General features: G+C 40.6%; 4 protein-coding genes and 1 long non-coding RNA gene across 7 annotated transcripts; 3 read left to right on the top strand and 2 right to left on the bottom strand.

The window, feature by feature from the left end:
- The first annotated feature begins 42,209 nt into the window (after nt 1-42,209).
- Nucleotides 42,210-45,982, top strand: LOC126798360 (auxin response factor 18-like). 2 transcript variants are annotated; one of them, XM_050525308.1, is made up of 4 exons: nt 42,210-42,777; nt 42,907-44,107; nt 44,539-45,458; nt 45,556-45,982. In XM_050525308.1, exons 2-4 carry the CDS (start codon nt 42,989-42,991, stop codon nt 45,629-45,631), a joined length of 2,115 nt encoding a protein of 704 aa, XP_050381265.1. In that variant the 5' UTR covers nt 42,210-42,777; nt 42,907-42,988; the 3' UTR covers nt 45,632-45,982. The 2 variants fall into 2 exon arrangements, with proteins under 2 accessions (XP_050381265.1, XP_050381266.1); XM_050525309.1 differs by having other exon boundaries at nt 42,211-42,777; nt 45,562-45,982.
- Nucleotides 45,983-48,712: 2,730 nt separating this feature from the next.
- On the top strand, nt 48,713-51,103 carry LOC126798375 (uncharacterized). Its single transcript, XR_007672510.1, has 4 exons — nt 48,713-49,222; nt 49,591-49,756; nt 49,865-49,982; nt 50,166-51,103. It is a non-coding gene; the product is annotated as an uncharacterized LOC126798375 (long non-coding RNA).
- An 8,710-nt stretch (nt 51,104-59,813) lies between these two features.
- LOC126798372 (ubiquitin-like protein 5) lies at nt 59,814-61,940 on the bottom strand. The gene is made up of 2 exons (XM_050525323.1): nt 61,650-61,940; nt 59,814-60,066 (listed from the first exon to the last, which is right to left on the bottom strand). The coding sequence occupies exon 1, from the start codon at nt 61,876-61,878 to the stop codon at nt 61,657-61,659; it is 222 nt and encodes a 73-aa protein (XP_050381280.1). The 5' UTR covers nt 61,879-61,940; the 3' UTR covers nt 59,814-60,066; nt 61,650-61,656.
- Nucleotides 61,941-62,698: 758 nt separating this feature from the next.
- On the top strand, nt 62,699-67,010 carry LOC126798517 (CASP-like protein 5A1). 2 transcript variants are annotated; one of them, XR_007672533.1, is made up of 6 exons: nt 62,699-63,042; nt 63,134-63,266; nt 65,011-65,111; nt 65,988-66,260; nt 66,683-66,739; nt 66,819-67,010. XR_007672533.1 is itself a non-coding variant. In XM_050525517.1 (3 exons), exons 1-3 carry the CDS (start codon nt 62,837-62,839, stop codon nt 65,200-65,202), a joined length of 531 nt encoding a protein of 176 aa, XP_050381474.1. In that variant the 5' UTR covers nt 62,705-62,836; the 3' UTR covers nt 65,203-65,638. The 2 variants fall into 2 exon arrangements, 1 of the variants encoding a protein (XP_050381474.1); XM_050525517.1 differs by lacking the exons at nt 65,988-66,260; nt 66,683-66,739; nt 66,819-67,010 and having other exon boundaries at nt 62,705-63,042; nt 65,011-65,638.
- A 384-nt stretch (nt 67,011-67,394) lies between these two features.
- LOC126796808 (putative wall-associated receptor kinase-like 11) lies at nt 67,395-70,918 on the bottom strand. The gene is given in 6 exon segments (XM_050523533.1): nt 67,395-67,783; nt 69,469-69,608; nt 69,610-69,773; nt 69,846-70,021; nt 70,024-70,223; nt 70,830-70,918. Coding segments are annotated over 6 exon segments (1,158 nt in total).
- Nucleotides 70,919-72,089: the final 1,171 nt, after the last annotated feature.

The raw sequence follows: 72,089 nt of genomic DNA, 5'->3' as shown, positions 1-72,089 counted from the left end.
ACAGATTAAATCTCATTTTCTCGTCTCCCCTTCTCTCCAAGTACAGAGGAGTCCCCGCTGCAAAACACCAAAAGTCCAAAACAGAGGGAAATTGGGTGAAGTTGGTTTCTGGCCGGGAGATGGAAATCCGGAGGTGGAGGCGCTGAGCCGTGGTGCGGCCGGGGTGAGTGTATTGGGGTGTGCATGGCCGGAGCAAGGTGCGGCCGGGGTAAGCGCGGCCGAGTGAAGGAAGAGCCTGATTGGCAGCTCCGGATGCGAAGCTCCGGGCAAGCAGCGCCGGATGAGTTGTGGCCGGGCGTTGGGAGCTACAGCCAGATTGAGAGAACTGGGCGGGGTTGTACGGTCGGGAGATTTGTGGCCGGCCAGGCGCTGGGTTCTTGGCTGGGCGGGGGTTCCATCCGGGTGAGTAACCCCGGATAGTGAGCGTCGCTGAGTCGGACGGGAAATATTGTCGAGCCGAACGGGGAAAGCTCCGGGCGGGAGAGACGGATGCGTCACCAGGTGAGATCTACTTTCTCTGTTTTCCCTTTCACTTAAATCGATGTTGAGTTGTTTTCAATTGGAAGAACTCCAATCGTTTTTCTGATGTGATTTGGTTGTTGTGGTGAAACATAAACCTTGGTCAGGCTGATTCAAGCTGCTGGGTAGTGTCGGAGATCCCAGATTTGCTTTTTCTTTCTTCTGTAAATCGAAGAACTCATGGAGAAGAGACCGTATAAATTGGAAAATTCAACCCAGGTGAGATACAAAGCTAGCTGCCGATTCCCCTTCTCTGTCCTCAATCAAGAATTCGATTTTTGCGAATTGTTGAAATCAAAAACTTTGAAAATAATGTTGTGGCGTTGGGACCAACGGAGGAAGGTGTCAAAGGGAGGGGAGCCAAGAGGTGGAGGTGAGAGATCGATGATACAATCACCAGTTGACAGTTCCAAATCTACTGGAGAACATAGAGAAACTCGACTGGAGAGAGGGTTGGGAAAGAAAATTCCCAGAAAAGGAGGGTAACTACTGAGGACCATCTTTTTAGCGCCAAATGTTACATTGGGATTCCGGCTGGGGAATTCCGGCGAACCAATGAAACACTTCGTCACCTGTAAACCACAAGCACACGGCATTACGGGGTGAAAACCGGGATGTCCGGCCTTCAACGCTCCGATGTCTAAGTCAGTTACAAAGATAAACATGTGTAGAATTAGGTAGGAGAAGAGGTGAGGGGGGAAGTTTAGGAGGCTTACCTTATTGTGGAGATGAGAGACATATTTATAGGGACAAATAAAGTGTGACCAATAATGCATGTAATGAGTTTTCGGGCCAATCGGATCTTAAAATGACGAGCAATCACGATGTTTAGCCTTTTAAAGGACGTGGTGTTATCACTTTGTTTGATCCATCAGCTAATATGTTTACTTATATGACTTAGGTTTTGTTTCAATTTTACTGATCTAGACCTTACCAGATCATGTAGTTCACTTAAATTTGCTAACAATGAATATAAGCAAAGCTTTCATGAAACCCCTGTTGTGCATTTTAATTTCAGTTTTACACCTGATGTTACCAATCAGAAGTGATGAATGAAATTAGTATGACTCTTGTCTTGTGCGGGAACTGACTGTACCAGCAACAGAACTCTACTATGAAAAGAGAAAGGTTGGCAAACTTCACTTTATTCTGGTATTTTTGAATTTATTATATGCCAGCAGTATATCCTGATTGTGTACTAGACTAAAATTTGCAGAGAAGAAAACGTGAAAAATGCAACTAAGCGCCAGGAGTTGGATGGAGGGAGATATAGAAAGGTTTCTTTTTCCTCTCTGATTTGTGTTTACTTGTAGACTACGTTGTTTTCTGGTTTGACTTGTGTCCAGTGTTCGAAATATCGGATATGTTGGCCGATATTTCGAATCCGATACGATAAGGGCATATCGGTAAGAATTTATCGGTCAACACATAAATACTGGTCAACGGTCAAATATCGGTCAAATTTTGTTTTTTTTTAATTTTTATTTAATTTTTTAATATTTATTTCCTCTCTTTAAAAAAAACTTATATTTTTTTCTTCATTTTTATATATATATATATTTTTAATTTATATATATTTTAAATATATATAATGAATTTCAAGTCTAAATAATCATTCTTAAATACCTATTTTTATTATTAGATGTCGTTCGTGTACTTTAACTGTCACAAAATCAAGTATTTATTTTCTTTAGTTTACTTAGTACCGTTTTTTTAGTTTATTTGATACATATTAAAGTATAATTTTATAAATTTTATTGAAAATAAGTAAATCTGATAAAACCGATATATATCGATATATCCCCGATATATCTCCGATATATCGTTTTACCCCTCAACCGATACGATACCGATAAACGATATTTAGACCATTGCTTGTGTCCCCCTCAAAATGCATGTCCTAATACATATTGTTTAAAACAAGCTACTCAATAGGTCTCATACATGTTGTTTTTTTTCTGATTAGAATAGGTTTCATATTGTTGTGATCTTTGAATTGCTATGAATTTTGCTTTTTGTTTACTATAAATGGTATTAAGTTGTTAACTTATACAACTACATATCAAGAACCCCAGAATTATCAGGTTATATAAACAAGACGCATTTGTCTAAATGCACATTCTTAGTAAGAAATACTATTCAAACTTATGCATTGCATATAGAACACCCTTCTCATTCTAACACTCCTCTATTTCGGATTCAATTCGTTAGTCTGTGTTAGTCATGCACTGGTTAAGTTTTCTCAAATCTCTTGTTTGTTTTGTCTTGTTTCATCATTCTGTTAACCAAGTAAAATAGAATGATGATATAATGCTGTTTGGGAGAATATATGATTGTTCTAATGGAAGTTAAAATAGAGAGGTCAGTTCTTCCTTTAACTTCCAGGGTCGTTTTTATATAGGTACCAATGATAATTGATAAGTTCATATAACCAGAATGAGGACATTGAGGCTAATGTGAAAGTTGGGCCCAGGGCACGGGGATTTCGATGTATAATTGTGAGGCTAAACTCTCAGGGACATTCTTCCTCATGGCTTAATGAAGGAGACGGAGGTCAGCTAATTCCATTCAAACAGAATGATGAAACAATGATAATATTCTCGGAAGGAATATCTACTGAGCCTTGTCCAGCAATGCCGGAGAGGGGAATCTAGGGCTTCATCAAGAGGGCATCTCCATATGTTCTGCAAACAGTTATATGTTTCTTAATCTACATGAATTTGACGGCGCTATTTTACTATTATATGGTGTCTGAGAAAGCACTAAAAAGGACCTAGAGAGTACCATGGAAGAGACGCAGATTATTTTCCTATGGTGACTATTTCATCAGCGGGATATGGTGATATAGAAGCTATAATGGAGTCTACCTATGCCAAGAAAGTAATTTGTGTAATGATGATGATAGGGTGTTTTCTTGCTGGCCGGTTAAATGCCACCATCGACTTTTTCAGCAATGCCATAGATAACTGTTTTTTTTAATACATTGGTCAGCGTAGGGGTAGGCCGATACCAGAGAGAGCTTTTGGGTAACATGCAGGTTCTGGTGTACAATACTGGACTTGAATGAGGTAATTATACTGTTTTATATTGCTTGATATATGATCTGATACAAGGCTAGTTATTTATAGGAATTGATTTGAACATTAACATTATCACTAATGATGAATCCTAGCTGTTCTAGCACCATGAGTAACATGTTTGTTGCTTTACACAACTCACACACAGCTCACTTATACTAACACTTCCCCTCAAGTTGGCGCATACACATCAACCATGCCCAACTTGCAAAGTGAGTCATAAAAAACATTATTGGACACGCTTTTGGTGAGTATATCTGCAAGTTGCTATTCTGTAGGAACGAACGGAAAGCAAATGATCTTAGCGTCTAGCTTCTCTTTTATAAAGTGACGATCAACCTCTACATGTTTTGTACGATCATGCTGCACAAGATTCTGTGAAATATTAATAGCTGCCTTGTTGTCACAGTACAATTGTATAGCACACTTAGGTTTAACACCCAAATCTTGTAGCAAATTCCTAATCCACAACAACTCGCACACTCATTGAGCCATACCTCTGTATTCTGCTTCAGCACTAGATCGAGCTACCACATTTTGTTTCTTACTCCTCCACGTAACAAGGTTACCTCCAACAAAGGTAAAATACCCTGATGTGGATCTTCGATCTGTAATATTTCCAGCCCAGTCTGCATTTGTGAAGCCACAAACATCAAAGATATTGTTGTGATTAGAAAACATTACTCCTCTCCCCAGAGCTGACTTCAAGTACCTCAAGATTCTTACAACAGCATCCATGTGGTCCTCACTGGGGTTATGCATGAACTGACTTACTACACTTACTGCATACGCAACATCTGGTCTGGTGTGTGATAGATAAATCAGGCGCCCGACTAGCCTCTGATAACGAGGTTTGTCAGTAGGGACTTGATCTGGATACTCTGCTAACCGATGGTTCTACTCAATAGGAGTATCAATGGGAGTGCAGTCCAACATACCTGTCTCTGTTAGTAGATCAAGGATGTACTTCTTTTGACACAGATAGATACCATTGCTTCCTTGGGCTACTTCAATGCCTAAGAAGTACTTGAGTGTACCTAGGTCCTTCATCTCAAACTCTGTGGCAAGCTGTTTCTGTAATCTATCCACCTCAACAGTATCATTCCCAGTAACTACCATATCATCAACATATATAATTAGGGCTGTTACATTCCTTTGTTGATGTTTGAGAAATAACGTGTGGTCTGAATTACTTTGTCTGTAGCCAAGTTTCCTCATGAATTGTGAGAATCTTCCAAACCAAGCACGAGATGACTGTTTAAGACCATACAAAGACTTTCTCAATCTGCATACAGAGGCGGAAGATCCATGTATACTTCCTCTGTTAGTTCTCCATGAAGGAATGCATTCTTGACATCAAACTGCCTAATTGGCCAGTTCAAGTTAGCAGCGACAGAGAGCAATACCCGGATAGTGTTCATCTTTGCAACAGGTGCAAATGTCTCATCATAGTCTATGCCATATGTCTGGGTGAACCCCTTTGCTACTTAACGTGCTTTATACCGGCTTACTGACCCATCTGGATTATGTTTCACTGTAAACACCCAACGACATCCTACAGTCTTCTTGCCATATGGTGAAGGTACAATCTCCCAAGTATTGTTCTTTTGTAATGCTTCCATCTTTTCCTCCATTGCTTTCCTCCATTTTGGATCTCCCAATGCATCCTGCACTTTGTTAGGTACTGATACAGTAGATATTTGATTCACAAATGACTCATATGACTTAGATAATCTTTTGGTAGATATAAAATTAGCCACTGGATACTTGGCTTTAGTCTGAAGGGTAGGTTCATATTTTTTTGTTGGTTGTCCCCTAGTAGACCTATTTGGCAAAACATATTGTCTGCTATTAGCCCTAATAGAATGACTAACCTCAGATGAGTGATCTTCTGTACCAGGAGAGCATTGGTCAGGGGTATAAACAGTGGTAGGGGAGACATGAGGGGCAGTTGTGTTGTCAGCTTCTGGTGTCTCAATCTCTTGAGTGACGACCTTCGGTGGTGCCTGTGTGGCTGACACATTGGTAATTTCAACAGAACCTGTTACCATATCGACTGGCTCACTTGTCTCTCCTTCTCCATGATACAACTCTTCAAAATATGAATTCTCCCCCTAAAGAGCAGTATCAGAAGAGGAAAAATAACTCATATCTTCAAAAAAGGTAACATCCATAGTGACATAGTACTTCCGAGTAGGGGGATGATAGCACCGGTACCCTTTCTGATGTCCTACGTACCCAACAAACACACACTTAACTGCCCGGGCATCCAACTTAGAACGCAGATGTTGCGGAAGATGTATAAAAACAACACAACCAAAAACACGGGCAGGAAGATTATGAAAAGAGGGTAATGAGACATGAGATGCAAGTACCTCATAGGTAACTTTCCCTTGAAGGACACGAGATGGAAGACGATTAATAAGGTGGGCGGAAGTAATGACAGCATCACCCCAAAGATATTTAGGCATGTTGGCACTAAAGAGAATACATCGAGCCATATCAAGTAAATGACGATTTTTTCTTTCAGAAACCCCATTTTGCTCAGGTGTGTAAGGGCAGGTTGTTTGATGAACAATCCCGTGTGTGTTAAAGAACTCCTGAAAGACATGATTCACATATTCCCCCCCCATTATCAGAACGAAGAACTCGAATGGTGGCATTGTATTGTGTTTGGACAGAGGTATGGAAGGCACGAAAAGCTGAAAAAACTTCATCTTTATTTTTAAGAAGAACAATCCATGAAAGACGTGTGCAATCATCAATAAATGACACAAAGTATCGCATTTCTGATACAGTAGACTCTTTAGAGGGTCCCCAAACATCAGAATGGATTAATTCAAAAGGAAGAAAATTTTTAAGAGAAGTACTAGGGGAATAAGTAGATCGATGACTCTTGCCTAAAACACATGTCTCACAACATAAAGAAGACTCGTCCACACTAATAAACAAAGTAGGCATGGATTTTTTCATAACACTAAAAGATGGATGCCCTAAGCGACGATGCCATAACCAAACTTCACTTAGCTTGTCAGAAGTGGAGAGTAAAGCGGTCCGAGGCTGTCTCCCTGGTTTTCCCCCTGCGTATGTCAGATCCAGATGAAACAACCGGCCCCTCAGATACCCCCGACCAATTACCCGTCCGGTGAGAAGATCCTGAAATATCACATACATAGGAAAAAAGGTCACAGAGCACTGAGCGTCAGCGTTCAATTGGGGAACAAATATCAAATGATGAGATAAAGCAGGTACATAGAGTACATTGTGAAGTTCTATGGTTGGAGTAATACGAACAGACCATGTCCCTAACACGGGAGATGCCTCACCATTAGCATTAGTCACATATGGTACGGGTGGAGGTGACAATACGGTAAAATAAGATTTTTCATAAGTCATATGATCAGATGCACCAGAATCAATAATCCATGTATCAAAACTAACAGAGTGAGAAATATTGAAAGCCATACCAATTTGACCACGGCCAACGACGGAGGCTGTAGGTGTTCCTCCAGCAGTATGATAATCATGCCCAACCACACCATAGATATCAGGTTCCGGAACTAATTCAAGGGCTGCTTTAGCTCGGGGAAGATAATTAGGCCTCTTAGGCCTAAGGTGTGGATATAATTTCCAGCAGGTTGCACGAGCATGGTTAGTATCATGGCAATAAGAACAAGGAGGACGAGGCTGATTCCCGAAGCCTGGTGGTGGTCCGCGTCGATGAAGGGGAGCAGAAGGTGCTTGTGCAAGAGGTGGTGCCGGAGATCGAGCACGAACAGTGAGACTGGAAACGACAGCCGGTGCCTGAAGAATACTCTCCTGCTGAGACTCATCCTTTCGGATATAGTTGAAACTGATGAGTAGACTAGGTGGTTCGGTCATTCGGAGTCATTCGCCTTTCGCACTGGTATGCTTTGCATCAAGACCCTTTAGGAAATGGTGAACTCGTTCAAGCTGCTTCTCCTTTTGATACTAAATAATATCCTCTTGATTTTTTATCAAGCAAGGACGTTTCACATCAATCTCAGCCCAAATATTCTTTAGTTTGGTGAAATAGTGCGCTACCAGTTGCCCATCCTAATGTACTGTCAAAGCTGTGCACATTAACTCATGAACATGTATGAAATCAGAATCATTAGTATATAAGCCGGCTAGTGTCTCCCATATTGCCTGCGCAGTTGTACATGCCTCCACCAGATCAACTATCTCATCATTCATAGCTTTTCACAAGACAGACATAACAAGACCATCATCGTCGTTCCATTTATTGTAGGCAACAACATCTTCAGGACTAGGAGCCTTAGTAACGCCGGTGACATGTCCCATCTTATGCATGCCTCGAAGGTGAGCAGTCATAAGTCGTTTCCATTTACGGAAATTGGTTCAGTTGAGTTTGGCGCCTCCAAATGAACCACTGTCAGAACCTTTGACAGATACTTCAAAGGTCGGAACATCAGGAAGCTGTGAACCCTCCGCTTCGTGTCCAGCACCCATTGAAAAGAAAACAATGTAAAAATCAAGGATTAGACCGCAAGAAAAGATACAAGAAATGGAGAACAATCTGTCGCCGGTGCACTTCTACTGTCGGTGAGCATACACTGGCTGAAGATAGCCGGACCGGGTCGGGTTGAATTGACGGGTCGGGTCGGATCCGGTTCAAATTTGTCCGGGTCGGGTCGAGTTGACGGGTCGGATCCGGGTCAAATATTTTCGGGTCGGATCCGGGTCAAATATTTTCGAGTCGGGTCGAGTTGACGGGTTGGATCCGGGTCAAATATTTTCGGGTCGGGTCGAGTTGACGGGTCGGATCCGGGTCATATCTGTCTGGGTTGGGTCGGAATGTTTATGGGCCGGGTCGGATTGAAATTTGACCCGGGTGGTATTTTAGGGTTGAAAATCCCCAGAGCTCTGAAGAAAACTTCCAAAAAAACCCGAAACATTTGTGGAAGAGGGGGGGGGGGGGCGCGGTCGAATGGCGACGGCGGGGGCAGTAGCAGCGGCGGAACGGCGACGTCGGGGGCAGCAGCGGCGGCGACCTCGGGTTGACTGCGGATCTATGAGCGTCGGAGTGTGGAGGGCAGCGACTTCGGGCCGAGCTGTGGTGACGACTCCCGGGAGGGCAGCGACGGACAACGACGAACGAGGAGCAGCAGAAAGACAGGCGGCCACGTCGAGAGACGCTGGAGTGCGGCGGTAAGCACGAGAGTACGGCGGTGGCGATGAGGAGCAGCAGCGAGACAGCGGGTCAATGAGAGGTGAAGGTAGGCAGCGGCTACGGAGGCGATGTCGAGAGGTGAGTCAGGAGGTATGCAGCGGCTAGAAGAGCACCGGAGGACTGGAAGAGCACCGGAGCGGCGGTAACCGGCCAGAAAAAGGCGAAAAGAAGAAAAAAAGAGCACGAAGGCTCTGATACCAACTTGAATGAGGTAATTATACTGTTTTATATTGATTGATATATGATCTGATACAAGGCTAGCTATTTATAGGAATTGATTTGAACATTAGCACTATCACTAATGATGAATTCTAGCTGTTCTAGCACCATGAGTAACATGTTTGTTGCTTTACACAACTCACACACAGCTCACTTATGCTAACAACTGGTAATTTTTTTCTTCATTGGCTTGGGTGCGTTTACCGGTGGCCAGAAGGAAAAATTGGGATGGTTTGATGCTATATACTTTTCACTGGCCACTGTCTTGATCGTTGGTTATGGAGATATAAGTTACAAGTCTCCAGGGGGAAGGAAATTTGCAACATGGTGACTTCCAATCAGCAGCACTGCTGTGAATCTTGCTCTGGCCTATCTATCTCGATGCGGATATGGAGCTTATTAGCTTATCAGCTATTTTTGAGTGTTCATGATTAAATTTGAGTTTCAAGATTTAGCTTCTTCTTTTTTGGAGGCTTTTGCTTGTGATATCTTTCTTGTTTATCAAGATTTTTTTCTTCACGCTCAAAGTCTGCATTCGTATCTTACCAATCAGTTTTAATCATAGAGCTTGTGCGATGCCCAGAAACCAGGTTAGTAAAACTGATTTAACTGATATTGTTTTTAACATGCATATATAGTTCTTATCTGTAATATAATTTATAAACTACAGTACAGCATAATGGTGCGTTCAGGCAACCAATAAGATATGAATAATACACTTGTTCACAAACATTTCTCTCGATCGTCAAACATTAGGGGGACGCGCGTATGGCGTGTTGTAGTACAGAGTATTTCGTCCTCAAACATTAAACTTGTTCAAAAACATTTCTCTCGATCCTCATCTTAACCTTTAAAAACACTGTTTTCCTCATTAGTATTACAAAGTTTACAGTGCCCATACCAATGTCATCAAAGATCTACCAATCATCAATACTTCGTAGGCGCGATACAGTAATGTTGCTCTAAGTGGGTAAGGCGTTCTAAGTGAGTACATTACTCATAAAAAATATTGAAATATAAATCATTAGCTGCCAACTTTTTTTTTAAACGATAGCAATTTATATACTTGATCTCCAAATCCTTAAGACTGTCTGCTACAGACATTCTAGGAATTCTGAACACACTAAAATATCTAATACAAGGATCTAGCACTACAAAAAACAAATGTACATGAAAGGTAGAGTGCCATGGTCGATCAATAATAATAAAAATCATTACGTGCGTGCTCGCATGCCTTTCTGGAATTAACCGTATAATTCCATGTCTTAGTAATTGCGTCGTCAAACGCGAATTCAAGCAGACGACAGTTCACTTTGGAACGCTCGAAACCTTGGTACCAGACGCTTCTGGAATTCCACCAGCCGTCATCCTGATCGCAAACCTAACTGAACCGGCGCCTGCCTTGGCTTCTAAAATTGGCTTGGCCACTCTATCATGGTCGATGAAGGTATTGGCCGTTGTTAATTGAGAGACTAAAACTAACAGTGGTGTTTGTCCTCGTAGGCATAAAGAAGTAAGGACTCACCGGCTTCGCTGCGAGCAACACGCTATCGGGTCCATCCGCATTAATTTTCTTGATGAGGAACAACATGGCCTCGATACCAATTCAAGCTTTACGTTAGGGTTGATAACCATGACCGTCACGTTCAACGTGGCGGCTAACTCCGGCGGGCCGAGACCAGCGGTCACATCAAGTAGTTGGCCCAGGGCGGTCAAGTCGATCTGGAAATCTGGTCATTCGGGGCGGAGCACCTCATCCTCGTATGAGTCATACAGCTGAATGGCTATAAACTCAATGAGACCTAAGACAAGAAGTATCTTTTGCCAACGAGGAATGAGCGAGCAGATATGTCTCATATTTGGACGTCCGAACTCCGATCGATCTGAAAAAAAAATGTGTCTTTTGGCAATCGTCTGATGGAAGCTACTTTCTTTGGCTTTGTTTAACTCGGTGAGGCGAACACAGTTAAAGACCTAAAATAATAACCTAATCCAATCCGATTTCATAATATAAAGCTATTGAATGAAGCTTGTACGTGCACATAGAGATCGATAGTATAAAAAAGTCGACTTGGCTCTGCTATGGTTTCGATCTCTAGCCGAGTGCCGTTAACAAACTCAGATTCGGCACAATCTCCTCATTGAAGAAGGGATTATTAAGGTATTACTACAGAGTGGTGTATCATATCACTGTTATGCAGGAAAAGACAGTAGTTTTGGTTTTAGCGCGCAGCCTCTCGTGGAGCAAATTACTAGAGACCGAACGAGAGCAGGCTGGCTTACAAGGGCGATGGATGAGGGCAGAGTTGTTTCCACAGGAGGCTTTTGCTCTTCCACACTTCTCCATTACCTGCTCGATCATACGAGATTAGCACTGTGGAAATAGTAGACGAAAATCTAAGCATGAGGGTGATGTGGAGATAATAGAGTAAACAAATTGTATGGTAGGGTAAGGAACGACTAGGTAATTAGCAGGAAGCTTTTAAGAATGAGGCAATAGGGACACAAGCTGCGAAGTCAATTGAAAGTCAGATGGATGCCACATCTAGCTCCAGAGTCCAGACTAAATAATGAAGTAATTCCTCTCCAAAAATAAAAGTAGCAATTTATACTAATCACAAAATGACAGGCCTGGGCATGATTCTGTGAGGTGATGATTTCAGACTAAAGTGAGCCGATCAAATGAGGGTTTGTCTATGGTGCATTGATGTATGTTATGCATACGAGATCTCTGACCCAACTCATAATACAATGACAGCCTCACGATATCGAATATATATCATGTATTGTTGTACAATAAAATTACCTGTCAAATGAAGATGCCAGGAAACCTTTCGATTGATGCTCTGGAAGCGTTGGCTATTTTCCATGGTCACTACATGTGAAAGGATGTCAGCCTCGTACATGTGAGAACATAGTTAAGGATCTATAATCCGATGAACTGCAACACCAAACTTGAAATCTAATCCCAATTACGCCAAGTTCACAAAACTTCAATTTCCCAGTATATGCACCTTTAAACTAATACATTTCAATATTGACATAGTTGAATGTCATCTGCATTTTTGAACTTTAGAGCATCCGCACCCATAAAATGGTTTTGCTCAAGCAAAAGGTGGTCCTAGAAGCAAATTTTGCTTCAAGCAAATCGATTTCATATTTTGCTCAAGCAAATCGATTTTTTCACACACCCATTTACAATTTGCTTGAGCAATTCAATTTTGTCTTGTTGTGAAATGATTAATTTTTTTACCAGATATATTTACAACCAATAATAATGTGCCACGTGTTATTATCGACTCGATATTATCCAAAATTTCCGATAAGATTTTCGACTAATAGATAATTGATAGGTGTCACTGCCACGTGTCATTGTCGGTAAAATAATTAGAGCAGATTTCCGATAAGATTTTCGACTAGTAGAGAATTGACACGTGTCACTGTCGGCAAAATAATTTGACCAAATTTATGATAAGATTTTCGACCAATTTGCTATAAAACGTCTAATATCACTCATTTTATACTCACACCATTGTGAAGAATCCGAGCATATAACTCATCCTTCAAGCTAAACACTTTGTAACATTTCCTTGTTCATCACTCTGATGAATCCTTTCAGCTTCCACAATTTTTTCAGGCGGAGACAACGTCAACAAGAAGAGGATGCCGATATGGAGCAATCATTCGTGAATCAGGTGGTCATGGCGGAAGCACAACACGATGATGAAAATCAACATGACCAAGCGGTTCACGTCGCGGTAAAAAACCGAATAAGCCACGTCAGAGGCTATCTAGGGGACGCAATCTCATGGAAGATTACTTCATCTAACGTCCAATTTTCGACGCTCAAGACTTTCGCGGAGGTACAGGATGAACAGAGACCGATTCAACATTATCATGACGGACCTCTGCAACCACGACATGTCTTGGCATCAAAGAGAAGACGTCACTGGTTTGCTAGGGCTACTTCCCCAACAAAAGATGACCGGGGCTCTACGAATGCTAGCGTACGGGTCAGCCGCAGATCAGTGTACTGAAATTACAAGGATGGGGGAATCGACTACCCTGGAATGTATGAAGGAGTTTTGCAGCCAAGTGGTTCATCTCTATGGTCCAAGATACCTCCGCAGTCCAACACCGACAGACCTCACGCGACTACTAGCTAAAGACGAACGCCGAGGTTTTCCAGGTATGATTGGAAGCATCGACTGCATGCATTGGGAGTGGAAGAACTGCCCAACCGCCTATCAAGGGGCATACTCGGGGCGAAAGGGTCGCCCAACGCTTATCCTAGAGGCAGTGGCCTCGTATGATACATGGATATGGCACAGTTTTTTTGGGTGTCCTAGAGCTAAAAATGACATTAATGTGCTTCACCTATCGAATGTGTTCTCAGAGATCCTTGCCGGAAGAGGCTCAACTGTCGTCTACAAAGTCCATGGACAAAGGTACACCACAGCTTATTATCTGGCTGACAGAATATATCTAAGGTACTCTACATTTGTCAAAACAATTTTCAATCTCCAGACGCCGCAAGATAAGCTCTTCGCAAAGAAACAAGAGGCATACCGGAAAGATGTGGAGAGGACATTTGGCATCTTGCAATCTCGATGGGCAATTATACGTCATAGTGTTTTAATTTAATGTGTATTTCAATTTCAACTTAATAAATAAATTGCATTTTATTTCTCGAAAAATTTAAATTACATAAAATGACGAGCCAAGCCCAGATTTATTCTTAGTACAATACTATAACTACTATGGAAAAAGCACGCTACTTGGGTGATAACAATCCGAATATGTTTCATCGGTAGGTTGATCTTGACTAGCTTCTCCTTCATTAAGGATTGCTAGTTTCCTCTTGGTAAAATACATTTTCGAGATTGGGGTCATAGCCTCCAAATCCATTGTCATGATCCTTGTGTCATTCTCTTGTTTCTTCAATCGTAACTCTTCTTCCGCCCTTGCTTCTTTCCACTTTTGAATGTCTATGTACTCCGCATAATAATTAAGCTCACTTTCATTATGGGCTAGTCTCTTGGTATGCCACGATGCTTGGTCACTTGCAATGATATGAAAAACCTTCACTTATTGCTCAATAAGAGTCTTACCCTGTTTCTTTTGGCGCCTAGGTTCCTTTGCCGCCTTGGTTTCCATTGGTCTAGGTGGACTCGATGGAGCTGCCGTGTTGCTTTGAGGTGTCTCATTCAATTGGTCGTCATCCAAATTGATGGTTGGAGATAATTTAGTTGCGGAAGGAGTACTGTGGTAACTATTTGCATATGGAGATGGAGTAGTATGTAGCACCGCAACGAAAGATGGATGATCTTTAACCACTTCCCAACATTCAAAATGTGTAAACTTTTTATTCTTAGCATTATAGTAACAAGATTGAGTTTGTCGTTCCTGATGTAAAAAACTTATATTAGGTACATATTTAATTACATAATTTAAATAAATTGGATAAAATAAATAATTTAACAAATTAGATATATTAAAACAAATAATATAAACAATGCTATATATTTAAACAAATTAGATAAAACAAATAATATAAAAAATTAGATATATTAAAATAATTAATGTAAACAATGCTACATATTTAAACAAATTAGATATAAATTACACAATTTAATTCATATAATCAAATAAAAATTATAATATATGATAAAACAATGTAAACTTACTTCGTCCATTAACGAAGTGCCGCTAACTACACGTTGCTGTGCCGCCGCCAAACGTTCGCCTCATTTTTGCAAGAGTAGCTTGAACTTGTTGTAGTGAGAAGCGAGCGTGACTCGGCTCTTCGGCTCCTTCGAAGTTTTCTCACCTTGTGCTAGCTCCGAATTTTTTGCATAAAATTGGTATGAATTGTCTCCCACAATTTTTCCCTCTTTTGTTTGTTACCGTCGTATTCATCAATACTATGACGGACAAAAGAGATGCACATTTGTAAATCTTCGGAAGGAAGCCAATGGGTGCCCATTGTTTTGGAAAAAAAATGCTAAACGAAATGATAGAGGAGATGGAGGAAGATGTGCAATTTGTTGTGCACAAATTGGTGTGAGTTCATAACAAATTGAAGTAGTATTTATAGGCAATTTTTTAGGAGAGTTTTGAAATTTTTGGGATTTTTTTACAATTTTTTGGGTTTATTTCCGTTTTGATCAAATAGTAGCCGTTGCCAATTAATTCTGGCCATTTGATCAAAATTTCTGATTCAAAATGGAAGGCCCAGATCTATTAAACCGTTGGCCCATTCGGTGAGACACGTGTCAGCCATACATTGGCTCGCATTTTTTTTACTGGCGCGTGCAATCCACGCGCCTAACAGAAAAAAAATCGGCCCGTGCCTGACGTCACCCACGGGCGGTGGGTTTCGCCAAGCGGACGAGAAAACGCCGGAGCAAAACTTGCTCGAGCGATCGGGCGAGCAGCTCGCCGGTGCGAGCTTCATCTCCTCCTGCTCGAGCTCCTCCGGCCGGTCCCTCCTCCTGCTCGAGCAGCTCGCCTGTAGATGCTCGCCGGTGCAGATGCTCTTATAATGCTTGATTGTATCGCAAATCTACTGGTCTTTTCATTATGTCATGGTTGTGACAAAACAATAGAATCGCCGAGTCACCCTAAAATTTCTAACTTTTTTGTCTCCCTCTTTCTCGGAGCCTCTCCTCTAGGGTTTCGAGGTTTGGGTTGTTTGTTCCATCCAACGACGCGTTAATCGACGATGTCGTCGGACGGGAATTGAGTGCGGCTGGGCAGTGGGCTTTCCCTACATAGCTGTTAGAAGAGACACGAGTGTTTAGTGGTTGTTCTAGGGAGCTATCCATGGAGTGGCCTTGCGTTTCTGTTTGTCGTGTGGCGTACTCTGGCGGGGTCTTTCTCGTCGGACAGGAGCAGTAGTCTGTGTTGGTCGGCAGCAAGGAGAGGAAGGGAGATGGCGTGATGAGATGGGGAGTCTGTGGCGGAGATCCATCTTAATTGAGTATTCGATCGATTCGGGTTTTTCTCTGGCTGGTCTGATGGGCAACATAAAGGTCTCTCCTTGAAGCTGTGGCGGTTGACAGACAACGAGGCTTTGCAGAGCTTTGGCCAGTGGTTGTCGGAGGGGTGGGGTTTGGCGACGGAGCGGCGCGGTTCGGGCACTTCGGTGCAAGAGCTTTTAGTTTCTCTCTATTGGGCAGTGAATTTGGCTACCTACTCTCATGGGTATGACTGGGCTGGACCTAGGTCTTTTCGAGCCTAGGCTTAGTCTGCAGCTCTTACTTTTACAATCTTTTATTTTCCTAATAATGCTCTCTTTTCGGTGAGTAATAGTATAGCTTATCCTTAGGTAACACGTTTGTGTGCTCTCTTTGGATTAGTGTAGTAGTCTAGTTTAGGCTTGAATATGATTTTACTCTCCCGATGGACCTGGCACATGGTTTTGTATTGAAGTTCACCTCTTGCATAACTACCGATAGTTGTAGGCTTCGGCCGCATGGACAGACTTACCCAATGAAATTTATCCATTTTCCTCCAAAAAAAAAATCGAGTCGCCGAGTCGGCACCGTAGGAGTGGACCAATCAAGCCCAACATTTTTTTCCAACATCAAGTGAACTCGGGCTAGACCATAAACCTCCGTAGCCTACTTGAATAGAATAGAAGAGTCCAAAATGATATATACCCGAAGTTCTGAAACCCTCAGTTTGGGAAATCCGGCCGCCCCGGATTCCCTACGTCGGAACTTGACCACCGTGCTCAGCGAGTGCCTGCGGATTCTGAAGCCAGAGTATTTATACTTCTTCTATCTCTCGTTCCTCTATATGTTCCCCAAATCATTCTCCTCAGTAGCATATCCGACCCGTCAAAATCTCTTAAAGGCCGAGCATCCTTTTCCGACCAATTACCAACCCGAGACTCTCTTAGCTCTCTCTTTCTCATCCCTTGCCTTCCTTCTCCCACTTGGGTTCTATCCCCTACACTTTGGGTCTCTGGTCAATCACATATACAGTACATTATGGCCGACCAGTTAAACTCATCTCCGCTCTCTTCAACTCTGCATTTGTCTCCTTCTTTCCTCTTCCTGGTCTGGTCGTATTTTCTATTCCAAACAAGGCTGCCTTGTTCAACATTGTTCAGTCTGAGCAATATTTATTTAAGGTGATTAGAGGGATTGAGGTAGGTAAGGTGTATATCTTCGATGTTGTTATACTGATGTGTAGCATCTATCTTCACTTGGAGTTGAACCTTGCATCGTCGATTGTTGTGATAGAATCGCGGGGGCTGGTTGAGTCAGTGAGAAAGAGCAGCTCACTGATGGAGGGGAACAAACTGTTGGGTTTGATGCTGCTTTTGATATTTGGGACTCCTTCCCTAGTTTTGGGTATGTTTAGTTATTGGATTTTAGAAGTCCAGTTGAGTTTAAAGGGTGATCTGAGCCATGGTGGTTGGTGGACGATGGTGACTTATGAATTTGTGCTGAAAATTGTGATAGTATCGGTTCTTTTCATGCTTGTGTTGCTGCTCAACACCCTATGCAATGTTATTTTGTATCTCCATTGCATCAAGGCGGAACAGAATGATGGAGAACGCTCTGCAGAATAAGGTCAGTCACCTTCCTGTGATATTGTTGGTTATCCAGTTTTGGGTATAGTATGATGTCTGTACTTATCAGTCATGATCGTCTGTGATATGGATGACATTCTGTCTAAAACATCTCTTATGAATTATTAATTAGTGTTTCTTGGAGTCCTCGATTAGATTGGGTGGTGTCTAGCTGAGTCGGGTTGAATAGAAAAGTTTGCCTAGGCACTAGCTGGCCTCTCCCTCCCGTCAGCCTATCATCTTGCGATTAGGGATCCTCACTGCATTAACAAAAATATCAGGAGCCTTTAGGTAATGTAATGCCATTCAAGATTCATCAAGATGGTAAGAGATCAGGTGTTTGCTGGTTATACTGTTGCAAAACCCTGGTCACATTGTTAAGTCTTTGATAAGTGATGATGCAGTCCACAAAACTAAACTATTATAAACTTGTCTAAATGGTTGCTTACGTGATATATCATATGTAAAAGACGTGATATATCATATGTAAAAGTGACTAACAAGATTTTACTTGAAGATATTAGGTAATTTCGTTTTGCTTTTCTGGCATGGCAGCAGGAGATGCAATTTACAATTTGTATTCTCTTATTTGTTGCCAGAGTTGACTAAACTGCTACAGATTTAGCTCTTGACTTTAAGTGGTTAAGCCTTCTTAGTTGAATGAAAGATTGCAAGATGTCTGGTTTTGGGGGTTTTGTTGGTATTTTCTAGTTTGGTACTAGCTTAAAGCATTTGAATAATTTGCCAACAAGCCGAATTATAAAATAAAAATTAGCATCTTGCAATTTTGTCTGAGATGGCCTGCAAAAGCATCCATTATCTTTTGGTTTTGTGTCTCTTGAATTAATTATTGATGTATTCCCCTAATAGTGTGTACTCTTATATTATGAGTTAAAATTGTCCAACTGCATTTAGGCCTCGTTTGGTAGACGGAAGGAAAGTGTTCTGTATCTTTCCCATGGAACCATGGAAAGGGAAAGAGAAGAGAAGTGGAATTCTTTGAGAGCTTTACATTCTGATATTAGGCAATAGAAGGAAAACCCTAATAGACAAATATTATGTTACAAGTAAATGAAGTAATAAATGCAAAGAAAGAACGGAAAGTGGTGCCTTTGGATTTGTTCTTTTCCTCCTATTTTCCTCCTATAACGTTACGAGTAATATTATGTAATGTTTTCATTTTACAGGCTCGAAAATGCTATAGAATGCCCCTTAGAGTGACTAGTGCTCTTATATAGAAAAGCTCTCAACCTGAATAGTATTTTAGTAAGTAGTATCTTCACAGTTCACACATTCATGCCGGATTGAGCTTTTGTTTATCCTCTTTGTTGGAGTTTATCAGACATAGGAGGTCAGATTTTTTCCCCCTCCTTTGTTAAATAAATAAAAGAAGTTTCAAAAATAAAAAACACATTCATCACTGTAGTTTTTGATGTCGTATCAGAGGATTGCTCGATTAACACAGATTGGTCATGTTGATCTGAAAGAAATACAAAATTTCTTTACTTGAGTTGTTAATACGTGGACTTTATCTAACTTGGTACTTATATTTGCATGCAGTCTCAACACCAGTATGATTAACACATGGTCCTTGCAGTGTTATAGGTAAAATGTTTGTGTTTTACTAGAATTGTCAGGTTGTAGAATGAGATTATTTTGGAAGAGTTATCAAGTATCAGGCATGTAAATTCTGTATGTTTAGTATTGAGTGATTCAACTCTGATAAACCTCTGTCTGTACGAATGGAGATCGACTAGAAAATGTTATGCTGTTTTGGCTGATCTATATCTTCCACTTTCCAAAGAGTTATCAAGTATCAGGCATGTACATTCAGTATGTTTAGTATTGAGTGATTCAACTTTAATAAACCTCTTTATCTGTACGAATGGAGATTAACTAGATCATAACATAATGTTTTGGTCTTTTGGATGATCTATGTCTTCATCTTTCCTCTTGCTGGTCTCCTCCCTCCCAACTTGGTTTTGTTCAATATCTTCCGCTTGAAAGCCACTAACTATTGAGAGACGATATATTTTTTTTGGGGGCATATCATGTTTGGTCACTCAAACTTCCAATTAAACCAATACTACGCTCAAATCATTTCTTGTTATAAATGATATATTACCTATCTTTGTAAAGCGCAGACGCAGTAGAAATTACTCGCACACATAACGCAATATAGTGATGTAGTTCCAACTTGTGGAAAGTCATTTCCCCAATTTGAACAAGAAACACAGAATCAGCTCCATAAAAAGCTTGTACATACATGAACAAGATTGAGATCTTTGTTCTCCATAAATCGAAATCACAGCATGATTGATGGTCCATGAAATCCTAACGACTGCAAGTTGCTAATGAATTTATATCGAAAACGTTTATTTCTGCCAAAACATATGAGCATTAGAAGATGCATTGACTGTTAACAGACGCACAAACCGTTCCACACTTGCTTTTTCAAGCCTGCTACAGATCAAATTTGATGAAGTTCGAGAAAAAATAACTAATAAACATCATCTGAACACAGATTAATGTCAATTCAACAACTCAACGTGTATTATGCTCAGTTTGTGACAGTTGTGTTGTGAGTAAAATGACTTTTGAGTCTGATGTGAGTAAAATGACTTAGATTTGTTGTGAGAGAAAACAGTTAAGGTGTTTGGTAAAATGTTTTTCAGAAGTGCGGTGAAAACGAAAAGTTATTTTTTGTGTTTGGTAAATTGTAATTAAATAGTGCTCTTGAGTTGATAAAATTACACAAATGATAAAAAAAATCTTAAGATTATTACCATGATTATAATGAATATTAATTAACTAAATTATATATACTATGGGTTTTTTATTATTTTGATAAAATATTTTGCAATTGTACTAAATACAAAAGCTATCCAAAAAGGTTACAACGATTACAAATGGATGTCGTGATCTCAATTAACTATTTATATGCTGAGAAAATTTATATATATATATATATATCAAGGTCTAAATTCTAAATTTATGTTTAACATTTTTTTGAAGGAAATATCTTTAACATTTAAATATAATATAATATATAATTATTATTATCTACCTTAAAACTAAACCATTATTATCTATGTATTAAACACTCTCTTCTTTGTTTTCTCCCGTGTTTTCCAAAAGCTCAGTGTTTTTTTTTTCAAAAGTGGCTTTCCAAGTTTCAAAAGCAGCATGAACCTTGCTTTTGAATTTCAGCTGTTGGAGAAATTTATTCTGGTGAAAAGAATATTTTGGAAATTTTACCAAACACCATTTATTTTTCCCAAAAACTGAAGTAGCCCCAAAAACATTCCCAAAATCTGTCCCAAATTAGGCCTTAATCTGTTGGGTGTAGCAAAGAAGTGTTTACCAAGTATGGTTTCCATTCGTTACGATAATGGATCACACCCTATGTTTATTAAAAAAAAAAAGATACGTTAGACTTGAGGAAAAAGGAGGTTGAACACTAAGGACTGAAGGAGAAGTAAGTCGAGGAGCTCGAATATCAGTGCAACTGTCGTCTTAATAGTTAGCTGCAATGAGCATCACCTTCTAAGCTAAGTGAAGGATGTTACCAACTGCACACTTATGTGGACGAATTGGAGACAGAGATGGATGTGGTAAAAGAATGTACCAGTCGACCAATACCTTGAAACGATGAAAACAACAGTGAACGAGCAATACATGTTTTCGGAGATAATGGGGACCCAACAGCATAGCTTAACGAAGCTCGATCAACCCAACAGGCGGCCACTGAATTCACACTCTTTACTTGAATCGAATTAATAGTGTGTAATGATATCCAGCTTTATGATCACATATTATTTCTGGAAAGAATTCAAGTGGTTCCGCCGGCAACGGCAGCAGAGGCGGATGTGCACCCGCCTCGGCCAACCTGTTCAACACGTATGTGATTTTAGTGTTTGTCCCCAACCCATCAATGATCAACCATATATAATATTATAGCATATAGCCAAATCTATTGCCAAATGCCCAAATCTATGCTGAAGTGCCTCAGCACTTTGAGCTAGTTTTAGTCTAAAGTCTAAACCCTTTCCAGTGAGTGAGTAGTGACCACTCTATCCCAACTGGACGTTATATTATTTAGATGCCTGCACGTACCAATATGCTAATAACCAATCCACTTTTTAAATTTTTATATTACAGATACGAACTGTGTATGTTATATTTGTTATATAACTTTTGTTAAATTAATTAAGTAGTTATATATATTTTTATTAAGAAATCATTTTGTTAATCTGGTTTCTGGGGATCACCCGTGATGTATGATTATAATTGATTGGTGATTTCACAGAGCTATATTTTGAGAGAAAGAAGAATGATCTTCCAGTTATCTGTGCTCTGTAAACTCTATTGGACAAAAGAAAGATGCTCGAGACCTCGAGTTTATGTCTTTTTGTAGCTAAAAAGAACAGAAGGTCAACTTCTAGCTATTTTGGTGTTGATCGGGTACTCAGATCTAGTCCAGAATATGACATTGTTATAGAAACTCAAACCATATAGGATTATTTATAATGGACTTGTACTTGAGCCTTGCTTCAAGGCTTCAAATGATCCCATCAGATTTTAAATTAGTAAAACAAGAATGTCAATTTAATTAGTAATTATTTATATTATCATATAGGAAAAAGTAAATCAACATGTTGGCATAGGCTTATGCCCGCCATAATCAGCACAACTATCAACGCACTAAGGCTAACAAATAGCCCAGTCTCGCATTACCAATAGTGAGCCGGCCGCACTAGCTGTGCCATGGGCTGCCCCGCGGCCTAAACCGGCTACGGACGCGCCCTCACGCGCATCTCAAAGAAGACTCCAGAGAACACCTTAATCAGACCTCGTCCCACACCGGAAGATAAGTAAATGATCTACCTCAACTCAACAATAAAAGGTCAAACCCTTGACCTCATAAGGTAAATACACTACACCCTCTACTGTTACTCTGCATAAATTATCATCAGCCTAACTTGAGCGTCGGAGAGTTAAAGACCACGCCACCGTGGTCTCCTCTTTGACGACTTGTGCCATTTGTGACAGGAAAAAGATAAGGAGTACGACGTACTGCATCCGCAAAGAGCACAGCACATCATAACAATATAATTCACTACGTTAACATTGGCGCCGTCTGTGGGAAACGCGACGAAAAGTTTCCATAAAACACATGCAACACTTAGCGAAGCAGCTACACTTCGATATGAGCACCTTCACTCCTCCCCCACCCACTCCGGCAGACGGTCATGTAGAAGACGTAACATACCTCAGCCTCACCCATCCCCTACCTTCCGCCAACGACCCTATCATCCTCACCCCTACACCCGGAACGGTCGCCAGTACTAGCGTAACTCCGGATCCGGTGATCACCGCAAGAATGGAAAACATGGCCAAAGACCTAGCCGACAGGATGCGAGCGCAGCTCGAGCGGGCTGAACGTAGTCATTAACACGGCGAATCACAACGCGAAGGCAGTGCGCAAACGAAAGGACGAACAAGTTAACTTGAGCATCAGCTAGACTCATTCCGAACTCGCCAAGAAGCGGCCACCATCACCACGGCATATTCGCAACCGTGAGGAGGGAAGCACGAGCGTCACCTCCCACTCTAGACCCCACACAACTGGCCACAGCACGAATCCCACACTAGCTCTGATATTGCAGCGGCTAACCGCAATATAACAACGGGACACCAATCCGCGATATCAACCATTGTTCGCAGCCAGGCCAGGCCCCTTCACCACGCGAATAATGAACACTGTGCGCCCTTCTCAATCCAAAAGTCCAAAAATTACACCATACACAGGCGAAGGCGGCCCATTCCGGCACATAGATAACTTCAAAAAGGTTACTGCCAATAGAGAATTCGACGACGCCACACTCTGCCACCTGTTTAGTGAAACACTAGACGGGGATGCTATGAATTGGTTCTTCGAACAGCCGGCGAACTCCATGGATTTTTTCGCGCAGTTGACAACGGCATTTTTCAATCGGTTCATCCTCATGGCCAGGGCCGCACACACAACCGACGGTCTATTTCAAGTAAAGCAAGAAAGTAGGGAAACGTTGGGCGTCTTTGTCATGCGATGGCAGACGACATCATCCAAATGCCGAAACCTGAACAAAACGCTCGCCTTCGCTGCATTCAAGGAATGACTGCGGTCAGAGAACGTCTTGTTCCATATCAACGTGGATCCTCGAATGTACGACGCCACATATGATGACATCATGACTGAGGCAGTACAGTATGCTCAGGCAGAATACGTCACATACAGGGAAAAGCAAACCCCGGTACCATCAGACAAAAGTACTGCGCCGCAGATATCCGTACACACAAACACCATCCCCCTCCAGCGCGAGCTCTTCCCTGGCACAAAAGACCACAACAAAGGAAGGTAAAGAGAGTGGCATCAGTTAAATCACCGCGACGCACGCAACCATGATCGACACAGATGCCGGGATAAGAACATGAGACTTGGAGGCGAGCGTCGCGACAACAAAGATCCTCTCCAAATTAACGTGATGGGACGTCCCAGTGACCATACACCACCGAGGGAATAAACCCTAAAAGACTTTTTTCAGAAACATCAGGGGACGTTGAGGAAACCTGCAATGCCACTACGCCCTCAAACCGAAAGAAACTAGTAAGTGGTGCAGGTTTCATGAAAATAGAAGCCACAACAGGAATGATTGCAGAACCCTCCGCACACTAAGAGCCAACGACGACACAGGGGTTCGAGCGGCGCAGCTAAGGGCACAGCATAACGTGGTTGTCGTAGTAGAAAACCTGCACCGCATCAACGTAATAGAGGGAGGAGCCCCGATGACAAACATGTCCAACCGAGCAAAAAACGCTTTGGCCGCAGTAACCACCCAAGGCAAGTGTACGCTATCACAGGAGGAAACGCCAACAGACCGAAGGAAGGATGGAAGCAGATCACTTTCACTAAGGAGGAGGAAATTGGCATTTCCTTACCCAATGACAACGCATTCCTTATCGACGCAGTCTTGGGTGGACAGTGGGACGTAGGGAAGATGATGATCGATATGGGATCCGCGGTCAACGTCTTATTCAAAGGATGCTACGAAAAGATGGAGCGTAGCGGCAAGAAGTTAGTACAAGACCACGAACCGTTGATCAGCTTCTCTGGCGACGTAACCCAACCTCTAGGCTCGGACTATATGACGGTACGCATTGGTACTGCACCGTGCACAGTTTACGTCGAAGCTGAGTTCATCGTAGTTGACGCCTACAATTCCTACAACGGGATCATCGGTCGGCCTACACTCAACCGGATGCGAACTTTCATTGCTGGATACATGATGCTCATCAAATTCCCAACTCCGCACGGGACAGGACAGGTCCGGGGTTCACAGTCCGTAGCAAAGGATTGCCAAACACGCGTGATTAGGCGCACGCGCAACCGACACGAAATCTTGGCGGTACATGCCGCAACAAATTTGACCGACAAGGTTGTCGACGCGTGAGACGACGAAACACCAAAATGTAAGAACAAGAAAAAGGCTACGCCTTACAAAGCCAAAACTCCGGCGAATCCCGAATCTTCCTTGAAAAGTATCACACCGTTCTCGCACCACCCAGAGCGAAAGATCAAGGTCGGCACAACTCTTAGCCCCATCTTGGGTGACAACATGGAAGTCTTTGCATGGTCCTACGAGGATATGCCCGGCATTTCGCCTGACATCATCATGCATGAGTTGCACATCAAACCTTCCGCACACTCAGTTAAACAAAAGCGTCGGAGCTTCAACGATGGAAAATACGTGGTAATACGCCAGGAGGTCGACAAATTGAAAGGCATGAAGTTCGTTCGGGAAGTCCATTACCCTGAGTGGATTTCAAACTGTGTCATGGTCCGAAAAGCAAATGGCAAATGGCGAATGTGTGTGGATTACAAGAACGTAAACAAGGCATGCCCTAAAGACAATTTCCCCTACCTAGAATCGACCAGTTAATCGATGCAATGGCAGGTCATGAGTTACTAAGCATGATGGACGCCTACTCCGGGTACAATCAAATACGCATGAACCCCGCGGATCAGGAAGCTACGACCTTCGTTACCGACAGAGGCCTTTACTGTTATAATGTCATGCCCTTCGGGTTAAAGAACGCATGAGCTACGTATGTGCATTGCATCACACAAATGTTTGATAAACAAATCGGTCGCGAGATTGAGGTATACGTGGATGACATGTTAGCCAAGAGTGTCAAGGCCGAAGACCACGTAGCCAATCTCCAAACCATCTTCAATGTGCTCAAAAAATACAAGATGCGGTTAAATCCAGAAAAATATTTTTTCGGCGTAACGACAAGTAAGTTCTTTGGCTACATCGTCAGTCAGCGCGGCACAGAGGCAAACCCGGAAAAGGTACAAGCCATTCTGGATATGGCGCAGCCGATACTTAAGAATGATATGGAAGCCCTTCAAGGCAAACTCGTGGCATTATCTCGATTCATCTCGACACTGACCGACAAATATGAGCCATTCTTCAAACTATTAAGACGCTCCAAGAGCAAACTGATCGAATGGACACCTGACTGCCAAGAAGCCTTTCAGGGGTTAAAAGACTATCTAGCCGCGGTACCATTACTGTCAACCCCGCAGCCAGGAGAACCTCTGTACCTTTACCTTGCAGTATCTACAACCGCGGTTAGCAGCGCCTTAATTCGCCGCGATGGGACAAAGGAATTGCCAGTCTTCTACGCGGGGAGAGCCATGAACGGCCCGGAAACAAGATACCCAACATTGGAACAGTTACCCCTTACGCTTATCGTGGCAGCTAGACGACTGCGCCACTATTTTCAAGCTCACAGTATCCACGTACTTACAAACCAGCCTCTCAAACAAGTAATACAGAATCCAGAACACTCCGGGCGACTCAACAAGTGGGCTATTATGCTGACAGAATTCGACATCGAATACAAGCCACGACCCGCAATAAAGGGCCAAGCCGTAGCCGATTTTATTGCAGAAATGATTCCCCAAGACACGGAGGAAGTAGCCCCAAACGACGCCATAAGCCCCACCACAATTTCTCCGTGGAACTTACATGTAGACGGTTCCAGCTGCGCCAAATCTAGTGGAGCGGGAATCATCTTGAGCGGACCGGGGGGACTCGAGCTCGAGTATGCTCTCAAATTTAACTTTGCTGCCTCCAACAATGTGGCGAAGTACGAAGCATTGATTGCAGGACTGCAGTTGGCCCTCAGTACTGGTGCAACTAGTATCAACGTATTTAGCGACTCTCAGCTCGTAGTCAATCAAATCACCGGATCTTTCACTGCCAAAGATGAGGAATTAGCAGCCTATCTGACATACACCACGGCGCTGTTAAAATGATTCGAATTCTACCACATCACTCAAATCCTGAGGGCCAGTAACGCAAGGGCGGACTCCTTAGCAAGACTCGCCACGGCGCAACCACATCAATGCCATAAGGATACCAGGGTTGAAATTCTCCACCATCCCTCCATCTCCCAGACTTTACAGCAGATATGCCAGATAGAGTAAGACCAAGTCTCATGTATGGATGAGATCATAGCACTCAAGCATGACCGCAAGCTACCCGAAGACAAGGATCCCGCAAGGCAACTAAAGAGACGTGCAGTGAGATACCATTTGCGGAACGGCACACTCTACCGCCAAGGTCTGTTGAACGCCAGTCTAAGATGCGTTACAACCGAAGAAGGGAAGCAGATTTTGAACGAAATCCACAGAGGCGATTGCGGCAACCACTACGGCAGTCGTGCACTAGCTGGTAAAACACTTCAAACGGGATATTATTGCCCACACTAGCCGCCGACGCGCAAGAGCTAGCCAGATCTTGTCATAAATGTCAAATTCACGGGCTCATACCACGCCAACCCTCAGAACCGCTATCCTACATAGTCAGCCCGTGGATCAACTGCCTCTGGGGAATGGATCTGATAGGCCCGCTCCCCGTCAGGAAGTGCCAATTTAAGTGGGTCATTATGTGCATCGATTATCACTCCAAATGAATCGAGGCTGCGCCCCTGACCGCCATAACAACCGAGAAGGTCTAAAACTTTCTGCAACGCAACATCTTCTACCGCCACTGTACGCCGGAGTCTATCATCACAGATAACGACACACAATTCAATAACTACCACCTCATCAAATGGTGTAGAGCAAGAGGGATTACACTCAAATTCGCATCCGTAGCGCACCCCAAAACTAACGGACAAGTGGAAGCCGCCAACAAGTTGATCAATGGCCTCCTTAGAAAAAAACTTAATGAAGCCAAAGGACTTTGACCCGAGAAACTCGACGAGGTACTATGGGCAATCCGTACCACACCAACAGAAGCTACGGGTGAGACTCCTTTCTGCCTAATGTATGGCACGGAAGCAGTACTTCCCATCGAAATAATCCAGCCAACACAATGGGTTTCGCTGTTTGACCCCGAGACCAATTCGGAAAATATGTAACTTGATAAAGATCTCTTTGAAGAGAAACGCATCGCAGCGCACCGTCATAACATTCTAAACAAACAACGCGTGGCACGCTTCTATAACTCCAGAGTAAAGAGCAGGTCACTTGAACTTGACGACTGGGTCCTAAAGAAGGTCTAAATAAAGGTCACTATGTTACGCCCGAGATGGGACGGACCATACAAAGTCGTCAAAGTCGTGGCACCAAACACGTACTGCCTAGAGGACAAGTACGGAGAAAGACTAGCCCACCCTTAGAACATAGAACAGCTTAAGTACTACTACAAGGGTCCGCACGTAACGCAACACATAGGGACTTGGACTGTTTTAAGTACTTATGGCACACTGACAAAGCTATCTTTGTACAAAACGGCTACGGCCAGGCAATCAATCAAATGAGGAATTTTTCAAACCATTGATCCTTACTACGCCAGTTCGCTAGCGTACCACGGCAATTAAATTCCTTCGACAGACTATTTCATTGTGCGCACAACAAAGATTGTATTAAGCATGTAGCCAAAATATAAAATAACAATCACATAAAGTTGCTACGGCAATAACATAGAAGAAATCACTTGAAGGACCCAAAATGGCTTTTATTCATTAAATATAACAAGTTCGGCACAACGCCCATTACAAAAGGGAAAATTGGAAAAATACAACGAAATGAAAAGCAGATGATAAAGCACTACGGGGACGAGGGATGCCCTTCAGTTACGCTAAATCTTTATAAACCTCATCCTACTCCTCCCTCGTAGCTTAATACGCTGACATTCCTCATGCCGCATCACTGGTTCCCGCAACATCTAGTTCCGCCGCTTGCTCCAGTTCGCCTTGCGGCGGTTGTGCATCTTGATGCTCTATGAAGGAGGAGTAGGAGAAGGGGTCTCCGGATTAGAATCAGACATGTCATTATCACAAGATAAACCAGAAAAACAAGAGTCTGAAATTTTCTTACCATCTTCCCTCTGCACTTCGGCCTCCGCAGCAGAAGAAGGCTGTGAGAAAGGCGGGATCACTTCATGCGGCATCGGCGGCGCTTCTAAGCCTCTCTCCCTTAGCCGAACCTCATAGTCCGCGGGATCCATCATTTCCATCTCCTGGAACTGCGCAATCATATCACCCACGGCCGTGACGTAGTACCCTCCAAGGTACTCAGTCATTTCTGTGGATGATTTTAAGGCAACCACTGCATTGGCTGCAGCCTCTTCCGCTACGCGCGCCTTCTCCACCTCCGCCTCCTCTTTCGCTTACCTCGCAAGCTCCTCGGCCTCAACTAGGGTTGACTGTGCCGCATCCCTCTCCATGGCCATTTTCTTCGCCAACGACTCAGCCACCTCCCGACGGGCAACCTCCTGCCGTAGATCTTCCTGCAGGTTCACCGTGTTTTCTAACTTGGCCTTGGCGTTGGCCAAGTCGTTCTCCAGAAACAAGATCCTGGTGGCGTGGTTGCTATCCCGCTCAGTTACTTCGGTGAGAAGACGCTCAGCTTCAAGGGCATCCCGCTCCGCGTCAAACAGGTTGAAAACCATCTTCACTGCTCTCGTCGCAGCAAGGCCGAGCGGGCTACGCAATTCAAGGCCAGACCCTCAGGCCGCCGCAGCCCTCCGAGCCCGGCACGCTGGCTGAGCAAGACCAGATTCTCCAACTCCGCGGCTCCTAGCTGGCTCAATGGATTACGGTCCAGCGCCGATAGATCTTCATAGACCCGGGAGTCTGTGAATGTGATAGGCCCCTTCTGTGTAGTCTTCTGCCTTTTAGGCGGTGGAGCTTCTACCATAATATCCTCCACGTCTTCAGGAGCAGCAGAGGACTTCGCTCTCCGCGAATAGTCGCCCGTCTTCTGCACCTTCTTCTTCTTCCCGACCTCTTAGGACTCCGCCGGATTAGCCAACCGCAGATCGGCGTCGATGCGGCCTACACCTTCCGCATCACTTCGATGAGGCAAGCCCTGCTCATTCGACAAGCTCGTATGGGAGGGAACAGGCAGATCCACGACCTGCGGGGAATCCTCAACCCGCTTCGCGGTTGCATTCACAGTCTTAGTGGACGCCGCCACCTTCTTTGACATCACGCGCCGCAGCATGGTTACAGCTAGCCCTTCGGTGTCCGGAGTTACGTTGGGGTCTTCTTGCTGCAGGAACCTCGCGTAGCTGATACGCTCCGACTTGTTGAAGTTCCTATTCACCGAGGCGTCATAGTTGTACATGCAATAACATATCAGTACGCTATAAAACAAGGAAAATAGACAGAAACTAAAAGCGTAACGCTTTTACTCACGATTACGGTGGAGTAGTCCTTGCTCGAACAAAAGGTACGGGTTCGTCAACACCTTCAAATCGTGAACTAAATCCTCACCTTGATACCTCCAAAGGTATGTCACACGATTCACGTGATCGACCTCCCGCTCTGACAATACTAACCTCATTTCCGTTGCGCAACAAAAAAAAAACAGTCAACAAGCAGTTATTTCGTAGCAAAAATTTAGTAAGACATTAAGACCTACAGTTAATGGCTTGAAATCGCGAGGGAATACGCTTCTCCGGGATATACTCTACCCCGTTGATAATCTTGTATTCCCATCCCCCCCTCTACTATGAAGCTATACTTCCTCAAGTTAGCTTCTGAGGAGGGCCAATTCTCCAAGACTTGGAACTCACTACGCTCGTCTCGCCTAACGAACCGCGCTGTTCCTCCGTTACCATTCCGCTGGTTATAGTCTATTTTGAAGAAGTGGGGTACCTCTGCCGCAGTAGGAAACCAACACCCCGACAGGTGGAAAAGCGAGCAGAGGCCGAGAATAACTCGCCACATGTTGTAGCTGACTTGACCAAAGGCCAAGCCGAACTCCGCCACCAGACACTGCAGGCGCGGATTCAACGGCAACTCCACCCCGAGCCGTAATACGAAGGGACTAACCATCGCGTATCCATCAGGCAATATCGAACCATACTCATCAAGCCCAATTGCCCAAGCAACGATCGCGGCAGGCAACTTGAACTCCTCCACGTAGCCAATCACTGCGGCGGAGTCAGCTCCCTGCGGTTCCTCTACCTCCGACCTTTGCACTCCGCCGTTTAGCCAACGCCTTACAGGCATTGGACTCAGTATTGGGCCCGAAGTACTAGTCCCCGAAGCACTCGCAATACACTCACGTACGCCTTGGTCTTGGCTTGGAGCGGGGCTCATTTCACTTTCTCCAACCTCTTCATATCTTGAGTCCATGGTACCTGACAATTCACTAGTTTCCCAATTCGCTAGCACCCTCGTAAAGACAAAAGCGCGATCTTCACAACGTGAGTCGTTACCACCGCTTCGCCGCACCAAGTTCAAATAGTTGGCCTCCAATTCACTCGTCCACGACTCAGAGGATGACGACGCGAACCAACTTCCCTCTGCAGGCGCGGAATCGCTGTCAGTTAGTATATTTATCCTAGGAATTACGCCGCAGCAAGCAACACCGCAGTCAAATACGAACAACCTAAAACTAGAAGTCAGAAAGTTAATTAGATCTATCCTACGAACCTCGCAAGAAAGAGTATGAAGAACACGAAGAACATGAAGAACACGAAGAACACCAAACCCAGTTACCGGCCAAAACTCATCAACAACCGCCCGCACAAACACCCCACCTAGCCGGAAAACACCCATCCAAAGATCAAACAGATCCAAAACCTACCAATTTTGACGGAAAAACCCAAACCCAAAACCGCTGCTTTACCCTTTAACCATAAAGCCACCAGCAAACAACCAAAAGCACAAGATGTATATAGGAGATTCTGATCAAAAACATACCTCAAAAGCCGATTTACACAAAGATCCCGATAAGCTTCCGTCCGAGCTTGAAGAACATAAGAGAGAGAAAATGAGGGAACGAGAGAGTTTTCAGAATTCAAAAACTTGGAACTGGTGATAATGATAGCCCTCATATCCCTTTCACTCTTTTATAGTAAACCTCATACCACATCTCGCCCGTCGATTTCTCAAAAGCGCTCCTTAACCGTCGGATACAGAAAACTGTTACTCACATCTTAGCCGTCGACCCAAAAGACATCACTCCAGATCCTGCCACGTGGCATGAGTTACCTAGGCAACGTTTCGGTTACACACGTATTAACTGCATGCAATAATTGTCTCCTTAGATAACGTCACCTCCCACGAAATTGAATCATCCACGCCACGTCCGTCCAATGCATGCACAACACGTGCCGCCCACAGCGCGAATTGCGTTGCTCCCAACCCACGACACCATGCTCAAAGATAGCGCTCAAACGTCCTACGCGTAAAGATTTACTACGCTATGACAGACGCACCATGCTCAAAGATAGCGCCCAGACGTCCTACGCGTAAAGATTTACTACGCTATGACGGACGCACTACGCTCAAAGATAGCGCTCAGACGTCCTACACGTAAAGATTTACTATGCAATGACAGACGCACCACGCTCAAAAATAGCGCTTAGACGTCCTACGCATAAAGATTTACTACGCTATGACGGACGCACCACGCTCAAAGATAGCGCTTAGACGTCCTACGCGTAAAGCTTTACTACGCTCTGACGGACGCACTACGCTCAAAGACAGCGATCAGATGTACTACGCGTAACGATTTTCTACGCTATGATGGACGCACTACACTTAAAGATAGCGATCAGACATCCCACGCGTAAACATTTACTACGCTACGACGGACATCAATCAACACCCAAAGAGACTCGACACAATCCATTACACCATCAACAACTCGGCATTCCTTAACCGGGGAGTGAAGGGACTCCGAGAGGGTCTGTGGGACCCACTGCTGATTATGGCGAAATGCTTAAATATTAACTCCCCAGTCAAGAAATTGCCTCCCTAGACTGGGAACTTGGGGGGACTTGTTGGCATAGGCTTATGTCTGCCATAATCAGCATAACTATCAACGCACTAAGGCTAACGAATATCCCAGTCTTGCATTACCAACAGTGAGCTGGTTGCACTAGCTGTGCAATGGGCTACCCCGCGGCCCAAACCGGCTACGGACGCGCCCTCACGCGTATCCCAAAGAAGAGTCTAGAGAACACCTTAATCCGACCTCGTCCCACACCGGAAGATAAGTAAATAATTGACCTCAACTCAACAATAAAAGGTCAAACCTTTGACCTCATAAGGTAAATACACTACACCATCTACGGTTACTCTGCATAAATTACCATCAGCCTAACTTGAGCATCGGAGAGTTGAAGACCACGCCACTGTGGTCTCCGCTTTGACGACTTGTGCCATTTGTGACAGGAAATGGACAAGGAGTACGACGTACTGCATCCGCAAAGAGCACATCGCATCATAACAGTATAATTCACTACGTTAACACAACATTAATCTCTAATTAAGCTGTGAGTGAGATGAGAGGTCCGCTAGGGTTAGGGGTGGCAGCCTCCGTTTGCTTAGCCACTCCGGCAACCACCCATATTCTCAAGGGAGAATTCAATGGATTCCCTCCATGGGATCGGAACTAGAGAGTGGATTCATCCATGCATCAAAGAGACTTCTTTCCAGGCTTGCGGAGCGGATCAAGCAGGGTGTTGGGCGGTCGAAGCAGCTGGACGGGACTGTGTTGTCCTTGGTGGCGGGGTCAAGAACCCGGATCGCTAGTGGTTCGACTTGGGTATCCTGGACCTAGATTTGGGATCTGGGTTGGCTACAGTGGAGAACGGAGGAGGGCAAAGGTGGTCTCGCGATGTTCGCTTGTGGGATTTAGTAATGCGTCTGATCGTTCAGTTGCGGCAAGACTCACATCTGATTGAGGTCATTTCGGCGGCGTTGTTTGGTGGTGACATGAAGTGTGGGCTAATGTGGGGTCGGCATGTGCAGCGTTGCTTAGCTCCGGTGGAGGATGATTTGGTGGCTACACCTATCGAAGGCCCTTCGGGATGGGTGTCCTGAGTGATTTTCTTTGGGCCATCTCCTTTTGGGAGCCTCACTATGTGGGGTGGAAGAGTTAGGTCCTTATGGGCCTGATTGGTGCTTGGGTTTTGAGGCCTAGTCATTGTTGGGTCAAAATTTGGGATCCAGGAGGTTAGCAGTGTCGAGCTTTTGAATGCCAAATTCCTTAGTTCTGGTTACTGAGAGTTCAATTGCTAACGTCATGGGGGGAGCTCTCGTGGTCGTTCGGATACGTGTACATATCTTGAGGGGACAACACATTGGTCACTTTTGTGTCTCTCGGGTTGCATATCGTTTTCCTTCACATCATATAAATCGGCCTTGTTACGGTTACGGTTACGGTTCTGGTTATGGTTTCTTCACAAACCTTTCAATGCTTTGACTTATGCAGTGCAAAGATAATGTGCGAAATTTTGTCCTCTAGTTACAATCACATTCAGATGTTTGTATGCATCTTGTTACCTTTCATTATTTTTACAAATGCACATGTGCATTTCGTTATTTTTAATTTCAATTCGATATTGTTGTGTCGTTCCATTTTTTTGTAGTTTAATGTAATTTATCGTATTTCATAATAAAAAAAACATTGATCTCTAATTCATAGCATACAACGGAGAGCTAATTTGTCACTAGATTGTACCATTATATACTTGCATCATAACTAATATGATCGCGATCGTGCGCGTTCGAACTTTGTCAAATTTACTTACTTTTGAGGTGATTTTTATCATCATCGAATTAGAGGATTATACTTCAAAGATATTAATCCATTCAAATTATTAATTAATAGTACGTGGAGAACTGGAGATGGAGATGAAGATGGACCAACCTAAACGTAGGGCCTTTGGTATGGTTTTTCTTTATTATCTGCTTTCATTCACATTTCCATAGGTGCATACATTTACATCTAATAAAAATACAAAAGAACATAATGAGGTGGTGGAGAAGGGTAGGGTTTGGCGCGGTGTGTCCATGTTGGGTCTGGTCCGGTCTGGTCCATACACACACACGCAGAGAAAGGAAGAAGTAAAGGACTACTGCTCCTACTACTGAAGTCACAGAGAGGGCGTCATGGATTCATTTAACTTCTCACATGGGGCAGAAGAAAACCCAGATCTATCTTCTACTCTACGACGCGATCGAGCTAGGATGCCGACGCCGACGAACACGACGTCGTCCCCATCCCCTCCGGTACTTGGACGCGTGTCAGACTCTTATTCTGGAACAGTAGTAATAAGTAACCCCATGGACGTTGATCGATCCTGAGAGAGAGAGAGAGAGAGAGAGAGAGAGAGAGAGAGGGAGAGTGAGTCAACGTCTCCATGCAAATACAGTAATGGAGGAAGGGGCTGGGGTTGTCGTCGTTGTCTTGTAGCTGTCAACATGGAGTGACCCACAGTATTGCAAATCTCACTTGGCTTGGCTTTCCCTTTCTTCTTCTCCCTCATCATCAATAGGGATTCAATAAATTCGCCGGCTCCGGTAAATCAGAAATGTTCTCAGTTGTACTACTACTGGTGTCAGAGGTGAAAGCTATTCGATCATATATATGTCCCCCCCCCCCCCCCCCCCACACCAGTATTCGATCAAGAGGGACCGCGCCATTCTACAGTACGTAAAACCAGGCCATTCAAATATATCCATATCGAATCTATCGGTTGCTCGATCTTGTGACTGTTTAGTACGGACTTGTTTTTAGGGTTTACCTCATCCAGCACTAATACTTTTACCCGGAAACCAACAAATTGCATGCTCAACATTAATGAAGACATTCTATTTTTAATCAAACAAACATTTTATTTACCATAAATTTTGATACATGCAAATTTCGAACAAGCCAAATAAGATTCTAGACGAGAATTGATAGTCAGATGATAACGAATTCAAACTCGATCAAACACATATTCAAAGACAGACTATAACTAAAGACGCTAAGACACACGTCAACCATAACAAAGACAAAGTGGCTTACAATGAGATGAATTACATAGATATTAAATTTTAACAACGGTGGCAATTCTAATGTAAGATTTATATGTTCGTAACTCTATAAAAACTATTCAGATACTGTTCAACCTTCAGTACACCAATATTGGTAAAAAAATGGACAAGAGGAACGTGTTGGCATTACTTCCGCCTTCAATTCCCCCTCCTACAATACGGTAACGAATATAAAATTGCCAAGTCATGTCAATATGAGGTAGTGAATTGATTCAGCTAGACAGGATTGAATTAATTTGGAACAGTACTTGCAACAACTGACCGATCTTCATTAAATTTTCCCCCCATGAACAAGTGAAACAAACATTCACTAAGATGATTCGAGGGTCGCCATCAATTTCTCTACATGATATATTCAAGTCTCTCCATGCCGATTGTGTTAAAGTATATAACACAACCCACATCTTAAATGTCGCATAATTTGTTGGGGCGGCTTGGGTGTATATGTGGTACATATTCTACATTACTACGCACGCAATAAAACGCAACCACCCTATATCAAACGAAAAGGAGATGATAATAATCACAAATTATGTGCATTAATATAAAGAAAATTTAACAAAATCGAAAGCTAATCAACAACCACGGGAGTGACTGGTTGTATTTGTTTTCTGGTTTAATTATCTAGCTAGTAGCTGGCTATGAGTTTAATGTGTCTGCTTGGTCCATCATCAAACAATCGAGGGACAAAACCCACATAAATTTGATACGTGACCTATACATGGATGGTTGTTAGGATCTCACATCCTTCGGCCCTCTCTCTATGATGTTACTCTGATATTATATAGTGGAGTACAACGTAGATATGAGACTAATTTAAAGGCCATTTGAAAATTTTAATCTCTTACATATTAGACTAGTAGCGCAAGTCACACATCACGGTGCTCAAATTTGGCTTGAGTTGGGATTAGTTCAACTTAACTTATTGGGAAAATATCAAAAATGATACCTGAAGTATCGTGAAAGGTATTTTTTAGTACCTACGAATTTTTGTTACTCAAAATGGTACCTGAACTATTGCACTGTTACCCAATATGGTTCCTCCGTTAGTTTCTCCGTTAAATTGATGATGTGACATGTATTTAGAATGACAAAATGGTCTATGCACAATTTTTTTTATTTCCTATCTCTTTTCCTTCAAAATTCTCACAAATTCATCAAACTGACTGAAAATTTGTTGGACTTGATAAATCATACATATATTATTTGCAAATTTTTTTACAATATTTTTTATGAAATTTGTAATTTTAAGAGGAAAATCAACTCTTATATCACAAAACATAATACAAGTTTTGGTATATATATTTGTTTAGTAATAATCACAAAATTAATTTTAAAATTATTGTTTTTCCTATTACTTACAATAAACTTTTATAAATTAATAGTCTCAGGATTGATAAAATTTATTAATTTAGCGATATATTAATATATCAATAAATTAATAATCAAATAATTTATTAATTTATTTATATATTATTAATTTATCAAGATATAATAAATATTTTGTTTCATTTTGTCGAAAAAAAAAGTTTTTACTTACATTGTTTAATTTATTACGTATAGCTTATTAAATATACTATTTTTATGTATAGCATTGTTCAAAATATTATATTGTTTGATGATGATTATATTAATTAAATTTTTTAATGAAATCCTCATAAATTTAATTTTATTATATAAATTATGACACTAATAATTTATATATTTGATGGGGTCTAGCTAAATAAATTCTCGAACTTCTATTATCTTATAAATTTAGTGAATTATTAATTTAACACGTTGGCTCCGAGTTGAGACCGGAAAAAAGTTTTATTTTAGCGAGGTTATTATTTAATCGGGTATTATTTAACGAGATTTTACTATATTTGGTAAAAAAAACTCTAAATACATGTCACATCATCAATTTAATGGAGAAACTAACGGAGGTACCATATTGGGTAACGGTGCAGTAGTTCATGTACTATTTCGGGTAACAAAAATTCGTAGGTACCAAAAAATACCTTTCACGATACTTCAAGTATCATTTTGGGTTTTTTCTCTAACTTATTATATGACAACGCCTATGTTTTTATTTTCATCCACACTTTGTATGAAAGAGCTAAATAAGGAGGAAATTAGAGAAACCATTACTTGACTAGTTGACTTGATGAGGACAAAAGTGTTTAATCTACAAAGACAAGAAGACAAGAATAACAATACTTCAAGACCTAGCATAGTTTAAAAACCCTAGCCGCTCTCTCATGCCTCAATTGCTGAAAGTACCTCCAAGTGAGATTTGATGCCCTGTCCGGCGATGGGCCCTCTTGATGTTGTCGTTGGACGGGAATGTGAAGAGATGTAAAGACTAACTGGAGCAAGGGTTGTGGGGAGTTGGCTTGTTCATCTTGATCGGGAGGAGGGATTGATGGAAAAAGGTTGTGGTGCATTGATGCGGGGCTGATGTATCTTCGGGCAGCGCATAAACGGCGGTGCTGGACTATGGTGTTGCAAGTTTGGGGTTCATTGAGAAGTGACAACTCGATGGGGGCAGCGGTGAGATCGGTAATATGGAGATCGAATCTTTTGGATATGCTTTTCGTTCGTCGGGTTGTGTTGGTTCTTGGATGTTTCAACATATGTATTCAAAATCTTGGAGTCTAGGGATGGCTATTGCTACCTCGATGACGGGGTGGATGTGGTTGTAGTGGGGGAGGTGGCTGGCCGGTGGTGGTGGTGACGAGATGGTGGCGACTCTACACCTCTATTTATTTGTTTGGGCCCAAAAACAAGTGGGTCTGGATCATGGTGTTAGGCCTTTACTATTATGCTACAATATTAGTTTTTTATTTACTACTTTTCCTATTGTTATGCTTGTATCAATCATAGAATAGGCAATTTTGTGTTTTTAGTTTTATTTTCCCTATTGTTATGCATGTATTAGCCATTAGGTCTAGGCCGTTCATCCCATAATCTCGATCTCGTCCTTAAATTCGCTGGGACGAGACGATATCTATGTTTCAAAAATGTATATCTTGTCACATCCCGATCTCGTTTTGATATAACGGGACGAGATCGAGATTAACTTAGTAATGCTGATTCAATCTTGTCCCATCCCGAATTAATATGAAAATAAAATAATTAGTATATATATAATGTGGTTTCATCTCAACCGTTAAATTGAGTATGAACAATATTTATGTTAACAACAATTACAACCCCTGTAAGAGTTTGTTTTTCTTCTCTAAGCATTAGGTAAACCACTGTTAATTAAGATATGTAGTCTTAATTGATGCTCTAGTAATGGATTTAAGCTCAAGATATGCTTCTAAAGTTAATTAGCAAGTAGAATTAAAACTTGTAACATAGTATATGGTAATTGATTAATTAATTATTTTCATTATAAGATAATTATTGCATTATTTGACAAGTCCCATTTTGGTCCCGATCTCGAATGGGATACTGGTCTGGTGGGATCACTTTAAAAACACATAATCTCGACTCATCTCGTCCCTTATTTTAAATTACGGGACAAGACCGGGACTCACCTAATCTCGACTCGTCTCGACCCATGCCCAACCCTATCAGGCATATCATATGCATGTTTAATTCGATATGCACTTATTACTAAAAAATAGTTCTATGACGCATATTAGTTTTGAGTTTAGGCTCATAACTTCTTATATAATATTTGAATAACGAGTGTGTATGTAATGATTATTCATGCCACATAAATATAAACCCTATTGGTTTCTCATAAAAAAAAGTTTAATCTACAAATGGTGACAGTTATATAGATCCAATCAAATATGGCCTAGAGTTCAAGTGTGTATTAAAACCTCAATTGGGATTTGGTTCTGGTGCTCCCCCAACCAATTTGTTTTCATTTTATCTTGTCCTTGTTAGTAGGTCCTCGTATACGCAGGAGCTAATGTTTTTGGTTAAAAGGGTCCCTATCTATGTTGGTTTGCAACATTGGTCACAATAGTGGCCCTAGTTTATAACACAATCACTACCATGAGGAAAGTCATGTATGACATTGAAATGCAAACATTGTGTAATGGAGATTGTACGTTTTGTCATGATCAGGTCGGCTTTGGTGGCGTGACTCTAAACGACTAGTTCCACTTCACAGGTGATAGATGAAATAAGATCGATCTGATGGAAATTGTATTATATTTGGGTAACAAAGGAGGATTAAATGTCAATCCCAACTATCTCATCCCGCAATGAACTGCAACTAAACTTATCTCTCTCTGTTATACTTTTTCTTTTATTTTTATCACAAAGAAAAAGAATAATTTCATTCATCAGTAATCAAAACAGTGACCATCTGATGGCTGTCAGCCAACATATAATTTGCAAGTACTAAAGATTTTAAGGTAAGAAATTTACGGTCGTGAATCGTGATATAGCTGGGATCAGCAATAATAAAGTAAACTCCTAATCATGCATAGAAACTACCACTTAGTAATGAACTTGCAACGGATAAATAAAGGTCATGTTAGAGTAACATTCGCAAGTAGATTAAATATGAAAATATCTTGCTAACTACATTCCGAACTAGATGAAGCATTACACATCACAAACGTCTACGAAGTACGAACCAAGTTGGAATCAAATGAACCTATTAATTGCACATTAGGAGTTAATTGTAGTTATGTTTCTCCTTTCCCACTAACATAAAATGAATTGCCCATACAATAACTCTATTCATTGCACATTAACATAAAAGGAGTTGCAACATGGATCTCACTTTCGTGCACCAACTTATTGAGCTAGGTAAAATTTAAATGTTAAGGCTTTAATATAGAGGAATAAAGATTCACTTCCTTCAGTATCGAAAGAAATGATAAAGAGTATAGCCCCAAATTGGTCATTCCGTAAATTACACATTTATTCACGTTAACACACAGCAGTGAGTGACGTACTCCCATTGACCTCGACGCGTGGAATACACTTTCCGTGATGGGTGGGTAAAAGACTGGTTTTGCCTTTTGCCTTGTTTCAGAAAAGGATAGCGACACGCTCGCGAGAAAATCAATATCTCGCGGGACACGGAAAACAATGTGAATATGTGATTATTAAAGGTGCCAATAAGTGGAAATATTTTAAGGCCGTGTTTGTTTGATTGCTCGGAATAGAATTAAAGAATCAATAAATTATTAGGGGTATGGATAGAAAATTTGAAGAAGAAAGAAAATGAAAAAATAGGAGGGGCTTCCTTAAAAATCTTTGTTGTTTTGCTGGCTTTATGTCTTCGTTCCTCATATCCGAAGAAAAAGGTAAGTAATAAAAAATAAAGACGAGGTAATAAGTATTAAAATGTAAAGTGGTATATTGCGGTGCTTCAGAGCAAACGGATCACTAATTATTCTGTGTCATAATAATTTGAGAAAAACTAATTAAATTTGGATTCATGTACGAGCTCAAATTTAAATTTGGATTCGAGTTTGAATTTGTTATCACCACTCATGTCCGATCTAAAAACCACATATCTAAATTTTTAAAAGTTATAAGATAGAAATATATATTTTCATATGTTATAATCATAGTAGTTAATCTCATAAATAAGAAGCTTAATTGTTATTTACTTCTCATTTATTTATATTTGAAACATAAATATGTGCCGACTTATATCAACTAAGACATGAAGTAACTCAAAATATGTGATGGATATATACATAGAATTTTTATAAGTTGAGAGAGCACCTCAACCAATACTGTTGAAAAAGACAAACCTTAGCTCTCACTCTCAATTCAAAGTCCTTTGGGTTTGAAAATTCTACCAGTTTTGATAAATATCTTAATTTTGTTTCCTTCAAAATTGATATTTTCCGACAAATATGTAACAAACTTCATTCTTATATACAAAAAAGAATTAGAAATATATGAAGTGAGATTAACCAAAAACGCGTTACAGGGAGTTATTAAAAAAGCCGAAACAAGTATATATTGACAAAAGATTAAAAAATAGAAATGATTTGTATTAACCTTAGGACTTGGGTTAAAACAAAGGTAAAACTCTGATTAAAGCAAAGAAATGGGTCAAAGTAATGCAAGAACAGTGAGACACTGACGACCTCTGCGCTCGTATATATTTGTAGTAAAAAGTAGTCTGCGTTATTAATTTTAATTTGATTTTGGTTTTATTTGGTTAGTGAGCCTTTGGACTCTTGCATGATCCAAAAGCTCCTCTGCTTTCTCTCTCCTCTCCTCTCTTCTCTTCTCTTTTTTTTTTCTCTCTCTGCGTGTCTTCTATGGCTTTTTATCTTCTTCTGTTCTGCCTCTGATTGCTTTTGCTTGATTCTTCCAAACCAAACCAAACCCAACACTACACGACGAACCAAGATTCTCTCATCCTCCGAGTTCCCGGAGAAGAGAATACCCTTCTATTTGCTTCGGAGAATTTTCGCCGGAGGCTTCGGACGACGGATTCAGGGTGCTCAAACTGCTCATCAGTCTTCCTCTCGGCCGTAGATCTTGATTCTCTCTGAAACTTGGTGCGGAGAGATTGACAAGAGTCGGTGGACTGTGGGATTCTTTCAGTTTTTGTTTTTCACAACAGAGCAGAGTGGTTTTCGGAGCGCTTTTTTTAGCTTGGAAGAAAAGTTTGGTGGCCTTTGGACTGGTTCAGTCTCAGGAAACTATGAAGGGTTTTTGATACTCTGTATTTGTTTGCCGGTTAAGGAAAATGGATTTGAAGTCCAAGAGTCCAACAAGTCTCGAGATTTTGGAGTGAAAACATTAACTCATGTATGCTGTCACGTATGCTGTTTAAGGTAAGAACTTGATTGAATGCTACTTCATTGATTTTGAATTTACCGTTTGGTTTATTTTATTTGAGTTTTGTTTATATAAAGAAAAAGATAGAAGAAAAATTCTGATTTGGGTAATTTTTGGGTGTGCAGCATATCTACTGAGAGCAGGGGGGGTTTCAAAGTTCGATTCTTTTCGTTTTTTCTTTTTTTTTTCTTTTAGAGATTTGGGGAGATGATTACGTTTATGGATTCGAAGGAGAAATTGCAGGAGGGAGAGAAGTGCTTGGATCCTCAGCTATGGCATGCCTGTGCTGGAGGGATGGTTCAAATGCCATTGGTGAATGCCAAGGTGTTCTACTTCCCTCAGGGCCACGCCGAGCACGCTTGCGGTCCTGTCGATTTCAGGAACTGCCCGAGAGTTCCGCCTTACATACTCTGCAGGGTGTCGGCTATCAAGTTCATGGCTGATCCTGAAACTGATGAGGTTTATGCCAAGATTAGACTGGTTCCTTTGAGCTCCAGTGAAGCTGGTTATGAGGACAATGGAATTGGGGGGATTAATGGGGCTGACTCGCAGGATAAGCCGGCCTCATTTGCTAAGACTCTGACGCAGTCGGATGCTAACAATGGTGGAGGCTTTTCTGTGCCGAGGTATTGTGCAGAAACCATCTTTCCTAGATTGGACTACTCTGCTGATCCTCCTGTGCAGACAATTCTGGCTAAGGATGTTCATGGAGAGACTTGGAAGTTTAGGCACATATATAGGGGGACGCCGAGGCGGCATCTATTGACAACAGGGTGGAGTACTTTTGTGAACCATAAGAAGCTTGTTGCTGGGGACTCGATTGTGTTTTTGAGGGCGGAGAACGGTGATCTTTGTGTTGGAATTAGGCGAGCCAAGAGGGGAATTGGGGGTGGACCGGAGACATCTTCTGGGTGGAATCCAGCAGGTGGGAACTGCGCCATGCCATATGGAGGATTCTCTTCCTATTTGAGGGAGGATGAAGGGAAGCTGATGAGAAATGGCAATGGTAATGGCTCGAATTCGAATGGAAGTCTAATTGGGAAGGGGAAAGTTGGTCCTGAATCAGTTTTGGAAGCTGCAACACTTGCTTCAAATGGACAGTCCTTCGAGGTTGTTTACTACCCTCGAGCAAGTACTCCCGAGTTTTGTGTTAAAGCCTCGTTGGTGAAGGCAGCATTGCAGATCCGTTGGTGCCCCGGAATGAGATTCAAGATGGCCTTTGAAACAGAAGATTCCTCCAGGATAAGTTGGTTCATGGGAACCATATCCTCTGTTCAAGTATCTGAGCCTATGCGTTGGCCTGAGTCTCCTTGGCGGCTTCTCCAGGTACTGTGCTCCAAGTTCTTGTAGTCACCTTCTATTTCCTTTCTAGAACCATAATTCTTTACTGTGGTGGGCTTGGCTTTCGTCTATGTAATGTTCTGAGCGCACACATAAATCTCTAATCTTCTGGCAGTTTCCAATTTAGCATAGAGAAATTGATTTATGGTTCTTCTGTTAAATTTTAATCTGTCTATACGAGATCCTTACTCCATCGTTCTGCTAGTTGATGCTTTCAACTTATATTATTTCCTTGGTCATATGAATAATTACATAAGTCTGCCATTGATCATATGTGATTTGCAAAAGTTTGCTGACCAATTGCATTAATAGAAAAGCCACGAGCACTATCTAGTATCTACTGAACATTACAGAAGTATTGAATTCTTTTGTTCTCATTGAAAATCCCTACAGTAATCTGAATTAATGTGGTACAGGTTAGCTGGGATGAACCTGATTTACTTCAGAATGTTAAACGAGTTAGCCCTTGGTTGGTAGAATTGGTGTCAAACATGCCTGCCATCCATCTGACACCATTCTCACCACCAAGGAAGAAGATGAGACTGCCACAACACCCCGATTTCCCTTTCGAGGGACAACTTCCAATGCCGACATTTTCCGGCAATCATCACCTCCTTGGAACCAGCAGCCCCTTCGGTTGTCTGCCCGACAAAACTCCTGCTGGCATGCAGGGAGCCAGGCATGCTCATTACGGTCTATCATTATCAGATATCCACCTCAACAAATTGCAATCAAGTCTATTTCCGGCTGGTTTCCCGCCACTTGATCATGTTGCTACGCCCACCAAATTCTCCAATAACACAATGATTCAAAGGCCTACTGTGAGCGAGAATGTATCTTGCTTATTAACTATGGCACAGTCTCCACAGTCTTCAAAGAAACCTGATGATGTAAAGCCACCGCAGCTCATGCTATTTGGTAAACCAATACTTACTGAGCAGCAGATCTCTTTGAGCTCCTCTGGCGATACAGTCTCACCAGTACTTACTGGAAATAGTTCGTCAGATGGAAGTGGAGATAAAATGGCAAACCATTCTGATAATTCTGTATCTGCACTTCACCAACGAAGTGTACAAGAGCAATCACCTGGTGAAGGTTTGCATTGGTCTAAGGACACTCGGCATGAAGCTGAACCGTTGGAAACTGGTCACTGCAAAGTCTTTATGGAATCTGAAGATGTAGGCCGCACTCTTGACTTTTCACAGTTCAAGTCTTATGATGAATTATACACAAAACTAGCAGACATGTTCGGCATAGAAAATTCCGAGACACTGAACCATGTGCTCTATCGAGATACTACTGGTGCAGTCAAACACATTGGAGATGAACCATTCAGGTATGAATCAATTCCATCAGAATCTGCTAATTAGTTTCTGTTTATCATTATATGGATCATGGTGTAAGGTAAAATGTTGATCAATTTGTTGTTGAAGTTGCAGTGTCTTTGTGAAAACGGCAAGGAGATTGACAATTCTAATGGATTCAGGCAGCAACAATGTAGGAATGTAAAGAAAGAATAAAACCCTCTTCATTCAAATTGTACAGCCGGTTGGTAAATCCTTGGTTTCCATGTTGACATTTTTACTCTCCCTGACGCTGCGGGAGAAGCCGCGCGCATACACTGATCTGATTTTTGAGCTTTCCTTAGATTGGATTTCCGGTTTCTTGGTCCATCTTCCTTTCTCGAAGAAGGAACATTTAGCTTTCAAGAATGAACTCTTTAACCACAGTATCATCTTTTCCTCAGCAGTTATGTTGGCCTTGTTTTCTTTTCGATGTTTCTATTTTGGCTTTCCGTTTCAACAATGTTTTTGTCTTCTAAGAAGGCAGTTTAAGTTGAGTGAAGATTTACATTAGACATTTCCAACTGAGTTTGAGTAGAAAGAAAAATTTTCTTTCCTGGCTTGTCTCCTACTATATAAGAGGATTCTTGTACTTGCAATGAAGTTTGGCCTATTCTAGTCCCTTGTCAAAGTTTTTCTCTCTTGTTGTTTGAATCCAAGATGTTTGCCAATTCTTTCTTGCTTCAAATTCTAGAATCCTAGAAGGGTCATTTACCAAAGAGAATAGGATCAAATCTTCTTCTCAAACAAGTATATTTTTTTTTCCGAAGAAAATAGTGTGGTTCCGTGCAAGAAGTAACCAAAAAATTTGGTGGTTGAGGGTCTATTCAGTTAGCTTCACCATCAGGGTTTATATACAAGAGGGTTTTTCTTTTAAGCCGAGTTGACCTAATCATCCCAAATCGCATCACCATCATCCCCATTCCCATGGTGGTTTGTTGTATCAGAATCAATATGTTTTACACGACAACAGATTTCCAGGGTTTTATTATACACAAAGCAAAGAAAATAAACAAGTAATTTAGTTGTCCCAATCTTGACGCCACAAAGTGTGGGTTATAGTAAATAAAAAATCACCAACTATGAGTATATTAGAATTTGTTTTTCTTTTATTGGGTTATATATGGGGATTGCAAAACAAAAATTGTCAAACACAAAAGTCAAGGAGGGATTATGAAAGTGAGGAAGAAGAAGAAGAAGAAGAAGAAGAAGAGACAGAAGAGACATTCTACCTGTTAGTTAGTTTCGTAATCTTGGCCGCACGTGAGAACTCGTGGGGTCCCACGTGGGGTATTAAATTGTGGTAATAATGGATGCACGTGTGGAAGGACGTCAGCTTGGAAAGACAACGTTTGCTTGTGTTGCGCCGTTTCGTTGACCGGGCTGTTTGTTCCTTCTCAATTCTTAATTTGGTTGAAGGCTGTGCTTTGAATCAAAGTGATCAAAGTGATCGAGGAGATAAAAATGTCGAAACTGAATGATTTTGATTGAGATCTCGCAATGTTCTACAATGCATTTACCGGAGTATAGCTAGTAGTCAAATGAAGACCAAAATAAAATTAAGTGAATAGATGTGTATTTTTTTTATTGATATATACACTCAATTACATAGAACAATATCGAAACAAAGATAAAATGTAGATCAAATTGAAAAATACCTCCACACTTCTTGACAAAAATCTTCCTCTGATGCTGCATTCAGATTTGCTAAGGTATGACGAAAACCAATTAAACAAAGAAGTAGAGCCACAAATAATGCTAGTTTGCATACTTGGTTTGCGATGGATGATGGTTGGGTGCGACTAGGGTTGAAGACGGCCAACCTACAATCCTTGTCTATGGTTTCATAAAATGGGTTTTGGGCCTGGGCTTTTGGGTATGAGTCTAAACCCGATATTTTAGTTTAGTTTGTTTGTTGCCTATTATTATGCTCGAAATAAGTCATAGACTAGAGGAATTTTTCAGTCTTCCCGGAGAACCACATGGTAATGTCCAGTGGTCATCCATTTCAATTACAATTTGACATGTATGATTTAAAAAGAAAAATCATATTTAAGCTATTTTATCAAAGACTATTTTTGTTTTTTTCTAAAACCTTACATCCTACCCTCTAATACCCTAAACTCTACACTCTAATACCATATACCCTAAACCATGAACTCTAAATCAGAAATACTAGTTCAAAATCATCATTACCCATGAGGTCATTTCACAATTAATAAAAATATGTAAAATTATAATTTTGATGTAATAAATCCACGTGTTAAAATATAACAGGTGAGGAGGACCACTGAATATTACCACGTGGTTCTTCGAGAGGATTGACAAATTTCTCCGTATACTAGGCAAGTCTTAGGAATAATTGAGCTTATTATTAAAAAATAGTTTTATACCGATACTAGCTTTGAGTTTTTGCTCATGACCTCTTGCATATTGTTTTGTCGTATCGGAGAAATATGTAATAGATATTCAGGCCACATGAAAATTTATAAAACATATTATGTTTGTCTTAAAAAAAGAAGATAAAGTGTAGCAAAAAAAAAACTCATTAAATAAATGACTTAAAATTATTAAACAATTGGCTGAAGAATTAAATATTTAATAATAGGGAAAATTTTGCAATTAGTACATGAAGTTGAGTCGACTCTGAATTCCCATACATCAATGTACAAAATATAAGTTTTAGTACACAAATTCATAACACATACCCAATAACCATACCTGACGTCAATGACGCCGTTAGTTTGAGCGACACCTTGCATATTTGGAAGGGTATTATAGTCTCCTCAATCTCTCCTCCCTTAACCTGCTATTACAATTCAGTACAACCACCCTCAAAACGGCGTTGCCTTCGGGCTTCCCTTCTCTTCTTCTAGCTTTCCGGCATGGTTGCTAAGCTTAAATATATATTCAAGAATTTCTGCAATCGAAGCTCACACTTGAAGATCTCAATAACCAAGCGACGTCGTTGCAACTTCTTGGTAAAAGAAAATGATTGAAGATATGGCTGGTATTGGCTGTGTTTGGTAAAGCTTTTTGCCTCCAGTGATTATAAGCAAAGCCCACATAAGTGTTTGGTAAATTAGCTTCTCACTTGCTGCTTCCAGAAGTCAAGGCTTTTAAGCTCAATAAGCAGAAGTAAGGGGAGGGTAGCTTTTAGAAGCAGAAGCCGTGGGAGACGCGGAGATCACTGTAGCGATAATTAATTAAACTTTCAAAATTCCAGTGGGTACCCTCGTGCAGTTAAAGGAATTACACGATCCAACCTCGAGATCTATTTCAGTTCTCTGTCTTCTCCATCGACTAATCTCTGATCTCTCTCTCAATCATCCTCCAAAACTCCCCGATCCTTTGTTCCTTATTTTGCCTTCTTCAACGCAAATGGAGGACGATGCCTCGGTCCCCAAGCACTTGTGCATGAAGCTCCAACCAAGAGACTCCCAGCCCATCTTCATCAAGGGCACATGGTTCGCCTCCCGCTTCGACCTCATCATCACCGATGGCCTCAACGTCTGGGTCTGCCGCGCTTCCGAATACGCCCTCCGATACCGAGCCACCCAGTGGAACCAGCCAGCGCCCGAGTACGTCTCATTGGTATAGCGCTATTTAAGGTTTCAGCACTCCAATTCCGTCTACGGGTCCGCTGATGCTGGTGATGGCCACAAGAGAGTGAGTTGTCTAAAAATCAAGTAAGTACACTGGTTCACCGTACGTTGTTGAATGGAAGCAGGCAAGCAGCAGTGTGGTCTCCATAAAGGTAATCTTTCTTTATAAAATTTTAATTACAATCGAATCAAGATTGGTCATCAATAGGCAAATGAGGGTGTACCCATTGATCTCAAGTAGGTTCAAGGAAATCTGCAAAGATAACATGAGTGTAGATTTACCTTAATTTTCTTTTTGTTGCAATTTGTTGTGAACTCTTTAACCACACCAGCCTCATCGTTGTATTTTTTCTTTCTTTCTCCCATATCGTTTTAGTTCTTGACTTCTTGTATGTTCTTGCGGTATATTGAGGAGTTTAGGAACATGCTTTTGTTTGATTATGAGAAATTAGGAATACATATGCTGATTTAGGGGCTTCAACACATCTCATACTTGACAATTTTGATCCTTGTTGTATAGGTGATTACTCTCTATGGTTGGATTAGCTTGAGCTCTCAAGGCTGCTGAAAAAGCCAAACCAATAGGCCTGGTCTTCATTTCCACCACCCAGTTGAAGGTAGGTTCCAGAGGCCTCTAACATCAAATCCCCTAACGCAACCACAACTAGCTTCCATTTCTGTATCAGGTTTGTATTCCCCCCTGTATTCCTTTTCAATTTCTTCTTATGTATACTTGAGTAACTTGACTCATCCTTCATATCATTATGTTTATTTGAAACTGAATTTAATTGCAGGTCATTCATCTTATTTTGGTGAAAGCTATGCTCTTTCATTTTGGGGTTAACTTTTTCAATTCTGAAGGAGACATATTAGATTCATAAAGGAAATCATTTCCTCCATATATTGATTCATGTAAGAAAGTTTATGTCTTTAAGTAACTGTCTATGCTGATGCAAATTATCATGTCTAGCTTTGTTTATGTGGTGATTATTGCTTTTATTCTTAGACTTTATGTTATCTATATGCATATAATTTACACCATAATTGGTTTCAAGTATGTGGGTTGGGTTTAAATTTTTGATCTTGGGTTTATAGGGGATCTCTGCATAAAGCTATCATTCCTGGGTTGCCTGACAACTTGGCATTGAGATGTCTGGCAAAGCTATCTCATGGATATCATGGACTGGTTGAGACTGTTTCAAAGACATGGCGAGATTTTTTCCGTAGTTCAGACTATGCCAACTATAAAGCCAGGGAGGGATTGTGTGACAACTGGTTGTTTGTTCTGACTGATGGCTCCAGTGGGTTGCTTATGATCCTGAGGCTGATAGGTGGCATCCTCTGCCAAAAATTCCTTCTGTCCTTGGTGAGGGGAGACACTATGGATTTTCATGTATTAGTGTTTGCAATCAATTCCTTCTGTCCTTGGTATCTCGTTGTCTATATAATTAAGAGTTCCTCCTAAGAGCTTTGGAGTAATTGAAATCCTGATCTTTATAGTGCTAGATAATTGGTTCACAGTTTTGGCCTAATGGCCGCCAAATGATTCCCAAGCTAGTCCACCGATGGTTGTCGCCTTGCGTTCTTGCTTACTGGTATATGTATGGGGGCTACAGGACTGAATTGGGAGACATATTGCTAAAGATAAAGGGAGGTGAGGAAGGTGTTCAGAAGATTGTCAAAACCTTGAAGGCAAGCTCTGTGGAGTGCAAGGTGAAGAGGAAGGGGAGAGTGTTTTGGATAGGTTTCCTGGGAAGTAATGCTGCACTTTTCTGGAAACTAACGGAACCTTACATCCTAGATGACTTGAAACATCTTCTAAAATCAGATGGGGAAAGCTCAGAGAATAACACAGGTGAAAATGAAAACATCAACTTTGCTACTAGGTCTGATTCGGATGAGAATGCCTTTGATAACAGTGATAATGATAGGAATTAAACTGTAGTACATCTATTACTCATTAGTTGGTGTTCAATTCTGCCAGTACAAGGGCTTTCCTTGTCAGCTATTGGAGTTTTATACACGAATTTCACAGAGAATAGATGAGTCTGGTGTAATTTTGTAATACGACTTCAGCCTATAATTAATCTCTGATTGATGATCCATTTGCTCTATTATGGCTTCATCTTTTCTGCAGTGAACTAATGATTACTAGACCTGTGATTACCTTGTTGGTTGAACATATGGACTCTTAATTGAATACGCACGACTTTTAAATTTTTGTTTAGATCTATGACTAAAGTTTGGGAAATGAGTTACTTGGAGATCATGTTTTCTCTGATAACTTGGGAGCCAGGTATACGCAGATTCTTTCCTGGCTTCCTGATAACTGAGAAAGGCTCATCCACAGACCACAGTAGAGAGTAAAGAGATGATGAAACATCTGAGGTGTCATCTTGGCAAATTTTCAAGGGTATTGTTGGTTTTTTACTATGATCAGAAAAACTGGATATTAATGAGAAGATTCATTGTACATATTCATATTCAAATAGATGTATTGAATCAATATCATGAATAAACTACTTGTACTTACTTGTCCAATATGTTTATGTTTATTTTCAAATGTCGCATAGTAATTATAATGTCATTTAAGTTTTAAAAGTTAAGAAAAAATGATACATAAATAATATACTTGAAAACGTTATATCACCAAACAATTCATGTAAAATTTTTAAAATGTCTAAATTGGTCATTTGCCAAATGAAAAGTATAAGTCAGCTTGAGTTTACCAAACGTTTTATCACTGTTTCTGCCACTAACAGCCACTTATAAAAGTCAGTTTACCAAACACTCAGCTACTTTACTTATCAGCCACTTATTTTCAAAAATCAGCATAAGCCAGCTTTTTTTATAAGCTCAGCTGTACCAAACACAACCATTGATGCTAGAACCTTATCCACTCAATTAATACACTTCACACCCCTCCCACTTCATAATCATTGCCTTCTACTAGATCTCTTCCTACACCTCCAATTATCAACATCACCCCCTGCCATGACCAGTCCTCACCGCTGGGCCCAACAAGAAATTGAGGACGATGTACGCTATGAACGCCACTTCTACTCCGCCACCAAAATTGCCACCATCATCACTGACTCCTCTGAGTGAAACAACAGTTGGTAAGGGGCGTTGTAATAGCCCAGTCCACATAACTGGGATATTGCCCTCTTTGGGTCCACAAATCTGCACGGTTTTGCTCTTGAGGTAGCACCCTAAAACACGTCTCAATATGAGAAGCTGAACTTGCTCATATAAGCACAGCTTCCACGTACTCTCCCACCGGCGATGTGGGATCCTGACCTACTTGTTTGCTAGCTTCCTAGCCATGCGTTACAATTCACCCCCCTTAAGGGGCCGACATCCTCGTCGCACACTTACGTTCGCAGACATGCTTTGATACTGTTGACAGTAGCAATAAGACTGATATTGGGCCATCTGGGTCCACCCTTTGCAGCCCAGGCGCAACATGATACTGCCCAACTTCAGCCCGACAAATGGTATGGGCTAGAGAATGGGTCAAAATGGTACAACAAGTAAGGGAAAGAAGACTAAAAAATAGCACATGAGAAGGGCTTCAGTCTCACATCGAAGAGAGCTCAATGGTGATACCTTCAGCTGATTACAATAAATTTAAACTCCTTTTTTGACTTTAGCATCTGAGTGGAATAACCCGAATCCACTAGGCAGATCCCCTAATCTGTATTTGTCTGTCTGAAGGCCTTGCAGGTGGAAGTAATGTGATCTATGGTTTCTAACCAGAAATAGATACCATATGTAACAGCCAGTCCACAAAGCTGAGATATTGTCTATTTTGGGCCCACTGGCCCGCATGATTTTTCTCTTGTGGTAGCACCTCAAAATACGTCTTATAATGGGATGTTGACCCTACTCGTATAAGTACAGCTTTCACTCTCCCGCGGGTGATGTGAGATCTGTGACCTACCTGTCTGTTAGCTTCCTAGCCCGGCGTCATAGACGTATGGGTTGTGGTGCTTATCAGTGTGGGAATGTGGTTAATATTAGAATTAAGGTTTGGGTAAGGATTATAAATGGTTAGGTTTAATGAATGTCATTTTGGATGTGGAGTATTTGTCATTAAGATTGTGGCAAGAGAGAAAGAGAAATGAAAATCTAAGTACTAAAATAGCCTTAATCAGTGAATTAATTACGTCAAGTTAACACTGCTATCAACGTGGTGTACAAATGGTGAGCAGAGTTGGTAATTTTGTGTACTAATATCCATATTTTAGAATTTGATGTACTAAAATTAATAGTGAGCCTTACTTCGTGTACCGTTTATAAAAATGTCCTTAAGAATATGACCTGATCGACTAAAGACATGATATTTGTAATGATCTTGAGAAGTATCCACAGTGGTGAATAACTCCATTAACGGCATTTATAAAACGTTTGGAGTCTCCGTCCACTTCAAACCTTGAGTAACCACTCTCCGCACACACCATTCTATGAACGCGAGAGAAAATTAGGAAATTCTTAGTGACATAGTTTGAATATTATGATAATTTGATCTTATTGATGATAAGATCATATTCTGGAAGGAGTTTCAGGTGCACAGTTTCAGTATTGAGTAGCTTTTATACCGGCTTGTTCAAGACTTCAAGGTATTCTTTTTCAAAGCGAGCTTAATTATAATAATTCATTCTAAAATCTCTATATTTCTCAGTCGTTAATGCACGTACGTTTAAAGAATCATGCAACTATGGTTTGAGAACAAAATGTTTGTTGAATAAACAGGGAAACTAATTTAACGGACTTGCTGAGGTTGTGAGGGAAGAGATAGATGCTTAAAGCAACGCGGTCAAAGAAATAAGAAACAAGCAAAGCAACTTGGTCTGTAATTTTCTTACATCTGGGGATTCTTGGATCCTACGCAGCACCTGGAAGAGAAAAGGAATACAATATTCCATCTGGTAAAGGTTTGATCGATGCAGTTGTTTCAATTTCTCATGATGTCATGTCTTTACGGTAATCTTTTATAGCCAACATGAGAAACTGGGTGGGTTAGTTCTATAATATGATCAATTCAGTCGTTTTCTCTCTAATTAATATACTAGCTAGCTAGGACCAGACACAAGTAACCCCAGATGGATAAGTCTTTGGTAGACCCAAAACCAACAACCGCTACACTGTATTTTCATATTACTAAAACTGTATTTATATTTCTTTCAAACTTGCAAGTTTAGTAACACTAGCTAAATACATACCAGTATCCTTGATTGGATTAAGAAAATACATCAGTTTGATAATTGTCAAGTAAAATATGCAGGAAGCATTTGATATCTGGAATGATGCTTCACTTTAATTGTTTAATGCCTTGGCACCGACAGAAAATTAAGGCATCTTAGAGTCTCGGACAACGATTATTGATGGCCCCGATCCTTAATTGGTTGCATCATGTGATGATTGTGATCGATATGAGTTTACCTTCTTAGAGTCCCTTTGAGAACCTTAACGTATATCATGAGTTTCATGACTTATAAATGGATCTAATTTAAGTTATTTAACATTTCAAACACCCTGAGGGCCTCAGATTACATGAAAGATTAATAACCATAAGCAACTGGACTGTAAATTTCAGTTATTAGCGCGCTATTCATTATTTTGCAATGTGAAAGTAGAGTGAAAATGAACTGAGTTTCAATTACAGTATTCGATCAAATCAATACCTTAATGGGAATTCATCTCTTCATTCAAAATTTTCAAGTGGGTATTCAATTATTCGCCACCCCCGATAGCCAAAATAAGCACCAAGTTAGGGTAAAACCCTAATAGTCAAATAACCAGCAGTCAAAGCAGCTAGAGAAGGAGAGAAAAGGGAGACAAAAACCATTCCCAAAGTATTGTTTGTGACTTTGTGTCGTCACTTTGTTTTCAGAACCCACTTTCCACTCCACCATAGCACCACCACCACCACCATACATGGCATGGTTTCGACCTAGAAACCCTTAAACAAACATACATTGGATTCAACCACACTTGCTTATTCATCTCCTTCACTGACTCACTCACAGAGACCTTAGCTTATTATTTTCCTATTCGATCCCTGTCTTTGCTTGCTTGCCCATGCATGTCGTACTCGGAAAATCTTTACTATCTCAACCTCGCGGACCATGAGATGATCGAGTGTCTGATGAGACGACCATCACCTAGGGATTACTTGACTTCACGACTACGTTAAGCAAGTGTCAGCTGGTTCTTCTTTGAATCCCCACTTGGGAGTCTTGAATTTAGAGTATTGAGAGATCCAAGTAACGGGAAAGAGGGCATTGTTCAAGGGGACAGGTGCGTCATCAATAACATTGAATGACAGTACTGAATAGCTGAACCGCTGAACTGTCTGTTTCTCAGAGCTCCCATGCCCCTGTGATATGTCACCCCTCACTTTAGGGTTTGTTATTGCGACTTGCCAGTTGCCACCACCATGTTCCTTCATACCAGTTTGTCATATTCGATCGAACAGATGATTATATATGTCGAGGAGGGTTTCCCCGATCTCTTGTAAACCTTTAACCCTCTGGATGATTATTGATTAAGTGATTTAAGTCATGCAAGAAGTGATATCCTTCACGGTACGTAACAGCTTATGGTATGGAAACATGAGGTTTAACTTGTCAAATTGTAACAGTTGCATATGTACATAATCAGGGTTGTCTTTTGGAAAAACATGCAAGACCGAAATCTTGTCGTTAAAAGATACCATCGTTCTATCAAGAGGGTGTGGGCTAGTGATCGATAGCTAGCAATCGGTTAATTACCTCAGTAATCTCGAGCTAATAAGGTAACAATGGTGTAAGCAAAGTGCATACGAATAATGTAAAACAAAACTTACGACAATCATGTAATTAAGCCGAGCTATTTCTACAGAATCGATCTTCTTCTATAGATCTCTATGAACTTTGCACTAATTTATACATTTCTTCATACTAATTTCTCGTTTGTGCTGATCGATATGTAGCTATAACATACATATATCACTCGACACATCAACTTAAAAAGGTATATATAAACCTCTTTTAATTATTAGTTTTATATGAAATTTCATACCAAGTGCCTGATTATAGCAGCATTTTTTGCTGTCTACATATATACGTAGTGGTTGAATTCAACATGATACTAACTAATTGGCATGTAAGTCACATATATAGAAGTGCTGAATTCCAGAATCTACCAGATAATCAAACAAAACTTGTTAACCGGTGTTTTTTTCCATCTCAAGATCAACGATCGAGTTATTTTCTGGTGGCTTTCGATTCCTTTCAGCACATTCTGAATAAAAAATTTTGTGACCATGCATGTGGGGACTTTCTTCCTCTCTATTTTTTTTCTTCATTTTAGCAAGAGATAAAATGCTCGCCGTTAGAGAAGAGAGATCCACATCAGAAAAGTGGCAAATAAAATATAGCTTATAAGTGTATGAATTATCTCAATTGTACCGTTGTGATTAAAACCCAACACATATAAGGTAGTTAAATTGAGACAATATCGGTATAATTGGTCTACTGGGCACGCTTGTCGTTGTTTGACACTCACTCCAAAAACACATATACAAAATTTGATGTCAATGCATCCCATCAGAAGTTTTGGTTATGAACTACTCAAATCATAATTTGATACGTTCTCAGAATCTCAGTTGTTTAGCAAGTATTAATATCACCAGTCAACTTTTACACCAACTGTTAAAAATGAAAACCCTAGCAACATAATACGTTCAGCAGCTTTTTGGTTTGATACTGAATTTGATTTACATGTTTCTAAATAGATAACCCAAGTGATGGATTTAAATCGGGCCGAAATGAAAGGTATGTACGTGTTGATTCTTGAATAAAAGAATAGAATACTAATTCATTTAGTTCGCAACGTCCAGGAAATCACACCACAGTCTAGTGTTCAAAATTTGTATCAGATCTAATGTCTACGTTGTATTTACATCATTTCGTGTGATAGTCATATCCAACTCAAATTCTATGTAATAAATAGCTATCGTCAATGTACAATGTTCCAATTATTGAAATTTGATCGCTATAGGATATGAACCTACAACAATTAGGGGTGGTCCAAAATGCCGAACCTATCGGAACCACCGAAAACCGGCCGAACCAGTGTTGTTGGCGCCGACGATGGCGGTAACCGGTGGTCCGGTACCGTACCAGAGCTAGGTGCTCGGCTTGGCAGTGGTAGAGCGTATGGCTCGGCAATACTGAACCAGCTATAGGTATTTTTGTCAAAAATCCTATATATTTGAGTCTTTCATTCTTTCTTTCTTCTTTGTCTCCTCGCCGTCTCTGATAGTCCGACTTCTTTCATCATTTCAATTGCTTCTTCCTCCATTCTCTCATAATTTTCCTTCCATTTGTTCCCAAGTCTTTTCATTTCTTCTTTATATTGATTTAAGAATCCAAATTTACAACTACACTTCTTGATTTGGAATTTCATTATTCCTTCTTCTCTCTCTCTCTCTCTCTCTCTCTCTCTCTCTCTCGTCTTCTCTGGGTTGTTGTGCTGTCGTCGTGCTTGCTTTCTATCCTCATAATTGGTCAACCGGCATACTGAATACCGAATTCCGACGGTGGCAGCCGCTTCTCCGGTAACCGAGTGAACGGTAACGGCAGCGGTTCGTAAATGGCCAAGACCAAAAATAACGGTAACCGTATCACGACCAGCCCTAACAGCAATCACAATCCTAAAAGAATTAACTACATCAATAATGAATCTAGGGACAAAAGACAAGAAAGGAAAGGGAGATAAGAGAGAGACAGATCAATTAGTTGGGAGAGAGCCAAATTTGAAGGCATGGGAAAGGGAAAGGCTTAGGGCCGGGGCAGACGTCATGGGCCAACCAAACCAGACTCTTACTCTCCTGGAACTTCTAGTTATATGGTCCTCTCTCTCTCTTCTGGCATTGCTCTTGTTCTTGTCCTTTTGCCCCCAAACAAACAAAGTCTCTTCCAAAAACGACACAGATTCTGATGACGCTCCAAAACGGCCGAACTATCAGGCCCGTGGTGTGGTCCCCCACCTTCCCTCTTTGGCGACCGACATCATCAAGTCTCTTACACTGATAGCGACACGTCGTATTAACTTTTAACCGGATAAGACATTTCTGTCAGAAGAAAGCCCAATCCCAATGAATGTTGGGCTGGGCCAGAGGACACCAACCATAAGAATGCCCTGCGGAATATACTGTATACTGAAACTTTGAAAGGACTCTATATGCAACTCCAAAATTGAATGTTGTCAAAAAAACAAAACTTTAAAATTGCCATGTAATCGTTTTTCTATTTTGATTTAATCTTTCCATATGAAAATAATCTTAAATTTGATCCGAATAAACCAATTGGTGCTAGTGCATATTTTTAGAGAATTGAATATGATTGATGATGTTCTAGTCAAAACCAATCATGATTTGGGTACTAGTTAGGGGTGGGCACGAGACGGGATGAGACGGGACGGGGCTCATCCCACCCTTTTGAATCGGGACGGGACTGAGGTTTTTAAGAATGCATCACATTCGGGATTAATCCCGGATGAGACGGGACGGGACAAATCACATCTTCCTATGAAGTTAAATAAAAACATATATTTTTACTTTTTCATTAACAAAGTAACATTCAATAATGAAATTTTAACAAAAAATACATATTATGTTCAAAATATTATAATTTACCATTATTATTTGAGTTGATATAATTTTGGAGTAATTAAAAACATAAATTAGTTTCATTTTGATATAAATATATAAGAATTTTTAAGTTTTCATTAAAAGTGGGACGAGACGGGACGAAGCGGGATATAAATTATTCGTCTCACGTCTCATTCCACTATTATGAATTTCGGGACGGGATCGGAACGGAATCAAGATTTCTGTTTTTTATGCCCACCCCTAGTACTAGCTACTTTGATGATCCACCTAAGCATGCTGCATGTGTACTGAGCCAGAAGAGTTGGCTCTTCTTATTCTTATGAGTTAGTTTTTTTGTTTTTTCTTGCTTGGGTCTCTTTTTGGTAATGAACCAGCTGGAGTTTCTACTATGATAAAGAAAAATCCGAGAGGTATCTGCTATTATTTTGTAAAACTTGGCTGTGCAATTTTTTCATTCCAGCCGTCGGATTCAATGAACATGACGTGATAGGCTGTAATACAAATTCAAGCAGATCCTAACGATAAGTTTTATAGCACAGAAGCCAAATCCCTCACCAAAAAATGGTGTCAGACTACGATCCTAAACTTGTTGGATAGAAACTAGAGCTACTGAACCTAGTTTGCTGAATCAACAAGCCTGTTTTTGCTTCTTCTTTTTTTGGACTGATGGGTCACCAGGCTTGGACAGTTACACGGGCAACTGGTCATCGAAAGTAAAGTTTCGCAATCCACTAGAAGTTGCATAATACTTGGAATTTGTACCTTCAATTCATCCAAATATGAGTAGGGGGGTAAATGTGCCGTGCCGATTACTGAGTTATTCATGTTTAACTCGTTTTCATTCGATCGAGTTCAAACTGGGTTAAAATTTGATTTTTTTCCTTCATGTTCAAACTCAACTCGGCTTGAAAAAGCTCTAACTAGACTCGGACCGGCTTGAATAATTTGAAACTAATATTTTAAAATCAAAAAATTCAAAATAAAATTCAAAATTTGATATCATAGCATCATCTCTTTTAATTAAGAAAACTTGAAAACAACCGCACAAAAAAAAAACAAAAAAAACTGAGAACAGATACATCTAGCACACCCAAATCATACTGCTTATGTGAGTTATGTCATAGAAGATATACTGCTTGTGTATCATTATTCCACCGAATACAGTAAACCAACATATCGAGTACAGATTGAATTATATAAGAAATCAAAGCACTTATGAAGTAGTTTCAGAAAATACAGACAATCTGTGCCCATCCTACGATAAAGCAATCCATACAGCACCACCTCTTATACAGACTAAGCATCAGTCCCACACCCAGTGCATTGTTATAATGCCTGAAAAGACAACAAAATTGCATTAATATTCTAAAACTATATTAAAAAGAAAAACGCAAATTGATGATATGATGATTAATTCAATGAAAGAATCTCTTGAGGCAAACAAAACACCCGACCTCTATACATTTATTCCGTTCATTTTCTCGTTTGAAGAACTCACAAAATAAAAAAATAGCAAGCTAAAATATATCAGATTGTGAAAAGAACCGAAGATAGAACTTGCTTGGTCAGATGATCGACTTTTGGTTTACTGTAGCTGGTCTCAGGAAGCACTTGATCATTGCTTCAAAGGATAGAGATCAAAATGCAGTCTAACCAGCATAAACAGTGGTGTTGCAGACGGCATAAGTACTATCTATTACCCAGATTTAGATGACAATCATAAATACCAGACCACAACTGCCTGTACAGTCCTATTAGAGTATTGGGCAACATAATAATCATAAAGACTGGCACAGCCTAAGTACTGGTCTGCTGGTCCCAATTTGTATTAGAAACTCATGCTGGAAAGAACATGGCTTGAGCATTGGAGACATTTTATCTCAATATAATACAGAGGTTTGTTGATTCACTAACCTACATGGCTACATACATGAATTTCTATTGGAATGACTTGCACTCTTGATTTAGAGACCCAGATAAGTTTTAAAATACTATAAACATGACAAAGTCCTCAACAATCTACCATAATCAGATTCACTACAAGCCACAACTAACATTACACCTGCAGAAATAACACAATATTTGTGCAAGTAACTAGATACAAGCCTCATAACAATTGATCTAGCCAGCGCTGCTCTACAACATAATTCAGACAGCCAAATATATCACAAAGATTTGTGAGACTCCATTTATCCAAGCTAAGTCTTTAAGAGAAAAAGTTGATTCCAAAAGGTGAAACTAGTTTCCTTCATTTAAGTTGTAGCGGATGTACAACACAGTCCTAGTCTGGACACTCTCGTTCAAGTCCCTCAATCCTAGAATTAACAAAACTAGACTTCTTCTCAGAGTTTACAAGTCCCTATGATATATAAAAAAAACAAACTAGATGGAATGCTACCAAGCCTAGAGCTTATCTACTTAGCCGGGATGCTACCAAGTCTGGAACTTATCTAGTGAACCGGGCTGTGTTCGGGAGTTAAAATCATACAAATCATAATTAAGGTTTATGAGATTAAACATAGCATACACTATGCACACCCACAGGCACAACTAAAACTAAGACTAGTAATTGCTGAAATTGACAACAAAACCAATCAACACATGCACCATGCACGCCATATACCTCATCTGCTTAACTACATCATCCCCATACAATCCAATTTCTAAGTGGCGCAATCATAACGAAAAACTAGTACTTAATTGACAATGAAATGAAAACAATAGCCATTTTTCTCAACTATTAAATACTCAGCATGATATAATTTCTCAGAATTATAGTTATCGAACTCCGAAAATTAGGTCATACAAGCAAACCCTAAAAAACCCAAATCAACCAAAAAACCCCCAAATATGCCGAAATTCAAGCAAATATAATAAAATTGAGCATCAGAATAGATGTAATTGCAGAGAGTCGAGACCTGATATTCAGTTGTAGTAGAGCTCGAGGCCCATGCCGTCGTGGACTTCGTAGTCGCGGAGAGTGATGTGGTCCTTGTAGACGTTGTACCACTTCTGGATGCGGATCTTATCGGCACGGGTACCGGTCTGAGCGGCCACCAGCTTCTTCAGGTCGCCGATGGTGTCGTCCTCGTTGCACTTCACCTTCACCTTCTTCCCCAGACGGTCGTTCAGCACCACCTCGATCATCTTCGCTGATTTGTTTTTCTTTGACCCACGAAAAATTAAAGAGCGAGAATTTTGGACGCCACAAGTAATAGGGAGAGGGAGTTTATATAGGGTGCTAGTCCCCGGGGCTTTCTCGTCTTTTCGTTGCTTTTGCCTTTTCCTTGACGGTTTATAGGAACCAATACGGGTCTCTTCCGGACCAGGTCCGACCCGGTTAAGGCCCTGCAAAAGTAACGTACGTCAGTGACCGGACGTCCACACTGGTGATTCCATGTGAAAATAGGCTAGCTTTCCATGAATTCCCATGATATATCAATTTAATCTATCTACGTATTTAAAATTTCAGTTCCGCAATTTCAAAGATTATATGAGAGACGGTACTAAGTTCCTTGTATGGATATCACTATAACATTTGAAAATTACAAGTTTAAATTATATTTACATACAACATCAATCATCAATAAGCAACTAGTTATTTATTACTTAGAAACCTATTACTCAAAGGTGTCTGATTCCATGAAAATTCTACCAACCAAACTCATTCCAAGAACGCTCATCTTTGGCGCATTAGTGGGGAATCAAACGCAGACTCATCACAAATACAACCAAACCAAATTACCCCTTGAAGAAGTTTTGTTAATCTAAAACGAACCGTCCAAGTAAAAAGAGGCCTTAATAATAATGATGGAGGACATGAGTGGTAACATTCATTTTTCTGCTTTGAATTTAAAAGAGAAAGGAAGAAGAATCTGTGCCCCACTCCAATTGGCTCTCAGCCAAAAGAACCCACCAAAAAGCGCCGAGTCACAGTCGGAGCTCTTCTCACGCCACCCCTGACTCAATAAAAACCACTCCAATCCCCCATTTTCAAACACCCAACATTCCCATTTCTCCAATTGATCAGCTCTAAACCTCTACTCTTTAATGGGTTCAACACCACACTGATCGGCTCTTGTTTCACTTCGCCCCATTCCCGACGATGAGCCTCAGCCGTCCGTCGGTCCACCCGGTGGAGGCTCCACCTCTGACTGACGTGGCCGCCCTCAGAGTCCGGATGAAGGACGTTCAGGGCATGCCTGGAACTGCCGGCAGCCTCGCTCTCCGTCTTTCCCAGCTCGTCTTCGCCGGAATCTCGCTTGCTGTCATGGCCTCCACCAATGATTTCCCGTCTGTTACTGCGTTTTGGTAATGCTCTTTGCTTTTGGGTATTTCTGGGTTTTTTTTTTTGGTGTAAAGTTTGAGTCTTTGATTGCTGGTGTGGTTTTGTTAATGTCAGCTACCTTGTTGCTGCTGTGAGCTTGCAATGTGTGTGGAGCTTATCACTGGCGATTGTTGATATTTATGCCATGTTGGTAAAGCGGAGTTTGCGAAACTGCAAGGTTGTTTGTTTCTTCACCATTGGGGATGGGGTATGATGAGATTCAAACTTGTTATGTTCATTAATTTGGCATTGGTTTCTTGTGAAATGTAGCTGTAGGGTTTATGGTAGTCTTTCCATCTATTTGTGAACTGGCTTTTCTTTGTTACTATGTAGTTTTGGAATTATACATGTATGATTGTTCCCAGTAAAATTTGGTTCTTTCGTCCATGTCAAACAAAATAACCTATGTACAACACACAACAGTTAAGACACAGTTTCACTTTCATTTTCTTTTCGTCTTCATTGAAAAGTAAGTGCTGGGATCTCTGTATATCAATGTCTAGCCAATCAGAGTTCCCTCCCGACCTTGAAATTTACTTGCTTGAGTGTGGGGGCATGCTTGCAACTGAAATGGATAGCATGAGAGAGATAGAGGTTGATGGATGTTAACAGTCCTCCTCACTTGCTCTATTTGCCATACTGAGAGTAGATCATGTTGTGTTCGGTTGTGAACAAATCTGCCATTTTGATGTGTCTTCCTATTTATATGTATCCTTGTAAAATCTTCTCTCCAACAAAATGATAATGTTCATCTAGATTGCTGGTACATGCTTGAAGAATGAAACTACATTAACCACTATTTAATCTTTGCAGTAGATTTCCATGGTAAAATATGAATCAAACCACATGCTTGTGATTCTGCTTCGCCTTTTTTTGAATAGTAGCTGCTCCACTTTTGTAGTTGATAGTGTTACTATTAGTTGACTACTTATATCCCAGCACTAGCAAAATGCATTTCTAGCTTATCAGCGGATACGGTAACTCTCTTGTAATCAACCTTATAGTAGTCTTAGTAGCCAAATAACTTGTATTTAGCTTTCTTGTACAAGGAAATAAAAAGATTGGATTTGGCCAACCCTAATACAACAGTAATGTCAAACATATATGCAGAGTGCTTTTGTTTTAGGGTTGAGATACTAGCTGTATGATGTGGTTCAGATTATCCGTAGCAAAAAAATATTATGAAATAATGATATTTCATCTCATAGGGACCGTAACCAAGGCAATGTCAGCATCCCAATTTTTCTTTTCAACTACAGTGTCTAAAATTTGCCCCATGTTGCTTGTTGATGAGACTTTGATGTTTCCTTTTGTGGTTGCCTTGATTCAGAACATTCCCTTGCCTGCTTTGATCTTTCAGTTTTTCAAGGTTGTAGTCTTGGATATTTGACTCCAAATATCGAGTCATAGGTAAGCTCATGGAAGATTGAAATATACTATTAGTATTGACAAACGCCAAGCTTCAATTGTAAGATTTTATTGTTTGAAAGGAGAGTAGCGAGTCAGATGGAGATGAATGACATAGAAATGATATGAGAAAAGGTAATGTCAGATTACTTGATATCCCACTTGATACAGAATATAATCTAGTGGTCACTGTTTGTGTTGGGTGAGGAAATAAGTGGTCACTGTAAATATCCTACTTGATACAGAACTTATCCTTAGGGTACTGATTTGTGCTTGCGAGGAATACTAGATTAAGTTTTAATCTATAGCTACCCGCAGCATGTGGCATGGGATCTGGGTTTTGCCAACTTTGATATGTTGTAAAAAAAAAGAAAAAAAAAGAATTCTTAAGGGAGATAGCTTAATTTTGGTCTTTCATTCTTTTATTACTGATGTTTGTTATATGGTTGTGCTTCCGAAGGTGAATGAAGACCCCTTTACCCAGACCTAAATCTTGGATCAGCAGCTTATAGATTAATGGTCTTTTCTTTCTATTATCTATGCAGATCACCTCCACTCTCACATTTGCTGCCGCATGCGCTTCTGCTGGAATTACCGTCCTCATTGCCAATGATCTTAACAAATGTGCTGTGAACCATTGCAAAAGGTTTGAATCTGCCACTGCTATGGCTTTTATCAGTTGGTTTGTTGTGTCCCCATCCTTTCTTTTAAACTTTTGGTCGCTGGCTTCCCGGTGAAACTTTTCACAGAAGAATCCATCAAAGAGCTAAATCTCATTATGTTCTCAAATTTCATCCATCTTTAAATGGCGGTGCTTCTACAGGGATTTTCGCTCTTTTTCTGTACATAGCAATATTTTTCCAGGAGTATTGAGATACAACTACATTTCAGAAGATTAAATAACAACAATTGAGGAGAGATGTATAATTTCAGATGCTTTCTTCATTGCAACAGCACTATTGGTGTTGATAGATCTTGAGAAAACCGACAGGTTCCTCTATGAGGAACAAATGCTATTTGCATGACTCGTTAGAAGAAATTCATGCAGTCTAAGCCTACACACATTGCGATCGGCTCTTTGGTTAGAACATACCTTAGTTGGAACCTTGAGTCGGATATTGTCTTGGAATTTAGGCTTGAAAAATTCCACAATTTTGAACTGATGGAGTATATATATATATATAATGCATTCACGAATTGCATGTTCTAGTTTGTTACCCTGAAATCATGTTAGATAATCGATGTAAAAGGCACTTATTATTTCATGTACGGTATGATCATATGGTTGTCTCAGATTGATAATTGCGGCAAACCCAGCAAACAACAAGTCCACAGGAAAAGTAAACAAATAATTGCTCTTAAGTTTGTAACTGAACCAAAACAATCTTAGAATTTATCTTACCATTTTGACCAGAATTGATGGTAAGTTTTTGTTTTTCGATTCATATGGAGTAGAATTCTCTTACATGGCAAGTATTTTACTCCTGATGTTGAATTCTTTATTTCCTAAACACGAGATTAGTGTCCGAACGGGCAAGGAAGAAGAGATGTTGGCGAAGAATGGTCATATCGAATTCAAGGAAAGCATGACCTCTTATGCTCTATAACTCAGCTCCTTGAGCTGCTTAATCATCTATATATGTCCCAATATTTCTAGTTATCTTCACCAAATTGTCCAAAAGTGAGAAGGGTTTCAGACTCTTCGATGTTGAGCATGTCTGATAAGGGTAAGGAAGACGAAGAGGAGAAAAGGCTCTATCGGTGTGCAAGGACTTACAACAGAATTGTAATACAGGTAGTATGCAATGCCTCAATTGTTTATCTGTTCTTTGGTCTAGTTGCTCATTCATTTAAGCTTTTTGGATTAAAACCTTTTTCTTATATGGTTGCAAAATTGGTTCCATCATGAAGTCCTGACTCCTAAGGGCCTAATATCCTCCTCTCAACTCTGAATTTTCAACTCTGAACTATATATTTTTTGTTATTAAATTTAATTTGATCTAGTGTATCATCAAAATTTTCTTGAACAAGTAAACTTTACATAAAAGTTCAGGTCCAAATTTTGGGGTGAGACATCAGATAGCAGATTGGAAATAAATATTTCGTGCCAAATTATTAGGACATCCTTCTTCGTAAAACTAATAAGGTTTCATTGATACACGTACACTGTCTAGATTGCTGAAGATATATCGTTGAACTCAGAATTTTTTCCTTCAGTTTGACGAATTGATGGAGATAATGAACACCAAGATCAAACCTCCTAATCGCCGAGGGGTACAGAAATCTTTGATTTTTATCTCCTTAATATGCAATATTGCAATGTATATTTACTTTTGTTTAATTTATGCATCAGAATTCTACAAATTCTGTAGCTCATCAGGAACACAATGAAGTAATTGTTCAGACAGTTACAAGATTCCTCCAAGAATTGAGGAATGAATCGCCGGATGCTAAGAGCTCATCGACTACCAGATCTTCGAACTAGTAATAATTATACTAGAAATTAATATAAAATAAAAACTCTGTTATCCTTATCAATCAACATGTAGTGCTTTTCTTTCTCCAATATCTCAGTGCTTTGATCGATCAATGGTAAATAGCATACACTAGAAAACATCACAAGCATCGATCTCTTTCATCTCTTTGAAAGTTTAGGAACTACCAAAACAAAATAAGTAGTCGCTTTATCTTGCAACGTTTCTGGTTTAGTGATCATTCACTAATAGAATACACACATATTCTTCTCTAATATTGTAGAGGAAATAACATTGATCGTCAAAAGCAGCAAATTCAAATTATTTGAACATTAGCAGAAACGAATTATTCAGCTTGTCTTCAAACTCTTGGCCGGGGAAGTTCAACTGGATGATGTAGTCGGAGTAGCATCCCAAGTTGTCATTGTTGAACTAGAAACAACATCATCCCACTGCTAAATTTGATAATCACGGTCAAGTTCAACCCCTTCACAGCTTTCCTGAGGGCCGGCAGGTTTCTCAGACAACTGGATGGCCTCTAATTCTGATGTGACCTCTCTCATTGTGGGGCGATTTCTTCCGCGCAAATCCAAGCATCTCTTAGCAAGATTAGCGACTACCAAAATACCATCTCTTGAGCATTCATTCATCACTAGAGCATCAATAACATCAAATAGAGAATCTTCCTGCATTGACATTAGGAAATATGTGGTGAGACTTTTGTACATTCCATCTTCGTCTGATCTTGTTACTGGTTTCTTTCCGGTCAAGAGCTCAACAAGTACCACTCCGAAGCTGTAGACGTCACTTCTCTCAGTGAATTGGCTTGACTGGTAGTATTCAGATCAGGGCCGGCCCTGGGCCAAGGCAAAGCAGGCATGCTCCTGAGAGCCTTGCTCATTGTAACCTTGTAGGGATTAGGGAAAGTCAGAGAGAAAGAGAGAGAAACAGACGAAGAGAGTCAGAGAGTGAGAAAGTCAGAGAAAAAGAGACAAATTAATAAAACAAAACTTACACAAATTCTCTCTCCTATAGAAAAAGCTCCTAAGGTTTTGGTAGTGATCAAATTCCACATAGCAAAGCCATGGCTTTCTCGTCATCGGAGGAGCCACCGCAACCAAGCCAAGAACCACCGCAGTAGCCATAGTCAGTGACTACGATGCACATAAGCTTCACTGAAGGTCCGATTCCCGCGTCGGAATTAGAATCGAAAGCGGAAGCGCCCAGAAGTGCTCGGAAACGCGCTCCCGAAAAACAAGATTTTGGAAGCGTAAGCGTCGTGGAAGTGCGAGGGTTGTTGGGTTTTTATAGTTTTCTTCTCTATTTTCCGGCTTTAATATAAAACCCTCTTAAAATCTCCATATTCTAAGGACTCGATAATTCATGAAGATAAATCAAAATCTAGAATTGAATGAAAACCCAGAAAACATACAGTTGAAGTCTCATTCAAGCAGGTTGAATGAGATTTGAGGATTTATTTGAGCTTTTAGTTTTGTGCGAGATAACAAGTGCATATAAGATTATAGATGAGTTTGATTTGGAGCAAGATACTGATTGAAACTAAATGAGTGAAAAATCATTGTCGTGGATTTTGGGGCTAGACTAGGATGAAGCACAAGGAGATAGCTCAAAGTCATTCAGCTTTAGAGGGCGCCGCTCATTGCAAAATGTAGATACATATGTTTTTGATTCCACATACTTGGTCAGTGTGATTAGAGAGATCGCCAGGTATATGATGGGTTGACTAAGAGGTGATGTGCATCATTTGTGGTTAACTACACTACTAGTATCATGTCAGTTATTGAAGTGTTCGTATTGTTTATTCTAGGTCATAAAAAATATTTATTGAGCTTTTTTTCTATTATATTGTTCTTCTATAATGTTAGTAATTAATTTGTTGTTTTATATAATATATTTTTAGATATAAATATATATCATTTTATTATGATGCTTCCAACCCGTTTTTAAAAAATTTTAAAAAAAAATACTTCCATGTACCCGCACCAGATTCCATACAGTTTAGGCCAGTGAAGGACTGTTTCCACATGACCAAGCTCATCTAATTCTTAGGCCACATCGCCCTTATCGTCCTTCAGAACGACAATGGCCCCTGCCCGCTCCTTACTATCTCTCAATTTGGATTGAGAGACTATTTCGTTAGGTTATCGAGGAGACAACAAAAGGTAATATTGATGATAAAGACGCGAATTATGTAGAAAACCAACAGGAGAACATTGCCGATGCTATTGATCTACTCTCTAGACTTGCTACTGGAATTGATGTCAACATAAAATCAGAAGGATAAGTGATTTTGAATCTACTCCAGAATGTGCAATATTTGATCTATTAGACATCCCACTATATCATGGCTGGATTGTCCCCAGGTATGTTGTTGCAGTTCTCAAATCTTACTTGGCATGAGTAAAACATTTTTTCTTACTGCAATCTGGAGAGAGAAAGAGACAAAGAAATGGGCCTCTAATTTTTGTTCGCCTTGAGGTTTTTTGACACAGGGCCGGCCACGTTCAGGATCCAAATAGCCAAATGTGCCATGTACTCTTGTGGTCAGGTGAGTTTGGTCACTGGCAACTAATCTTGATGTAACAAAGTCAGCAATTTTAGTTATGTTCTTGTCATGTAAGAGTATGTTGGTGGACTTGATGTCTCTGATAAATCGGAGACGAAGTTGAAGTATGTAAGTAGGAAAGAGCTCCTGCAATTTCTGTAGCAATTCGTAAGCGAATCTCCCACGTAAGTGGAAACTCTTCAGTCTGTTCAAGAATATACTGAAACAAGTTTCCATTAGGGATAAACTCATATACCAAAAGAGGAAACTCTTCAGTCTGTTCAAGAATATACTGAAACAAGTTTCCATTAGGGATAAACTCATATACCAAAAGACGAACTTCTGTCTCTAAACAACAACCCAAGAGTTGAATCATGTGTCTGTGGTTGATTTGGGAGAGAATGACAACCTCATTGATGAATTCTGAAAGATTTTCTTTGTTTACTATCTTCGTCTTTTTAACAGCCACAATTTTTCCATCCGTCAGCATGCCTTTATAAACTGTACCTTGTCCCCTTGGCCAATAATTCTATCAACACTGAAATTGTTAGTAGAACTTTGTAACTCCTTGGATTTGAATGATTTGATTCTCTCGACGTTAATATCACTGGACGATAATTGTTGCTCTAGCAATAAACCACCATTGTGTCTATAAACCAGCTCCTTACGTTTGATATTTTGCCATTTCTTTGCAACTTTGTATACCCACCATGCACCACTGAGAAATAACAATAATCCAATACCAGCACCAAGAGTCCAAGACCTGCATATTTAACGTCCATTTGCATAAATAGTGAGATCATAATGAATTAGCATAAGATCAATACGTTTCTGTTCATAGTATTGGTAAACCGGCCACCCTCTTATTCATTTTCTTAGTGAGAGGTGTGTGTATATATATCAACAGATTGGATGTAGTTTGCAATTAACGTACAATTACCAATTTTTGTTTTTACTTCTTCTTTTAACGTACTACTACTCACAATTAACAATTTTCACTAGCTAGGATTGAGCTAATTGATACCAACATGCATGCAAATTAATTAGTTGAGGCTATGTACGTATGGAGCTTACCAGAGAGATCGAATAGGCGTGAGCTGAGAGCAAGGTTCTAAAACTCGCTACTCGGTAGTTGGTCGGCCGTCCGGTGAGTAGCGAGTAGAGGAGTACTCGGATTCTAATTTCTGGATTTTTTTATTATTTTTAAAACATATAATCTAATATATAATGTCTAAAATAATAAAAATAGTCCATAAAATATTACAATATTTAAGAGATAATAATGTCTAAAAAATAAAAACAACAATTAGTCCATTACAATAACATAAGTAATAAAAGCAAACCAAATTCAATTCTTGCAAACAATCCCAAGCATATGTAACTATGCCTCAAATTCTTCTTCTCCATATCCATCTTGTACTCCCTCCGAATCCGACTCAAAATCAAAATTCACGTCATCTATTTCCTCTTCATCATCGGATATAAAATCATCCTCATCAAGTTCCCTAATTTCTTAGATTCTAGGACCTCTCCTAGGCTCTAAGCCACCATCCACTCTCGATTCCTCTCCAACCCTTTCACTAGGAAGATCCGAAACAACATCATCATCACCACCATCAATGTGACATTTTCCTAAAGTGACAATGTGACATATCAAAAACAGAACAACAGAACAAGAACACATATGCTGCTATTACTGTATTACCTATAGCTGTGCCATATCAACATTCAACAAAATAACATAATGTACTTCTAACAATATGCTCACTGAGTCACTGCTCAACACAACAAAACAGAACAAATGCCATAGAGGGCCCTGTTTGCAATGGAACTCAAGTAATTGGATGGCATACAAACGAATCAAGTACAGGGTTTCAGAGATTCTATGCTCAAATGTCAGGATTTGCCTTCAATAGCACTATACTTTGGGATCCCACAAGGTGGCATCGACCGACTCTTGAACCTATTAGGCAGCTTGACACTGGCAATGATGGTTTCCAGGTTATTATCTCCTGTTCCATATCTTCCCCTTATCAATGATTAAACAGCAGACCATAATATGGACAGCATCTGTGTTTTTTTGCAAACTGATGAGAAATAGAGTTCAAGCATTACCAACTCAAACCTTGATACCCCATTACTACTCACTATGATGTCCTGCCTTCAATTGCTAACTTCACTCATTTGCATTTCCAGGTGAGCACATTTATTGAACAGCTTGTGGAAGATGAAAGTCAAATGGAAGGTTTGCTGCAAGACTGCTTAAGGGTCATGGTTTGGCATCTTCATCACGGATCATCTAATGCCTTCTATCCTCACAAGTGGTTCATGAAGAATAATCTAGATGTCATTGCTTCACTATCTTGAACTTTTAATTTGAATTGCAAGTAAATGTATTGCTCACTGTCTACATATATCATTAGATCTACATGATCTTCATTCTAAGGCCGATGACATACAGATACAGGTGATACAACATTAGTTAGAAATGAATTGAATTTTTCAGTGATTTTTCGTTTCGGTTCAAAATCCAATTCGGCAATTCATATCTCAGTCTCAAGCAGCAACAAGCCAACAGATCAAT

Source organism: Argentina anserina, chromosome 6, assembly GCF_933775445.1.
Source record: "Argentina anserina chromosome 6, drPotAnse1.1, whole genome shotgun sequence".
Taxonomy (NCBI): domain Eukaryota; kingdom Viridiplantae; phylum Streptophyta; class Magnoliopsida; order Rosales; family Rosaceae; genus Argentina; species Argentina anserina.
Note: the sequence above shows the minus strand (reverse complement) of the source record. Positions and strands in the feature narration are given on the sequence as shown.

Bases quoted from the DNA above. Each gene is read 5' to 3' on its own strand.
- LOC126798360 (XM_050525308.1), top strand. From the start codon at position 42,989: ATGATTACGTTTATGGATTCGAAGGAGAAATTGCAGGAGGGAGAGAAG. The intron at 44,108-44,538 runs GTACTGTGCTCC...AATGTGGTACAG, and splicing joins CTCCTTGGCGGCTTCTCCAG to GTTAGCTGGGATGAACCTGA. The intron at 45,459-45,555 runs GTATGAATCAAT...TTGTTGTTGAAG, and splicing joins ATTGGAGATGAACCATTCAG to TTGCAGTGTCTTTGTGAAAA.
- LOC126798372 (XM_050525323.1), bottom strand. From the start codon at position 61,878: ATGATCGAGGTGGTGCTGAACGACCGTCTGGGGAAGAAGGTGAAGGTG.
- LOC126798517 (XM_050525517.1), top strand. From the start codon at position 62,837: ATGAGCCTCAGCCGTCCGTCGGTCCACCCGGTGGAGGCTCCACCTCTG. The intron at 63,043-63,133 runs GTAATGCTCTTT...TGTTAATGTCAG, and splicing joins CCGTCTGTTACTGCGTTTTG to CTACCTTGTTGCTGCTGTGA. The intron at 63,267-65,010 runs GTATGATGAGAT...TTATCTATGCAG, and splicing joins TCTTCACCATTGGGGATGGG to ATCACCTCCACTCTCACATT.